Source organism: Tachysurus vachellii, chromosome 4 (assembly GCF_030014155.1).
Source record: "Tachysurus vachellii isolate PV-2020 chromosome 4, HZAU_Pvac_v1, whole genome shotgun sequence".
Taxonomy (NCBI): domain Eukaryota; kingdom Metazoa; phylum Chordata; class Actinopteri; order Siluriformes; family Bagridae; genus Tachysurus; species Tachysurus vachellii.
Genome location: NC_083463.1, coordinates 25641614 through 25712718, shown reverse-complemented (window position 1 = coordinate 25712718; position 71105 = coordinate 25641614). Strand labels below are relative to the sequence as shown.

The 71105-nt window shown below is 39.6% G+C and overlaps 8 protein-coding genes across 15 annotated transcripts in view; 3 read left to right on the top strand and 5 right to left on the bottom strand.

The window, feature by feature from the left end:
* The window catches only part of agap1 (ArfGAP with GTPase domain, ankyrin repeat and PH domain 1), a 136207-nt gene extending 127054 nt beyond the window's left edge, over positions 1 to 9153 (bottom strand). Inside the window, exon 1 of the mRNA XM_060868566.1 lies at positions 8200 to 9153. Within this exon, the coding sequence (XP_060724549.1) occupies positions 8200 to 8362 (163 nt within the window). The 5' untranslated portion in view covers positions 8363 to 9153. The remainder of the gene's footprint in view (positions 1 to 8199) is intronic.
* A 514-nt stretch (positions 9154 to 9667) lies between these two features.
* faimb (Fas apoptotic inhibitory molecule b) lies at positions 9668 to 12290 on the bottom strand. 2 transcript variants are annotated; one of them, XM_060868568.1, is made up of 5 exons: positions 12086 to 12290; positions 11753 to 11981; positions 11379 to 11428; positions 10966 to 11144; positions 9668 to 9790 (listed from the first exon to the last, which is right to left on the bottom strand). In XM_060868568.1, exons 1-4 carry the CDS (start codon positions 12194 to 12196, stop codon positions 11007 to 11009), a joined length of 528 nt encoding a protein of 175 aa, XP_060724551.1. In that variant the 5' UTR covers positions 12197 to 12290; the 3' UTR covers positions 9668 to 9790; positions 10966 to 11006. The 2 variants fall into 2 exon arrangements, with proteins under 2 accessions (XP_060724551.1, XP_060724550.1); XM_060868567.1 differs by lacking the exon at positions 9668 to 9790 and having other exon boundaries at positions 10893 to 11144.
* A 4521-nt stretch (positions 12291 to 16811) lies between these two features.
* Positions 16812 to 24841, top strand: ccdc80l1 (coiled-coil domain containing 80 like 1). The gene is made up of 8 exons (XM_060868563.1): positions 16812 to 16999; positions 17234 to 19084; positions 19181 to 19337; positions 19443 to 19579; positions 19675 to 19826; positions 20262 to 20365; positions 21289 to 21372; positions 23912 to 24841. The coding sequence occupies exons 2-8, from the start codon at positions 17288 to 17290 to the stop codon at positions 24208 to 24210; spliced, it is 2730 nt and encodes a 909-aa protein (XP_060724546.1). The 5' UTR covers positions 16812 to 16999; positions 17234 to 17287; the 3' UTR covers positions 24211 to 24841.
* A 722-nt stretch (positions 24842 to 25563) lies between these two features.
* Positions 25564 to 38083, bottom strand: slc19a2 (solute carrier family 19 member 2). The gene is made up of 6 exons (XM_060868562.1): positions 37874 to 38083; positions 30689 to 31240; positions 29518 to 29758; positions 29250 to 29442; positions 28721 to 28862; positions 25564 to 28426 (listed from the first exon to the last, which is right to left on the bottom strand). The coding sequence occupies exons 1-6, from the start codon at positions 38000 to 38002 to the stop codon at positions 28262 to 28264; spliced, it is 1422 nt and encodes a 473-aa protein (XP_060724545.1). The 5' UTR covers positions 38003 to 38083; the 3' UTR covers positions 25564 to 28261.
* A 2062-nt stretch (positions 38084 to 40145) lies between these two features.
* Positions 40146 to 46402, bottom strand: psmb3 (proteasome 20S subunit beta 3). The gene is made up of 6 exons (XM_060868561.1): positions 46249 to 46402; positions 44639 to 44823; positions 44142 to 44249; positions 43435 to 43612; positions 42234 to 42328; positions 40146 to 40559 (listed from the first exon to the last, which is right to left on the bottom strand). The coding sequence occupies exons 1-6, from the start codon at positions 46249 to 46251 to the stop codon at positions 40511 to 40513; spliced, it is 618 nt and encodes a 205-aa protein (XP_060724544.1). The 5' UTR covers positions 46252 to 46402; the 3' UTR covers positions 40146 to 40510.
* Positions 46403 to 55914: 9512 nt separating this feature from the next.
* LOC132844784 (proteasome inhibitor PI31 subunit-like) lies at positions 55915 to 61248 on the top strand. Its single transcript, XM_060868593.1, has 7 exons — positions 55915 to 56043; positions 56910 to 57065; positions 57156 to 57238; positions 57587 to 57769; positions 58907 to 58960; positions 59126 to 59284; positions 61200 to 61248. Exons 1-7 carry the CDS (start codon positions 55915 to 55917, stop codon positions 61246 to 61248), a joined length of 813 nt encoding a protein of 270 aa, XP_060724576.1.
* A 2079-nt stretch (positions 61249 to 63327) lies between these two features.
* Positions 63328 to 66518, top strand: si:ch73-193c12.2 (putative uncharacterized protein DDB_G0271982). Its single transcript, XM_060868559.1, has 4 exons — positions 63328 to 63474; positions 63752 to 63845; positions 63932 to 64019; positions 65872 to 66518. The coding sequence occupies exons 1-4, from the start codon at positions 63420 to 63422 to the stop codon at positions 66460 to 66462; spliced, it is 828 nt and encodes a 275-aa protein (XP_060724542.1). The 5' UTR covers positions 63328 to 63419; the 3' UTR covers positions 66463 to 66518.
* Positions 66519 to 67119: 601 nt separating this feature from the next.
* Positions 67120 to 71105, bottom strand: part of LOC132844759 (protein unc-80 homolog) — a 52328-nt gene continuing 48342 nt past the window's right edge. For all 7 annotated transcript variants that reach the window (XM_060868555.1, XM_060868551.1, XM_060868552.1 and 4 more), the window contains one exon: positions 67120 to 71105. This exon is cut by the window's right edge and continues 1978 nt beyond it. The gene's annotated coding sequence lies outside the window, so the exon portion shown is untranslated.

Here is a 71105-nt window from a genome sequence, read left to right as displayed (position 1 = left end):
CGACAGATGGTGACCTGTCACAAGGAAAGCGCCATTGATTCCCCCCAAACGCTGGCAGATGGGAAGAGTGCCTCCTATTGATGCAACACATTCACTCTGAATAGCAATTCAGCTTCTCTCACACACTATTGTAAGCTAAAGCTATTGTAATAATTAACCCAAAAACGTATGGATAGACACACAGGCTTTAGACACATCAGTGGTTGTTTGGGCTTGTCGTCCATCAGGGTTTGAAATTGATCGGGCTATTGGAAATTCATGAGCAGAATCTTCTGCGCTCACCCTGCTGTCCGATCTATTCTAATCAAAATTGCAAAATACAGAGGAGTGACTGGCACTTCTAGTCTGAGATGATGTGCAGGTATCATGCTCGTTGTTCCCATTATTTCATGGTGCAATTATTTACAGCTGAAATGAACTTCCCCATACAGCTTCCATGGAAACCATGACTGCATTTGAGTGAATACTACATTAAGGTCTCATGAAGCACGGGCAGAGTGCTGTTCTTTTCTCCCAGTCAAGCTCAAAAAGACACGATAAAGAACATTAGAATTACTGAAGGGTTTTATGGCAGAGACTTTACGATACTGTGCAATCCTAGACCAAAAATAGATCCACTGACTAGATCTTTTCTCCCATCGAATTAGATTCAAATGTAAAACATATGTATTTCCTTTGTTTCCAACATGAAACTGAATGCTGAGGGGAAATTCCAACTTCAAAAAAAAATGCAAGAGGGGAAAAAAGCAGCTGACCAGTAGTCAAATTTCTTTCTGTAGTCCACCTCTAAGGTGTGGCTCATTCCGTGATACGTCTCACTAGGAGGAATTTCATATTATATCTAATCAAAGGACTATGGGGTGAAATCATTGAGTTTTCCAATAAACAACATACAAATCCATACTGAATTTGATTGAATACATCTCAGGAGCTGTATAAGCTTGTTGCATTGAAAGTAGACCTAATGATAGACCCAACCGTCACTACCCCCCTACCCCCTGCCCCCTCTGTTCCTTCCTGTCTCGAAACTTATATAAATGCTTTTGACAAGCAACTTATTGATTACGACTGATGCTGCCGCAGACACATAAGAGTGCCTGCAGTCCTCCAGACAGCTCCTAACAAACCGGCGGCATCGGGAATGCTGCGGCTAGTGATCGATGCGCAGGAAGTGACATCAGCTACCTGAGTCCTTGGGGACATTGTGGGGGGATGCATCATGGCCAACAGCAGGAAGACTCCTGCACTCAGGCTATTCTTGTCTTCACGAGTCCTGAATCAAAGCTTGGCTATTGTTTAAATCAGAGTCTGACTCCTGCGTCCTGCTTAAAGTAAAGTATCAGGAACGCCTGCTGCAGCTGCATGCCACAGCTGGTGTGCTCCAGCTTCCCTAGATTTTCTCAAACGCAGCTAAATTTCTCTAAGCTCCACCCACAGGCCCCAAGAGGAGTCACCTTCCCCCACTGCAATGCTGTAAATTAGAGTCACAGGGGATGGCTAGGAGTGTAGTAGTGTCAGTCTACAGCTACCCCGACACTGCAAATCATTTCAAAGCCAAACCTTAAATAACGTAAGCATGTTTACCGACTGAAATAGGAATAATAAAGTATACAAAAGGAAGAACTACAGGCATATGTGCAGGTTCCTCATAACATGTCCGGCTGTGGTATCAAACAAAACACAGTGATATCTCTCAAAAGGATCTACTGTCGTGACACGCAGCAGGAGTCAGACAAGCAACCCAGCAAGTCAATGTCACAACAAGGGACTGTGTTGAGAGGCATGACATCACCACATCCCACAGATCAGAAGTGCCATTTCCTCAGGGAGACCCAGCAGAAGAGTAAACGACAGGCCACAAAGCTTCAAAATCTTTAAAGCTGTATTGACCTAAAAAACCTCATTTACATTCACATCACTTAGCATTTAACGGAACAAAATTATATCCTCATGCTAGTCTAACTGGTCAGCAGCTAATAATACCTTTGAGTTAACCTTGAGTTAGCCTTGTCAGGGGGAGGTTAGCACAACATGAAGAGAAATCACACAAGACAGGGGAACTTTTAAATAGATAAGGGCACTGGTGAAGAGGTCTTTAGTCCTAGTCACTAAACAGCCACAGAAAGTTTATTCCACTGACAGAGATTTTACTGAACCTCTACAATTAATACAATAAAACATGCAATTTGTTTAAGTAACATTATATTATTAAAAAAAAAATAAAGAGACAAGCATGGTGCATGTGGCAAAGGATATTCACAGGTATTGTGTAAGAAATGTAAATTATGGATCTTCCCTTCTGGCAAAGGTTTATATACCCCAGGGGCTGAAGTGACAAGTGGATCCTCCCCCATTCCCATCAGGATGGTGCCTTCAATTATGCCACTTGCTGCTGCTCCTCAAATAAGGCACGTTTTTATGCCTTACACCTCCCAGGGGTGTTAAATTGCTGCTGGGAACAAGGTCACATCAAGAGCCCCAAAGCTGAGTGTTTCTCAGTTCCATCTTTAAACTCCATTTGGCTGGAGAAACAGAGCACACAGTGCTGCATCATGGCCAGCTAAAAGCTCCCAGTCAAACCTGCTTGGAAATGGCAAACACTAGTTAAGAATATATGAGAAATTCACATGCCAAGGGCGAGCCTCACAGTAGTATTACAGAAGGTTAAGTTGGTCAGTAGTAACACCATAGAACTGCGTTCACTCTGTCAACATGAGCTGGAGAGTTGAAAATAGGATTTTAGATGAAACTGGCCATGTGCTTTGTGTGGGAGGGGTCACATACTCTCTCCCCTGTCAATCAGTGATATTAACCAATCACAGGTGTTTGTGAACTCATGTATGTGTATACAGAGCTATCTTATTATTATATAGGATGTACCCCAATTTTTCCACTAAACTTGTTTCCACCTCATTTCCACCACCCACACGTTAGGGCTCCTCTACCTCACAAGAGCAATCAACCACGGAGAGTGAAGTCTAACAAGTGCTTTGCCCAAGATGTGTGAAGCCAGACGACCACACATGGAGGCGTTACACACTGTGGAAAGCGATACCTGTGATTGGCCAGTGTCACTGTGACTGACGAAAAACAGAGAGAACACGGACTCTTGGACTCCTGTTCAGGTGTGTCCTGCTCTGCAATATTCAGAGCGTGGCCTTGTGGTTGGTAAAGCTTGTGTGATGTGGTTTAACTAGCTAGTGAGTGGAAACTGGTAAAGGATCAAGCTGGGAGAAAATTTTATATTCACCCTTCACGCATTCCACCTGTTAGTCGAGACTGATCTTGAGTAAAAGATGGAAAAAATCAAAATGGTGTGCAAAATGTGTGTCATTTCATTTCTGTTTTCCCTCGAACTGGGAAAGAACAAATCTCTATTCAGTTCAGCCTGAGAACTCATGGTCTCTCACCACCCACACTCAAAACATCCAGCAGAGAGAGAGAGAGAGAGAGAGAGAGAGAGAGAGAGAGAGAGAGAGAGAGAGAGAGAGGAGAGAGGGGGGGGGGAGAAGAGAGAGAGAGAAGAGAGAGAGAGAGAGAGAGAGAGAGAGAGAGAGAGAGAGAGAGAGGAGAGAGAGGGGGGGAGAGAAGAGAGAGAGAGAGAGAGAGAGAGAGGGGAGAGAGAGAGAGAGAGGAGAGAGAGAGAGGGGAGAGAGAGAGGAGAGAGAGGAAGGAGAGAGAGAGAAGAGAGAGAGATAGAGATAGAGAGAGAGAGAGAGAGAGAGAGAGAGAGAGAGGAGAGAGAGGGGGGGAGAGACGAGAGAGAGAGAGAGAGAGAGAGAGAGAGAGAGAGAGAGAGAGGAGAGAGAGAGAGAGAGGAGAGAGAGAGAGAGAGAGAGAGAGGAGAGAGAGAGAGAGAGAGAGAGAGAGTAGAGAGAGAGAGAGAGAGAGAGAGAGAGAGAGAGAGAGAGAGGAGAGAGGGAGGGGGAGAGAAGAGAGAGAGAGAGAGAGAGAGAGAGAGAGAGAGAGAGAGGAGAGAGAGGGGGGGAGAGAAGAGAGAGAGAGAGAGAGAGAGAGAGAGAGAGAGAGAGAGAGGAGAGAGGGGGGGGGGGAGAAGAGAGAGAGAGAGAGAGGAGAGAGGGGGAAGGAAAGACAAGTGATGAAGACAGAAGAAAACACCAGAACATCGGTCTTCAGCAACCATTCATTCTTTCCTTTTAAATTTGATTTGAAAAGGTACATGCATTCAGTAAAGCGATATCTATCTCCTTGTATTGAAGCCTCTAACAATATTCTCCAATACAGACCTGCATTTTTAAATGTCCAACAAGTCATTTTCTATATTTATATATCCCTTTTTCTCACTCTTATTTACACCCATATGTATATAAAGATAGAAAAATACACTCACCATCCACTTTTTTTTTTAGAAACACCTGAACACCTAGTGTGGAAATAAAGCAACGTATACAATCAGCTTAATACATTTTACTGTCAAGACCTTCACTTAATGTTCACAAACATCAAGCACCAAAATAGGGAAAATGGGATCTCAGAATCTGATCATGGCTTTATAGTTGGTGACTAACAGGTACAGTATTTCAAATATTGCTGCTAATGCACAAAAGCCTTCACAGTTTACACAAATAAACGCTCTGAGTGGCAGTTCTATGATCAGAAATTGAGCCTTGTTGATGAGAGAGGACAGAGTAGAAGGGCCATCCTGGTTTTAGCCAACAGAAAAGAAAACACTTCTTTATAACCGTTGTGAGCAGAAAAGAATCACAGAGCGCACATGTCAAATCTTGAGGCTGGCTTCAACAGCTGAACTCCCTGTCAGTCAGGAACAGGAATCTGATGCTACAGTGGTCACGGCCTCACCAAACCTGAACATCTGAAGAAAAACCCAAAATTTTCAATCTTCACCTGCACTGTTCTTTTGCCCTTGTACTGTAACTGTATTTGCATGATGATATGCATTGTGCTGCTGCAACTTGATTGGCTGCCTGGATAACTGTGACACAGTTGTTTCTATTTCCCTAATTTATATAAACCTGTGATATGAATCAGAATGTAAAATTCAACAGCATTGTTCTATAAATATAGAAGCAGGAGTTTAAGCAGGAACAAATCGAACATATTGTTTTGCGACCATTAATGCAACCTTATTATCCCTTATTCACCCTGACCGCAGACTTGACATCACTGTTTCTCGGACATATAACCCCCCACGTGCACAGTTCCTTTTCTCCTGTGGTCTTCCTGAAACATCTTGTGGGATTTCTAATTAAACTTAAACATATATAAGGCATCCCTGCTGCAGCACTATTAGTGTGCTCTGTCCTGCACCAATACAAAAACACACCCTCCAGCTTCACCAGAATGAATGACTAAAAGCTTTATGGTGAACAACATTTGCAAATGCAGAGGATTGACAAAGCAGAGTGCAGAGAGTAAAGGACAGGGGGGGTATGATGGCAAACACAAGCTTGTCACTACAGGAAGGGTGACGTTACGCTCTGTTGTCCAGATGCTCTTAACGAAGTGTACAAGACGGCTGCTGGCTGCTGCTCATTAACGGTACCCTTCAGGCAGACTGGGTGGGACCATCTGCATGATGCTTGTGCTGATTCAGGGAACATCAGGGTCACTTTGGCATGCCATGACATCATTTGAACAGCCGTCAACGCATGACATGCGTCTGGTATCACAATTTGAGGATCTGCTGTCATTCTGCATGAGGAATCAGTTCCCTTTTCTTGCCAGTTTAATCACCTATGGGAAATGTGAAATGGTAGCATTGCAAATGAAAGCTAATTTTGTTCCAATAGGAATTTTTTGCATCATTCAGCCATGGAAAACAAAACAATTCAGTGAGGAAAGACGTGTGTTGAAATGATTGGGATGCGAGTGCAGTGGAGCAGGTGGCGCTAAAATTATCTTGCCACTGCAAACATACCCCTTCCTCTCTGGGCTCACTGAAAGAGATAAAGGGCAAAAGAGGACCATGTTGGACCATGTGGTACACCCTGGGATGCAGGCCGTGTACTGATCTACTGGTCTCTGTAATTACCATCAAGCCTCAGCTAACCCAAGAGAGAAAATTTATGTTGCTTTTGGGTTTATTTTTTTCCCCATTTCCACTAGGAAATCTGATCATGTGGCCACTACGTTTAAGGCATGGAAAATGATAGCTGGGCCTGATTTGCTGCACAAGGATGCTAAGAAATGCCCTTTACAAAAGACAGGGCGGTAACGAAAAGTTCACAGAAGCGCTGTGCATGTGTCATGTGTATGTTTTAAAATGACTTGCTGTGGTGAGAGTTGCCTCAGTGACCTTCTGAACAAAGATGACCACAAAGAGGGAGCGATTCATAAAGAAACAATGAGTGCACTGCGCAAGACACACAAACTCCTAACAAGACCATCCCAGGACAACGGCATTGTACACGGTTACATAACTGCTATACGCACCCATGCATATAAGCTATATAACCAGTGATTTAAAAGCATTTCTACGATACTGCGATCAGCAGCAATCAACTCAACCAATTACATAATTGCATTTCTCCTGTCCTTTTTGCTTTCCCTCTCATTTCTAACTCAACCTCCATTTCCCTTTTCCCTCCTCTGCTTGTCACTTACAATTTCGTTCATCCTTCCAGAAAATTGACAGATATTTCTCTTAGTCATTCTTCATCTACTTCTAGCTCTCGCTCACAGTCTGCTTTCTTTCTTCACACATCTCTCTCTGTCTCTCTCTCTATCCTCTTGCTGACCATCTTCCGTTCCAAGTCTTTCCATTAGACAGCCTCGAGTTCTCACGAGTGAAAGATCAAGAGGCGTGTCCTGTATCAGTTTTCAGCCGGGATTTGCCATCTGTCAAGCCCAGAGGCTGGCAAAATGTCTTAAAAGAAACAAGAAGATACAAGAAATCCTGCACTGATTTGGACTCAAATCTAAGGAATGCTGTGAGGAAAAAATGGCACAAAGTAATACGTGTGTCAAAGGCAAAAGTCGACCCAACAAAGCAGTTCCTTTCTACTGAGTGGATGACTGTTACTTTCACTTGTATTCAAGACCAAACAAACAGGACGTAAGAAGATGCACATTCTAATTAGCCCTTTAAGGAGACGGACAGACGCTAGCCTAGCACAGGGCACTTTGTGGAATGATTTTACAGGTTGACAGACTGATTCTTCTACATGCCTGAGCAGGATTCAATCCCCACTCACCAAAGTTACCACATTCAGACTAAACCTTCGTATAAGGTCTAACAATCTACACCTCTCTAATAGCTGGTAATTAATATTTAGAATTCCAGTTTTAAAAAGAATAAAATAATTCAGCAGCATATTGTTTACTGCAGAATCTCTGTGATTTCATTAATGTACGAATCCATCAGGTCAGTAATGTTCATGGACTATGCGCTGACCTTTCTGGTAAGATTATGCTCTACTCTTCTTGTCCATAAAATGACCACAGATAATATATTCTATGCTCCATTAGATCCCGTGGTTAGGTGCTGTTTCTTCGGTGTAAAGAGACAACAATAAAAGAAGCCAAATGTTTAAAAAACGCAGTACTACAAAAATATAGAAGATGTTTCAAAGGACTTGTCAGAGAAGCAAGGCTTACGTACGGTTATTGAGTACCTAAAATAAGCACAGCCTACAAACATGTTACGGTCATGTGACCTAATAATAATCATTAAGCACAACCTGCACACAAAAAAAGGTTTGTATTAAAATGATGGGTATGCAGTATGCAGAGGTGTTGAAACGGTGTAAACATGCTTACACTGTAAAGCTCTGGGATACAAAGACCCTGTACAGACATCATCTTAACAGACATTTGATGCTTGTCCTGAAATTTTATCCTGTCCATAATAGTACTTGTGTCTGAGATAATGTGATGATGTAATAATGCACATGCAAGTCTGAAATTCTGCCCATACAGGTGGCTACTAAGGGATGCAGTGCAACACCTGCTGAATGGTGTAATGTTTAAGAGCAAAAAAAAAAAATCCATTTAGTGTTGAATGAAGATGTAAAGTGAACAAGGTGTAAGCAGCACTCAAGATCTGTCCAGTTTGGTTTAAGTCAATGAGAACTTTTTCTGTAAGGACATTAAACGTATATATGTCCTTACAGACAACCTGTCTGAAATTGGACAAAGTTGGATGGGACATTGTGGGGAGTCGTGGAAGTATAAATGATCATGGAAATGCCATGGAGTCTGAGTTTCAGTCGGTCTTACCTTCGATGGCAATGACATGCTCCCGGATCTGGTTCTGCAGCAGAGGCTCGTCCACACGCTCCAGAAGCTCATAGATGGAGTAGATGTTCGGATGGACGGATTCGAAGCGCTGGATCTCGGCTCTGATCGCCGCAGAATTGGCGAGATGCTGTTGATAGTTCATTTTGGGAATGAAAAGCTACTCGACAGTCTGTGTTACTGATGATATAAACGTGACTCCGTTTGACTTCGACCGCAAACTAGACCATCGTCAGAGAAACAACAACCTTCAGTGTGTCCGAGCTCTGAACAATCACAACACAATTATACAGCCACTTGATTAATGTTTATTTGTCCTGTAAATGTTGAGCTTTATCCGATGACCGGTCCAACACTAACCGAACCACTGTGTAATAATGATGTTCCCAAACAGCAGGTCCTGAGAGTTGTCCTGAGGTGAGATCCGGGCTGAAGGGGCAAACAGAGAGGGGCAGCTCGGGGCAGCTTCCCCATATCCTCCCTCCGCCTCCGGAGTAAAGAAACACAGAAATCACACCACAAACTCAGCGTATAAACACAACCTACTGAAATCACCAAGTGTTTGTCATAACTGGCTAAAGGCTATGTAGCTAGCCAGGTTAAAAAGAAGAAAGACAAGAACAGGCCCTTAAAAAACGGTCACTTTTTGCAGAATAAAGTGCTCATGACTGGGCCCGATTCTTGTCATTGCTTTAAGGCCACTGGCTGCCTTGTTTAAACGAGAAAAAAATAGTCAAACAAATTAACGCAACTCCGAAAGAGAGCGCCGGTTAGCTAGTTGATCTGCTAGTGCTGTTAGCCCTCTGTAGTGTATCGACTCTGTGCGTTAGCCCTCTGTAGTGTATCGGCTCAGCGCTGTTAGCCCTCTGTAGTGTATCGACTCTGTGCGTTAGCCCTCTGTAGTGTATCGACTCTGTGCGTTAGCCCTCTGTAGTGTATCGGCTCAGCGCTGTTAGCCCTCTGTAGTGTATCGGCTCAGCGCGTTAGCCCGTTGTAGTGTATCGACTCAGCGCGTTAGCCCGCTGTAGTGTATCGGCTCAGCGCTGTTAGCCCTCTGTAGTGTATCGGCTCAGCGCGCTAACCCGCTGTAGTGTATCGGCTCAGCGCGTTAGCCCGTTGTAGTGTATCGACTCAGCGCGTTAGCCCGCTGTAGTGTATCGACTCAGCGCGTTAGCCCGCTGTAGTGTATCGACTCACTTCAGCGCGCGTTGCCAAAGAAAAACGGCCGAACTATTTTCTCCACCAACATCACGAGCTTGCAGACATAGACGAACATAAATCGTGATGTTATGTTCTGTTCCGGTCGCTTGTCTCCCTGTATTGTTTTCTGCTTCACGAGCAAAGACGTGAACGCGCCGCTCTCCGTCCCGTCCGTATCCTCTCACACACCATTGCGCGTGCTCGCTCCTTGGGACATTTCCTACTGGAAAGCTTCGAGTCGCGGCTGCTGAGCGTTGGTCACGATCCTGGCTGCAACAAACCTGCGCAGTGTACTGGAGAAATGGGCTTGTCCGTGCAGTGCAGGTTTTTTTTTACTGCTCTGGCTGCGCGTATCCAGCGCAGACCGTAGCACCTGTGTGTCCAGGTATCAGATAAAGATAACTAGGGTTAGTTAGAGACTCCCAGGTTTGATCCTGAGCCAGGTTCACTTCACTGTCTGTATAGGTTTTCTTTTAACTACCAAAAACATCCTAGTAAAATATTTGCCCCAGGTGTAAATGTGTGCCAGTATTACACTGAGATTTACACCCATTTATTATATAATTCCCACCTCATTTTCAGTGTTCCTGGAATAGACTCTAGGTTCACTGCTATCCTGCCCACTTTATAGGGGTTACTAAAGATGGAACAATGAATGAATTAAATATATTTTTTTTCTTTTAAGCTTTTTTACATAATCACTGTATAACTCACTGCTTCTCATTCACTTAAATCAAAGGTATCATCTAATTATCTAGTTATTCTATAAGTCCATCTTTGTTTTTGCATAATATCTGATTTGTTTCTTAGTGCATTATAATGTTAAAAAACATGGCTTTAATAGTCATTCTATAGTTATCCGAGGCATTAGACTAAATTGCCTAATGCCATATAAACATGAGTAGGATAAGATTCATTAAAACTGCATGAACTCCTTTAGAGTAAAAAAAAATAACTCTTGGACACAAGATTTGTGGTTAGAATTGGGGCTGCAAAGCTTATTTTAAGAGTGGCAGCTGCCATCCATGTGGTCTCGCCCCAACACATAAGCCACATAGCAACAAAACGGTATCAGTGCCCAGCACACAGTGTTTAATCTGGTCACAACATGATGTGTTTAACTACATATAACACACACAGATAGGACTTAAAATGGCACGGGGCATAATCAGTAAATGCAATGTGTGTTCCAATGCACTCAATACTGAAAACTCATTTCAATTTATTTTGTGCATGAAAAGGCATTCTTGCAATGAGCAAATAAGTACATTTAAATTCAATTTGGCAAATTTCCTGGAATCCATACCTATTTCTATAAATGTGTCTATAAAAATAACTCAAAAAATAAAATAAACAATGCCATCTTTACTAAATGAAGTGAATTTAATTAAGTGAAATCACTAATCACAATCATTTCTTTGGCTGAAATTTCGTAAACTGTTATTGTTCTAGATGATTTATAGCTTATTCAAACATTTTGTTAATCGTATTTTAATAACATTTGTTTCAAAAGTGAACAAGGAAGTAATCACTCTGCAGATTTTCCACCTGAGACTGAAGTAGTCAATAGTGAAACAGGTACTTCCTCATCACATGACCTTCGTCCCGTCCACAAGCAGCATGTGCATTACTCCGTTTCTTTTCTTCTCACTGCCAGTTGCTTTTATGCAACAATCATGGTTCCCCACTACAAAATGAGTCTCAGTACTGTCATCTGTAAACTCCCCCTGTACATAAATCCAAATACAAATGCAGAGATTTTATGATTAATGTTTCTAATGCAACAGCAATTAAAGCACCGCACACATGATTATCCTTGCAAATAAATGTGGACTTGTATTAATTACATTCTGATTATCTACAGCAGCTTGGTCTTAAACATGATAAGCGATAATAATGATGCATGAGATCTTTTTATGCAAAGCAGAGTCACTCAAAGCATGATTTAAAGAGTAACTTACCGTGGTTTCCACCTTTTGGCCATTGCACCATACATCCATGGTATCTTTCTCTGATAAGTTATAGAAAGCAGAATGATTTAAACAGCACATTAGAAAACAGAGCACATGAGGACATGTAGGAGTCTTGCAACATTTGGCAAAGGAGCATGCCTATGACTGTAATCCTGTAATTATACATGCTACAAAACATCTAGATCTCTCTGAATGCTTGTCTGAAAACTAAGTAAGTAAGTAAGCAAACGAAGTGTAGAAAATTGTGCACAAAGGTTTAAAAAAGATTCATTTGAAGATAACATGTAGCATAAACGATTACAGTAGTTACTAGTTATTTTATCCTTAATGAATTCTCTGTGTGCAATGATTTTCTCTCATACCCAGAACAATCCTGCAGTCAGCACCATCAAGCTTCAGCAGCCAAGTCTTGGATATCTTAGCCCAGTTGTCTATAAAAGTCTGGAGGCTCTTTCCATTGATTTCCAGAGTGTACTCATAAGTAAAGCCGGTAAGTGCTTCGATATTTATAGTAGCTTTTGCGCCTGTATGTCCTACAGGAAATGTTTCCTTGCCCACTAGTTTGAACATCCAGTCCCTTCTGAGGACCTCCTTTAAAACAAAACAGTTACAGCATGTTTTGAATAGGTACAGTAATGCAAATTAACTACATTATCTGTAAATCAAAACATCATATAATAACCACTTGAGCTCACCTTTCCATTGATATAAACAACCCGCTTCCCTGTAGTGGTTCCATGCTCAAATTCAATCTGGTATATCCCATCGCTGAGAGGCACCTCCCACATACCCACCATATCTGCCATTTTATTCTATTCTATGCACTTCCAAGGCCTCTCACGGTTATGTATTTGCCCCCTATTACACCTTAATACACTGCACAAACCAACACTGGGACATATTAACAATCTTCATAGTTGTAAACTGCTGATGAATTTCCTGAAGCCATTTTGTTCTTGTCCAGTGCTCACTCAGCAACACATGCATTAGTGTTAAGAGGCTTAAATTACCAGGCCTGTGTCTGTGTGTGTGTGTGTGTGTGTGTGTGTGTGTGTGTGTGTGTGTGTGTTTGTGCATTGTGTTTATCCATTGAAATGTGGTGGCTACAGAAAAAACTGAATCATGAGTCTAAACTGTAAATACTAATTTGGGGTTTTCCAGTTATTAAAAATTAATGATGATTCAATCATATGAAGTTATTTTTAGAAATAGCACATTGGCCGAGCTTGGTATCATGTCCTCATGTCCGTGTGGTAGGTATTTTTTTATTTGTGTCCATATGCAATTCTTCCACATTCTTCACATTTGTCCTGCTGTCCTGAAAGATTTCAGTAGATTGGCCCCTTTAGCTTGCTAAATTGCCCCATGGTTCAAACACGTGTGTATGTTGGCATTTGATGGTTTGGTCAATTTTCTCAGTATAAACTCCCTTAATCAAGATTAATGACTGAATCCTCTCTTAGAAACATAAATACCAGTATCTCTCTCATATATCAAGGCATCTTCTTTCTGTCTCGCTCTTGTAGTTATACTGTTATAGCTAATCCCTGCTTGCACTCAGAAAACATCACATTGTACTTAACCATTACAAGATGATAAGCATATTATCTGTTTCTCTGATTCTCTGATTCTCTGATTCTCTCTCTCTCTCTCTCTCTCTCTCTCTCTCTCTCTCTCTCTCTCTCTCTCTCTCTCTCTCTCTCTCTCTCTTTTCATGTTTTCTCCTTGTGTCCCTGAGAGTTTCTTCCAGTTAATTTGGCTTCCTCCCACCTCCCAAAAACATGCCAGTAGGTGGAGTGCTAAATATATATTGCTCCTAGGTGTGAATGTGTGTGCATGTTATCTGTAATGGACCGGTGCCCATTCAGTGTATTGCCACCTCAAGCCCAGAGTTCTTAAGGATTGAATCCAAATCTATTCTAACTTTGGCCAGGACTTAGTAGGTATGAAAATGAACGAATGAACAAACTAAACAAACTTGCTTCAGTAGAGGAACTACAACTTTCTTTCACTAGTTTATTTAAATTCCATTAATTTCTGTCAGCTATAATTATTTGCCATTTTCTACCAAACATTATTGTTAATGAAAAGCTCTTAGATCAAGTAATTCTGTTATATTAAATATTAGATATATAATTAAATTATATATAAAAGTAATTGCATTTGAAGTGTATTTTTTCTCCCACCTCCGCTGTGTGTGGAGATTATGTCCTTGACGTGACCCAGGGGTATCCTCTTGGTTACTCTGGTTTCCTTCATCTGATCAAAGACATGCATCTCTAAAATTGTCCATAGTGTGTGAATTGGTGTGTGAGTGTATGTGCCATTTTTCCCTGCAATAGGAATCTCCTGGCTCCAGGTTCCCCATGGCCCAGAGGATTCATAGTGTAGAGAATATTTGGATGGATGGATGAATGTGTTTCAGCATAAATCCTACTGAACCTTTATATAAGGCAACATAATATTCTTAACTGTAAATATGTGTGTTGTATATTATTAAAGAAATCAAGTCAAGTCAATTCAAGTAAGGAGTCAAGAAGCTTTTATTGTCATTTCAAATATATATAGCTGTTACAGTGCACAGTGAAATGAAACAACATTTCTCCAGGAAAATGGTGCTACATAAAATAAAGACAGGACTAAGGACTTAGTAAGTTGTCCTAACCACATAAAGTGCATCTGTGCAACCTGGTGCAAACAGTGCAGGACAATACAAACAAGACAGACAAGACAGTGCAGGACAAAAGCACCATATTGAATCCAGAGTGGCCGCTGCATGCTACTGCCGCGCCGCCATCTTGAGCATGTCACAAATAAATGGCACAATACTTACATAGATGACCAACTACATATAAATGCCAACAATTATAGTACACCATGAACCAACACAATTCACAGCACTACAAAACTGACACGCACAGCCTGTCAAGATGACTAATTAAAAGTATTAAACTATGTGTATTAGCTTTAAACAGGATGTAATGTTGGCAGGACACATAGACTTATTAAAAATAGAGCAGTTTATAGTGCGATGTATGGTCCAATTAAACAACAAGCAGGATGACTCATAGGGTATTACATTATTCTGGATAAAGGGGGGAAACTAAGAAAGGCCCAAAGCTTTACTAAATGTAGGTCATCTGAAAAATATTTCCATATCACAACACATTAGCCAACAAACATCTGCACAATTCTAAAATGCAGACTAGTTTACAGGCTTGGAATTTTTAACAGTCAGGCTGTAATGTTTCATTAGTTGATGCATATAACATGTCTGTATTCAATTGTGCTTCCCTAAATTACAGTGGCTCATTTAAAAAGCCACTCGCGCAATCTTCATATATCAAGGCATCTTCTTTCTGTCTCGCTCTTGTAGTTATACTGTTATAGCTAATCCCTGCTTGCACTCTGAAAACATCACATTGTACTTAACCATTACAAGATGATAAGCATATTATCTGTTTCTCTGATTCTCTGATTCTCTCTCTCTCTCTCTCTCTCTCTCTCTCTCTCCCTCTCTCTCTCTCTCTCTCTCTCTCTATCCTTCCTGACACCCTGCTTTACATCAAAAAGATACATAAGATAACTGTGGATTGTACCACTTATAAACCGTGAAGAAACTAGAATGATTTTCCTGGTTACACAATTACACTTTTTGACCATATAGTCCACAGTTATATAAGGGCAATTATTTATAATCACAACACCTGGTATCACCCAGATGAGGATGGGTTCACTTTTGAGTCTGGTTCCTCTCAAGGTTTGTTTCTTTATAATATCCTCTCAGGGAGTTTGTCCTTACCACCATCACCCTAGCTCACTCACCAGGGATACATTTATATTGAAAATATACATATTTCTATAAAGCTGTTTTGTGACAATGCATATTGTTAAAAAATAAACTGAAATTGAATATAGACAGAAAAGTTATAACTGTTGTCACATTAAATGTTAATTCCAGATTTATCTGTTTTGTGCCTAATATACTAGCTTCCCTGTCAAGATTAATATTGATTTACTTGAGAAGAGAAATAAATTTTAATTAAGGTGGGTAGCGTTGCTGCCTCATAGGACCAGGATCCCATTTTTATTCTCAGCTTGAATGTCTGTGCATGCTCTGGTTTCCTGGTCTACTCCCACTTCTCCAACACATGCTAGTAGATGGATTAGTTAGGCTAAATTGGCACTAGGTGTGAACGTGGGAATGGTGTTTGCTAGGGAACGGCATTCCATCCTGGGTGTATTCCTGTTTTGGTCCCAGTTTTCCTCGAATAAAGTGATTTCTTAAGTTCAACATCAGAATGGGTAAAAAATGTGATCTCAGATGCAACTTGGATTACTGTCTATGAGTTTTCTGTGTCCTTCTCATGTTCATGGGGGTTAACAAACAGATTCTCTGGTTTCCTCCCATTGTCCAAAAGCATGCAGCTAGACTGAGTGGCTTTGCTAAATTGTACACACACACACACAAACACACATACACACACACGGACGCACACATATGGACACACACACACACAGAGAGAGAGAGAGAGAGAGAGAGAGAGAGAGAGAGAGAGAGAGAGAGAGAGAGTGTTGTAAGGTTGGAAGCAGCGTTACTATATTATTGGGGTCAAAGCCTAATTCTGAGTCTACTTTCAAACAGGGAGGAAACAGGGTTCATAGAAAGAGCAACGATGCTGCCTTTGACCATATTTTTCCAACTTAACATGATGAACAAGACACCAAACACCCTTGAGGTCCTTTAACGTTAAAATTGCATGAAAGGCAACAGCTTCACTGAGCTGCTATATGTAAAAAGTCCCTGGTTATGTTGCAGAATGTTTGCACTAAATCACAGAATGTACAAATGTGCAGCCAAAGGTAACCATGAGGTAACCAGTTGCAGGTAATCTCATGGCTGTTATATACAACATCTTGAAAGGTGTGAAGCCAGAACTTTTACAATGTAGTGTCCAATGATGAGACCCAATGATGAGAATTATAGGAGTTGTAGTCTACAGTGGGGCAAAATATTAATACGCACCCATAGAAAATTTGAGAGGGATCCGTATAGTAACATTTGTTTGGTATACATGTTTAACTAATGGTCGCTTAGAGCAAATTTAAAAAAACATTTAACATTTTATCTAGTATACAGTTATCCCACTACTCAGAGAAAGATGGGATTTGGTTCCTCTCAAGGTTAAATAAATAAATCAATCATTTTACATTTCTTCATAAAGCTGCTTTGTGTTGATTTCTGTAAAGCTGCTTTGTGGGAGTGTTTACTGCTCAAGGCGCTATATAAATATTATTGCAAGTAAATATTGATCGAATCGAACACGTGTATAAGCACACAGCCATGAGCACGTGTGTGTGTGTGTGAGTGTGTATTGCAGGCCGGCGGTGGGCGGGGCCTCGAGCTGCGGACAGGGGAGCAGCTGCGCGCGCGCGCTCATTACAGTCTGCGTGGACCTGGGAGGAGGATAAGAACCGATGGAGGAGGTGGAAACGCTCCTTGTGCTCAGATCGGGAGAGGAATGTTTTGTGAGATAAAGATCGGGAAGCTCGTACACCGTTAGTTAAGGAAATGAAGGCGAACAGGACGTCGAGGTTGTGAATTCAGGGTGAGTTAAACACTGATTTTCATGGAGATCAGATTTCAGAAAGATGAGATGAGGTTCATGAGATGTTTCTCACACACTTTCATACACAACCACGACCAGCATTCTGTTCTGTTAGGGATCCATTAAATATAAACATGTTTGATTTAAAACCTGAACCTGGATAACTCCAGTTCACTTGAAGGGATATTTTGTGTTGATGTTTTTATTTGTTTTATTTTTTTCAATAAATTTTAGGTGAAAACCTGTATGGATTTTTGTTCTTTGTGACTGGATTTCTAACTCTGGGCGATGCTTTACTTGCTATTGGCCAATAGACTTTCTACCCGTGACTCCACTGCAATGGGGCTTTTTCAGACACATGTGGTTTTGTGTGTTCTGGTATGGACAGCACAAGCATCAGATTTCAAGTCATCTGTAGACACACATTTGAAAAGAACACAGACTCGTGCAGAGAAAAAACACATGGAATTGCAATCAAACACTTTCGCAGCCATCTCAGGGAACAGGGCACTTCTTCAGGCGGATCAGGGAACAAATTCGTCAAGATCTGCTGCGAGGAGAGTTTTGAAAGCACGCAGACCTTCATCTCACACGAGTTCAATCACAAAGCCTGTTGAGAAACCCAACGTGCTTCATGCTCACACAGACAACAATGCTCCTCGGCAAGGATCTCCCAACCTCCAATTACGTATGTCCAATCGCACCAGCTCTGTAAATATCCTTGCGAGGTTTGCAGGTAAGAACCGCCTGCTGGTCATTTCAGCACCCCATGAGACAGACGGATACTACAGGCTGATGATGAGCTTGCTCAAGCCAGAAGTGTATTGCCAAATGGCAGAACGCCATATGCAGCAGATCATCATGTTCCATGGAAAGGAAGAAATGGGTGGCAAAGTCAGATTTGTGAACAATGATGGCTCAATTGCTGAGGAACACTTGGATCCAGCCTTAGTGCCCAGGCTGATGAGCTTTCTGAAGCTGGAGGAGGGCAAGTTTGGCATGGCTCTGCTGAGGAAAACCTTGCAGGTGGAGGAAAGGTACCCATACCCAGTGCAGCTTGAGGCTGTGTATGAGATAATAGACCAGACACCTATGCGCAGGCTTGAGAAAGTCAGACAGAAAGGTTTTGTGGAAAGGTGTAAGGCAAGCGGAATGCAGGGAAAGGTAGTGCAGTCTGTTGGGACAGTTTGGACAGATGCCAAAATCAATGTGCACAGAGGATCTCAAAATATTGAGACAGTAGAAGGTGACAGTAGAAGACCTCCTTTCAAGCCCACCCAGAGTACTACCACACAATCTACCACAATCCCAACACCCAAAATCACTAGAAAGAGAATAATTATACGTACATCTACTATAAAACCTGCAACTACAACAGTTGCAGCCACAACCCAGCTTTCTACTACCACTACTGCTGCTGCTACGACTACTACGACTACTACTACTACTACTACTACATTACCTACAACTCTGCCTTTGACCACTGTCTGTCCCTCTACTTTATCAACTACAGAGTTGCATAGACACCCACACAAACCATCACACAGACACAAAGCCAGACTAAGCACCTTAGAACCCGTTACACACAACCATCAAAGGGAACACCCATCCATTACCTCTGACATTATGATCCAACGCAGAGACAAACACAAAGATCGGACAGTTAAGATTTCACCTGGATCTCGTAGGCAAAAGCCCATCAAGGACAAACTACCCAGGGGAAAAAACCTAGGAAGGGAACAAATCAATGAACACGTAGAGGAGCAAGAAGAATTAACGCCTACAGTGAGTGAACCGGCAGAGACCCTTCTGGCTACCAAAACAGGAAAGGCCACCCGTGAGAAAGGTGAGAGAAAGAAAAAGACAGAGAGAACCGAGAAGCCTGTGAAAAAGAACAACACAGAGAAAAAAGTGGCAAAACCCTCCAAGGATGCCAAGGTTAATCTTCACAACAGAAATGTGGCTCAGAAAGCAAGCAGCCTTGAGGATAAAGATGATGTTGGCAAGCCTACCCAAAAGCCTGTTGATACCAAGAGAGCACTAGAAGCATTTCTTAGTTATTTTGAGAAAAGGAGACGTCTACTAGTGAGTATATTATAAGAGTACAAACCCAAAGCATTGTTAATTATTTGTAAACAGGGGCTGTGAATGCATTGGAAAACATCTCTGTGTGAATTGCAGGTAATTACTACTCCCAGTGAAAATAACAAAATGTACAGTCAGCAGAGGGATGAGTACCTGGAACAAGTGTGTGACATGGCTCTGCGTAAAGTCTCCATTATCACCATTTTTGGCCCTCTAGCCAACGGGACTATGAAGATAGATCACTACCAGATGGGTGAGTTCAGCTGTTGACCTTTTGCCTATTTCACCATTAATACTGAAGACATTTGTTCTATTCAGTCTTTCTTTGTGTGTTGTGTTTTTGTTCTGCGGCTTACAGAGCAGGATAAGCCAGTGCGCAGCTTGCCAGTCAGTGAGCTCATCAACCAGGAACTCATCACGGCCTTCCGGAAGGAGCTTGGTATGGTTTACAACGACTTCTACATGGTGCTAACCGACTTTGACATGAAAGTGAAGGTTTGTTTTCTTTTATCGCAAATCTGCCAGTTGAGTAGAATTGAGAGATTCACAAATCATTTACAGTTGAATGATTTGCCTGTTTTGTGCCACAGCAACAGTATGAAGTACCTATTATCATGAAGGCGGTGTTTGACTACATCGACACATTCTCAACACGCCTCAAAGAGATGGAGCTTCAGAGGAAGTTTGGAATTGCTTGCAAGAAAGAAGACAAGTCCAGAACGCTGGAGAATTTCCTCTCTAGGTTTCTAGTCGTTTTTGATGACACTATATGATCATTCACTTAATTATTTGCTGTTTGTAGAATACAAGATTCTGCAGCTACGACCCAAATGTACTATAATGTCAAGTGCAAACTGTCAAGTAAAGTCAAAATCACTTTAAAACCAGTTCTGTTTCGAATATAATATAAATATGCTCTAGCAAAGGTTAGACCCATCCTTGTCTGTATAGAGCGGGTTGTGGCAAGAAAAAGTTTTGGGGTTTTTTGCTTAATTTCTCCCTTATGTTGTAGACTGTTGTTTCAACGCAAGTTACACCCACATCCCTTTGTTTCTGTAAAATTCTAAATATTTGTGTTTGACTGTTAAATTAAAATTATCTTTGTGATGTAACATTTGGACCACACATTGCTTACAATATAAATTTGGCTTGAGTGTATATCTCATTGTTGTTCAAGGTTTCGCTGGAGACGAAGGCTGCTCGTTATCTCCACCCCTGATGAAGAGGAGTGGGCTTATCAGCAGCAGCTCCATGCCCTGACCAGTCAGGCCTGCAACTTGGGTGAGAGCGAAATAACCGTTCAAATCCTTGTCTTTGGAGAAAAACCGAGAATTACACAGAGCTACGATTTCATTTCATAATAATATTAGTTTAATTAGCAAGATACTACTGTTTCTTAACTAAAAAAACAGAAACAACGAAACAAACATACAGTGTGATCATAGGGTTAAAAGTATAAGCCAGTATTAAGATTAATATGGTCATTTTGTGTTCAATAAATGTCACTAAGCTTTAGCTGTGTCAGTCTCACTATCTAGAAATGGTATTTTTGTAATTTTGTTGTCTGTTGCTTTTACATTAGTGCGACATACGGTAGCGTTTTCTGGTGTTAGAGAACTCCTGCATTGCACAATGTAGAGTTTTCTCTGCTTAAACACAAACACACACACTTAAACTCAATTTCCTGGCAACTGGCTATTATCAGATAAATGGAGAAAACACTACAGTGTGCAGCATTTTATTTTGAATGAGAAACACTGATGCTAAATAGTCAAGGCTTTGTTTTTTTCTTTTCTTGGCTTTTTCTGCATTTCATGACTCACTTGGTATCAGATGCTTTCTTTAAATACTATAAAGGACATCTGCAAACATTCCCAGGGGGATTTACTCTCCTTCTGCCAATTACTGTACATGTGTACTGTTGCCATTTTATTTTGCTGTGTTTGCCAGGGGTGTTACCCAAACGGCCTTATTGAAGAAAAGTGTTTTGGTTGCTTTTACTGGCTTTATTATATCTTGTTTGTTGTGAAGAAGCCGCCATTTGAACACTTGCACAGTTGAGGTCACTTATGAAATGATGATGCTGATTTCCTTTAGGAGCTTAAAATGAAATAAAAAAGTCATTAGAGATCTTTAATTCCAATCTATGAGATCACATTGTTGTAAATTATGAAATGACCAGCGTATCTTCTCTTGTGCTTCAGGGCTGCGGCACATGTCTGTGTTAAAGCTGGCCGGGAGAGCCATGGAGGACATGGGTGGAGTCTTGGAGCTTTATCCAATCAATGGTAAGAAAGGTGACTTGTACTGATATAATACCACTATGATGTCATAATAAATAAAGAAATATATATATATTAAAGTTTTGATATTTGCTTCACAGTTTTGGGGGTTTGATTTCTGTATGCAAGTTTATGAGCTTGCATGTTTCTGTCATGCTTCAGGGTTGGCTTTGAGTACTCCAAAGATGTGTTGGCATCTCTAATTGTCTGCAGTGTGTGAATTGGTGTGTAAGTGTGTGATTGTGCTCTGCAGTGGGTTGGCACCCTGTAAATGGCACCTCCTGCTGTGACCCTGTTTTGGATAAGGGGTTCAGAAATTGGATGGATGGATGGATCCTGGTTCGTGGTGCAAGTATTGGAACTGGCTATTCAGTTTCACTTGTAAATTTTGCCAGCCAGTTAACAAGCAGTTTTAATGCTTCGGTGCACTGCACGGTTCACTGATATAATGTATCTCCCCAGTTTTGGGATAAAGAGGAAAGGGACAGCCTTTTAGTATCCCAAAGAATCCACTCCAAGGCAAAATGTACGCTGTTCTAATGGCCAAATTAAGCCTATAGATGGCACTGTCCGGTAATCTGGTAACCCTATTATTATCCAAGTTCCAGGTTTAGATTTAGATAAAGACTCAAAGGCATTGCAGTGGTTACTTGGTGCATTTCTTTTATACAATTACTCAGACACTTTATTAGGGACGATACATTTAAAGTGGTTTGGACCCCTTTTGCTCTCAGTTTTTTATGTTATGGATTCCACAAGATGTTGGAATCATTCCATGGAGATTGCGGTTCATGTTGACATGATCATGTCCCATAAGTACTACAGATTTGTCATCTGCACATTCATGCTCATCTCTCACTCTGCCCCATTCCTGACTGCACTATAAGCTGTTAAAATATACTCAGCTTATCGTCAAGTTCAACAAACCAGTTTGAGATACTTGTGTTTTGTGACAAGGCAACATTATTTATGCTGAAAGTAGCCATTAAAAGATGTGTAAATTGTGGCCATAAAGGGTTTGCACATGGTCAGCAACCATACTCAGATAGCCTGTAGCATTTAAAGGATGATAGCCTGTGTGCTAATCAAGTCATGAAGCTTTTATTGTCATTTCAACCATATATAGATGTTGCAGTACACAATGAAATGAGACAACGTTTCTCCATGGTGCTACATAAAAGCAAAGACAGAGCTAAAGATTTAGTAAGTAAGTCTTAGCCACATAAAGTGCAAATGTGCAACCTGGAGCAAACTGTGCAAGACAAGACAGAAAAGACAGTGCAGGACAAAAGACAGTGCAAACAATAAATTACAAGACAATAAAAAAAAGAAAATACCCAAAGACAATAAACAGAAACAGCACTGACCAGTGTAAATACTGTATGTTCAACAATATTGTGTGCAGTAATACTAGAATGAACGCAGTATTATAGCAGCAGTTACCTGAGATAATGTAAAGTATTGTGCAAAACAGCAAATGAAATGTGAGACAGGATGTGCGAAGAGCAAAAACAGTGTGTAAAACAGTATGTAAACAGGTTGATGGATGTATATTGGAAGTGTGTGTATTTGGTGTAGGTCTGTGCAGTCCATACAGGTGATGTGTGTGTGTATGTTGTGCTCAGTACAGTTCAGTTCAGTTATTAAGGAGTTTGATGGCTTGAGGGAAGAAACTGTTAGACAGACTAGTCGTGAGGGCCCGAATGCTTCGGTACCGTTTTTCCAGACGGCAAGAGGGTGAAGAGTGTGTGTGAGGGGTGTGTGGGATCATCCACAATGCTGTTGGCTTTGCGGATGCAGCGAGTGGTGTAAGTGTCCATGATAGAGGCAAGATAGACTCCAATGATCTTCTCAGCTGTCCTCAGTATCCGCTGCAGGGTCCAATATTGTGTACCAAGAAAACATTTCCCACATAATTACACCAGCAAGCAGCAAACTGAACTGTTGACACATGGTAGGTTAAGATCCTGGATTCAACTCATAGCAGAAATCAAGATTCGTCATACCAGGTGACTGTTATTTCATATTTTTTTAAACTGTTTACTGGTGTAAGCCTGTGCTCATTATATTCTCAGGAGATGTGGTCTTTTATACCTTTTAATTCTGATGTGTTTTGTGTTCTGAGATGCTTTTCTACTCTCCATGGGTGTAGAGAGTGCCTGTGTTACCATAGACTTCCTGTCCACTTGAAATACTTTGGCTATTTTCCTCTGAACCTACTTCTCATTTCTGCTTGTATGACTAATGCTCACTGGATGTTTTTGGTGTTTTTGCATCAATCTGTGTGAACTGTGTAAATTCCAGAGACTGTTGTGCCAGGAGATCAGCAGCTTCTGAAATTCTGTAAACTAAACCAACATTCAGAGGCAATGAAATAGTATAGTTTGTTAGGAACATTAACTGAAGCTCTCAACTGCATGATATTATGCATTGCATTGCTGCTGATTGGATAACTGCATAATTGTGCAGGAGATCTTTATAAAGTGTGCTTTGTAAATGATGCTTGTTACATTTCCTTCATGTTCTTTCCTATTTGATATCACAGGAAGTGCAACGGTGGAGCGAGAGGACCTTTCTGCCTCCCTAGTGCATGACATTAGAAACTACTTCCAGGTCAGTGCGGATTATTTCTCCATGCTGCTGGTGGGCAAAGACGGTAACGTGAAGTCCTGGTACCCGTCACCCATGTGGTCCATGTCTATCATCTACGAACTGATCGACTCCATGCAGCTGCGCAGGCAGGAGATGGCCATCCAGCAGTCACTGGGCATGCGCTGTCCTGAAGAAGATTACGGTCACCATGAAGAATATCATGAAGGCTATCATCGTGGCTATGGTTACTAATCTAGTAGAAAAAGAAGAAAAATACTTCCCTTTGAAGCCTCAGTGACCATTGATTTTATTTCCTTCTTCAACCCTGAGGTGCAGAAAGCAGCTAGACTTTGATAAATTTGTGAATATCACTAAGATAACACTATGGTTGTACTCTGTAGCGTTACTCTTATTTGTGAGGCCTTTAGCTGTCTTGTTTACTTGTTTTAGTAGTTGACTTCTTACTATCAGTGTTATAAGAATTACAATTTAGTGTAATTTAAAAGGTTCAGGTACGTTGGTGTCTCACAGCTCCAGGGTTCCTGTGTCAAGCCTGAACTCAGGTGTGGAGTTTGTGCTTCTTCTTCACATGACTCTGGTTTCTGTTTTTATCCAACAACATGCTGGTAAGCATATTGGCTACACTAATATCCGCTTAAGTGTCGAGGTGTGCACGAAGTGCCCTGTAGTTTTTTTTCTAACTACAATTTAAGGTGTGTAACTGCTTCGTAGCCAGTGGAATATTCTCTGGATCTGATAGAACCCTGACCAGGATGAAGTAGATACTGAATATAAATGAATGAATTATGTACTTTGAATGTATTCTTGTTTTTTCTAAAGTTTTTTACAACAATGGTTCAGAAATAAATAATTGTGTTACTCATATGTGTTAATTACTGTCTTTATCGGGGCAATGAATTTAACAGACTGAAAATCAAACTATATATTAAAAATGGCTATGTGGTTTAAATAATATTGGTTACTTTGTTGGGGAATTGGAACGACTCAGAAGGACTTGCTGTGTCGTGCTGCCCTCTGTCAGATGTAGTGATGGAGTGCAGAAAAAAGGAGAGGAAACTAAGTAGGCAGCGATGGATGATGCACTGATTAACTGAGGGGGGAAAAAGACTGTCCCCTGTTCTGCAGTTTGTTTTCTGCAACATTTCTGACCCACGTCATAACAGGTCTAATATTTATTTGAATAAAATTCAGTTAAGTTGTATGGAATGTGTATATATGTTCTCACCATGGCCACATGGGTTTTCTCCCAGGTTTATCTCAAGAAAACAAAACCATGAACATATTTCTTAAACAGAAACTTTACTATTGAAAAATTCTGATTTAATATCAGTCTATCATGATTTTAAAAAATTAAACAAATGCATACTAATTTATTCAATGTAAACAGAAATGTAGAGGCGTAGAATAATAGTGAATAATCAGGACCATCTTGTTTTAAAAGAAATTTTATATAATGAAATTAAAGAGAATATCGATTAAATATTACAATGTATTTTTATAGTTCAATTAAATTCCAAATTTTCATATCTAAAATGACTTCAAAACAAAAGACACTTTACAAACAAAAGACAATTTGAGCGCAACAATATTCAAGATATTTATTGTACATTAATGCCATAAAATTACAAAATTAAGGACAAGTACAAGGCTTTGAGGCTTCTAAGTGCTGATGGTATGATCATCATTAATAATCATCATATACAGTATGTGCAATTGCAATACATAACCTAACTAAATATACAATACTGCACTTTTTGAAGGTTTTTAACTATTCAGAGCTTTAAGGATTGTACATAGTTCATTGATTGTGAAGTGGTTTAGTTTTACATACAGTAGATTCACATTAGAATACATTCTCTCAGACCACAGGCAAGTTATCCATACGGTTTCACTACACAGCGTCTGCCTGTAAGGAGCTGGTGCAGTAACAGTGCAAATATAACAAGTCAGAGCTTGAGGATGAAAAGAGACATATGAAGGATGCACCACATTATAAAATGTTTGAGAGGTCATTAGCCAGACTGGTATCTGTTACAAACCTACAAGCATTAAAGCATTGTGGATAAAGCTGTGTAGTTGTGTAGATCCAGTCTGTTCTTGATCCAGCCTGCACAGCTGAATCCTACAAATCTCATATGGAGAAAATGTAGAAATATAATTTTTTTTTTCCTTCGGCCGCTCTTTGTTTGGGGTCACCACATCGGATCTTCCGATCCACATGTTTGATTTTGGCACAGGTTTCATAAAAGTTTTTTTTCCCTAATGCAACACAACCTTGTCATTTTATCCAGGCTTGTGTTAAGAGTTAACCCCCTAACAGACTCGGCCAGTTCCCTGCCTGAGAATCAATCCATAGCCGCGAGAGCTGCTAGACCACCAGGGACTGCAAGTGGAAACAACTAAACATAACTGATTGTAACTTTGTGCTTTAATATAATCTCAACCTGTAACTGTGCCATATGCAAAGATAACTTTGTACTGAAATTGATAGGCAACCAATGAAAATGAGAGCAAAGAGTTCTGTGCGACTTACCAACATATTTAGCCTCCAGTTAATGACAGAGAGGAAGAATATATTGACGGATAAAGGAAGTGTATTGCAAAGGTTACAGCTGTCTGAAAATCATCTACCTTCAACTTAAATACTGAAATGAAGCAAGTCATAACTGCAGCATTCTAGAGCTCATTATTTGGCAACCGCCAACGGGTTAACGCTTACAGCACATTTAACGCAATCACAGTGCCTGTACTTTAAAGGAGCCCAAGAATGACTAAGACAAATATAAAGAAAAGAAAGAAGAAAAAGATGAAAATCTGTTCTCTGGACTGCAAACAAATGCCCTAATTTCTCAATTAACAAAGAAAAGTCTCTGAATAAAAAAAAACAAAAAACACAATCACACAATCACATGATACAGTAATAAAAAAAGAATAAAAAAATGGATAAAAAAAAAAAAGAAAGGCACTTCCAATAGTGTATATTGTACAGCATGGATATTCAACTAAAATACAGTGCTGTGCAAAAGTTTTGACATCATATACCTTTAGTACCATTTTGTTTTGTATTTCATGACTGTTGCATTAGTAATTTCCAAAAGAACAAAAAAAGAAAAAAACTACAGAAACTGTTTGAATGCCAGTAAAGAAAAGTAATATTTTACTCTTTAATATGTACCAGCTAAATTCCTTATAAAAACTGCATTTTTTTTAATTGGCTTGTCACATTAAATATTTAATAGAATAGATATTTAATACATTAACTTTAATAGATTGTTATTGTATACTGCTCTTTATAGCAGTTTGTTGATGTACTAAAATTGTATTTTATTACATTTCCTTTACTGCACTTCTTTGCATGTACTCAAGACTTTTGGACAGTACTGTATGTATGTGAAGGTCCAGTTCAATAAAATTCCTTCTGTACCTTACTTCTGTACCTTATCAGCTACAATGACTGCGTGATGAGATCAGTTACCTTCTGATATGTAACAGTAACATAATATGTGACTACATACAGGGTGATTCAGTTCTTACTGGCAACAATTCCTCCTTTTTTAAATCACTTGAAGTTTTTGGTAAAAGAACCAATAGTTTGGAGCAAGAAACAAGGATGCAGCATGTAGAGAGGTCCTTCATTTTCCACGACAGTTAGCGACAAATCAAGTAGTAATCAAGTGTGGTAATAGTGGTAACATTTTTTGAATCACCATGTGGAAGACAATTTGCAGGTTGTAGTGTTTCACAATGGTGCTTCTGTTCTTGCTTTTTGTTGCACCAGACTTTGAAGACATGAGATAGAGAGAAGCAGATTTCTATAACACACACAGGAAACAGATGATCCTCTACAGAAGCAGAGATGACTTTCATACAGTGAAATGTCCAGCTACAGTAATTTTTGGAGTTCAGTGCAATAATTTGCTAGGTCCAAATCCGGAGCCCGGTTTGCTGATAACGACCTTCTACACACCATTAAACGTACTTCCAGTAGTATGCACACACGACCATCGATACACTTATCTTGTCAACTTTCCACGTATAATGAACTACAAATTTTGGTCCCGTTTCTTTGCTGTCTTGTTCTTTAGCTCTTTCTTTCTAACTATAAACAGTAATCATAGTCTAAATGTGTTTTCTTTGTTATTGCTGAAACTACACACAGCACTAAATCTAGCCTCTGCTCCATTATTAGTGCTTTTACAATACAATCACTATTTTAATAAATAACCTAGTTTGAGTGAAAAGTGCTGAAAGTATTGATCAGGAATTATTTCATACTGCTGTCTTAGGGGATGTGAGTCTCTGAAGAGGAGGAGTCTGTTTGCTGTTCAGTGTCTGCGCTCTCAGTTTTTACGCCATCAGCAGCTCTACGGCGTGTAACCACTTTATACAAACCAGCAATGAGGAAGATCACTGCGATTGCAGCAAAATAACTACCGTAGATCAGGAACTGCAGAAGGAACAAGAAACATGTTAGCTATTTGCAGCATGTTTGTGTCACAATGATTATAAAATCGCTTTATATGTCTAACTGAATCCCACACATTTGGTTGTCCACATACTTTTGGCTACAGTATGTAGAGTATGAGATTTGGCCTGTGGTAGCTTGGCATTTGCATACAAGTGTATTTGTATGCTTTGCAATCAGAAACGTAGCTGGAGTTTATAAGTTCACCAGAAGTCAAGGAAAAAGATATCATGTATTATGCAATTTTGACATTCTTCTTTTCCACTGTGATTTTACCTGCGGAAAAATATCAAGGCCCAAGCCAGCAGAGTCGACCACAATCAGAGTAAGCAGCGTTTGTAGAAATAAAGCCACAAATGTGTTCACACCAAACACTAAGGCATATCTCTTCATACTTAGATTGGTGGCAATCTGGAACCTGCAAAAAAAAAAAAAAAAAGGGTGAAAATAGTTGGAAATTTCACTTCACATAGGAAAACATTAAAGTCCAAGTATGTAATCATTTAATTAGGGAAACTGTTATGAAGGTTTTAAAGCAGTCTGTCTAAGTGGATTGCTCTTAACATGTAGCAGTTTTTCAAAACTGTGAATAAATGCATATTTTTCTTAGTTTAGGTTCAAACGTATTATTTAATACTACTTACAGTGTAATACAGTGGGATTCATCACCACAGTATACTGTCAATAGTGATCACAAAAATGGTGCAATAACCTTAGGGTTTAAGCATTGTATTCCTTTTGGGGGGTTCAGAAATGTAAACTGAAGATCTGCGTTAAACAAGAGAGTGAGTGAGCTCAACCTTACGTTGCTATAGTGATGAGCAACATGTAGGTGGCCCGGAAGATCACGTAAGCAGTGTAGCACACCCAGATATTCCTGACTGTGTCCATCACGTACACAGCCACGGCAATGGCGATGGAGAAAATGCAGAGTGCGAGTTCTCCCCACACTGCCCATGGTACCTTAACCAATCCTACACAGAAAGCAGCAAGGGCACCTTGGGGGGAAAAAAAAATTTGTCATGAAAAGAATTTTCGGTTTATGTCAACTTGGTAAAAGAGCGTTGGCATACCGAGCAATGTGGATATGGTCTCTACATAACCATTGTATATCTCGAAATCTTTTGAAGGCAGGATATTCTCCCACAGAACCTGGGTGTAATTTATCACTTGGAAGTAGCCACAGGTAGACAAAGCCCACCACACTGACCAGGCCAGGAGAGTGCGGCAGGAATAACACTTCACAAAATCTGCTCCAAGACTCTTCAAGACCTCCACAAGACTTCCAGGGCCACCATGTTTCTCCTTCAAGATCTGACAGAAAACAAAATGTTATCTTGTGGCCTACAAACTTGATGTATGCTTTCAAATAATTCCATTGTGTGTTTATGCCACTGGAAAGCCTAAGGTACATAAAAGGGAGTGGAAGTGCTCCTTTCTGGTTTGAACACAAAGTGAATAAATACACAATTTACTAAAAATAACAGAAGTTATTTAAGTGTTTAAAAAAAACAAACAGCTAAAGTTCTCTGGTACATGACTGCCCCCCAAGAATTGGTCATTATGCAACAACAAATCTAACTTAATTACATAATTAATTTCAGTTCCTGTGAAACCAGTGAGCCTGCAAAAATATCATGCGATTTTTTCATGATGATTGATGTATAAAAGCATATTCAGTGTCTTCAGTATTCTTTCAGTCAGATTTTCAGTAGTGCAACATTATAAAAAATTATATAAAAAAAAAAAATTATATACACATACATACATATATGTATATATATATACATACATTATATATATATATATATATATATATATATATATATATATATATAATGTGTGTGTGTGCGCATATATATATATATATATATATAAATAATAATAAAAATAATAATAATAATAAGATGAAGATGAATAACTGATGTATTTTGTACAAGCTCTCATTGCCACAGAAATCATGTTCTTAAGAAAGTAAAGAAGCTCCTTGTTTACTCTGAGCAGGAAAATTGCTGATAACAGCAAAATCTCAAATTGCATTGTGAAGGTTTTAGGTTATCAGGACTGAAGATTCTCATACCCCAGAGCTCAAAGCTGCTCAGCATGTGGTGATTAACTGCTATAAAGCAGCTCTGTTCAGTCGGTCTGTTATTCACAGCACTGTGTCACTGACTGTTTTCTCAAACATAATATTTTATTCCTTACATATTAAAAGGTTCAAGTAAGTAATGAAACAATACCAACCTTGGTGCCTTCATTGTCACCAAGTGGCACTTTGCACTCATAGTCTTCCGATTTATCAGCAAGCTCCTGTGCCGTCTTGTCCTGAGGTCTGCTCTTACGCTGGTGGAAAAACAGGCTCTTGCAGGGCATGGGCAAAAACCACGGTGCCAGAAATGCCACGCAGGACGAGGACAGTGTGACGATGCTGAGGGTAAGCAACGGAACATGGGCTACTGACACCAGTATCTGTCCAATGAGTGATCCTACAGCGGATCCCAGCAGAGTGATGCTGCGGCAGAAACCAGTCACTTTCTGGTAGCTGGACGGCTCGACCACACTGTAGATGTAGGAAAAGTACGCAATCTCAGTGGCTGTAGCCACACCAAAGAAGAACTCTAGAAATTGTATTGCCAGCACACCCTGGGCTTTCACTAGCATCACGTAGGTGATGATGTAACTGGTTGCCTGGAGGATGAGCACGGGCTTGTAACGGAGGTAATCCGTAGCCAGGAAAACAGGAAACAGTAAGACCAGGTAGGAATATGTCCATAGTGGATAGATTTCATTCACAACCTAGACAGAAAATATTAGATTAGATTCCACCATTTCTCTTAACATGTCAGTACTTTAAAAAGAAGTTCTAACACTGACCTACTCTTCTGATCTCATCCTATTTCTCCTAACACTCCTTCCAAAGCTTATGAAGTCATATTAATCTTTTACTTCAGAACCAGCACTGGCTCCCCATACAACATTGTTCAGAAATTCCCCATCTTGCCATAGTAGTAACCATACTAACCATACTCCAAACATGTACTTTGGCCTATCTGAAGCGCTTTCAAACTGTCCCAACAACTGTTTAGTTTTTTAAACTGGTGCATGTTTATGCATCTTAACAAATCAGTCAGTGACCCCTTGTGTGGTTTTAAGATGTTTAAGTCCATCAGCTGAATTCATGCCATGTTTATTCTGAATGCCAAACAAACTCAACAGAAAAGCTGCAACCCTTTTAGATTTAATAAAAACAAAAAAAAGGTCTGTTTTCCAGGTCTGTAATTGGTCCTTTTGTTCTGTTTATAAATTGATTAACTGACTTTAGTTTAAAGATTTCAGGAAAAAGGGAAAGAGCAAATAAGCCACCTAGTTTAAGTTGGTTATACCTGTAGATGCATCTCAGATTGCATACTTATGCACTATTCGAGGCAATTTTAGTATAAATATTGTGAGTACTGTGTACACGCTAAAAATTCCCACAGGAAGAAGTGCACTTCAAGTACCTGGATGATTTGTTTATTCAACTCAGAAAAGGTATCATATTATAGGTGTCATATTATTGACATTTTATACTCCCAGCTTTGCTTATGTAGTGGAAAAGGGCCGAGGTTTACAGGCGCTGAATTTTCTGCATAAGAAAAAGCTTTCACGAAAGCCAACTACACTTATCTTTTAAACACCACATCTTACAATTGTCTTCTAAATTAGTACACATTGTGTACTAATTTATTCTTAGAACATTTCAACATACAAGAATATTAGAGAGTGTTGCACAGTGTGTAATCATGAGTCACTGATTTTACAGGAATTTACAGTCTGGAATTGAAAGAAATCAGCCCCAGCCTCGTGCCTTCACATCAGTGTGTGTATTTCTCTTACAAAACCACTGGTGGTGCTGTTGTACTCGGTTCCAGAAAATTCAACATATAACAAAGATTTTTCTGAACAGCAAATAATCTGAAGTGTATGCCAAAAATGACTTTATACTGATGTTCATATACATATTTATTTGCATTTTTGTTTCATTTTAGTTTCATCTAGATATTCAAAGCCATTGTGACTACTTATTTTGCCCATTTTTTTAAGACATACACAAGAAGTCAGGTTATTAGCAATTAATTGGTTACAGAGTTATCATGCTAGCTAACATTTTAGATAGATAGATAGATAGATATATCTTTTTCTTTAACTTTCACTTCATTTACACATATGATTAACAAATAAACATTTCATTTTTTACTTTTATTGGAGTAAAGCCTGTGTAGTTTTTGTCACCTCAGGGTGAAATTTCTTTAGAAAAGTCTTATGAGCTTTAGTGATTAAAACAGAACAGTGCACGAGGACAGGATTATATCTTGTGTACAAGAATTAGGCAATAAAGGTGCACTGTTTCATGGAGCTGACTACAGCTTCAAAAGGTCACATTTAGTTTAGCGATGATTCACCACACGTGAAAGCATGCACATGGCATCCACTGTGCTTTGCTCTCCAGTTTTATTTTTTGTTAGTTTTTCCTCTTTTTTGTTTATTAAATACTATCAGTTTTAACAGGGATGAACTGCTAAATATCCACTTTTTCTATTCCATTCTATCATCTATAGAACAACTGTACATACAATTTATTTATTTTGTTTATGTGTATTTATATGTGTATTTTTCTCATCTTATTTGTACTGAGTTGTCTGTGCAAGCATGCTTGTCAATAAATCTCCTTCTGATTCTGATTTATACACACATGTACTGTACATGTGACACAATACTGTACGTGACAATACTGTACATGTGACACAATACTGTACATGTGACAACACTGTACATGTGACACAATACTGTACATGTGACACAATACTGTACATGTGACACAATACTGTACATGTGACAACACTGTACATGTGACACAATACTGTACATGTGACACAATACTGTACAGCACTGTACATGTGACACAATACTGTACATGTGACAACACCGTACAACACTGTACATGTGACAATACTGTACATGTGACAATACTGTACAACACTGTACATGTGACAATACTGTACAACACTGTACATGTGACAATACTGTACAACACTGTACATGTGACACAATACTGTACAAGTGACATTACTGTGAAATACTGTACATGTGACAATACTGTACAACACTGTACATGTGACAATACTGTACATGTGACAATACTGTACATGTGACAATACTGTACATGTGACAATACTGTACAACACTGTACATGTGACAATACTGTACAACACTGTACATGTGACACAATACTGTACAAGTGACATTACTGTGAAATACTGTACATGTGACAATACTGTACAACACTGTACATGTGACAATACTGTACATGTGACAATACTGTACATGTGACAATACTGTACATGTGACAATACTGTACAACACTGTACATGTGACAATACTGTACAACACTGTACATGTGACACAATACTGTACAAGTGACATTACTGTGAAATACTGTACATGTGACAATACTGTACAACACTGTACATGTGACAATACTGTACATGTGACAATACTGTACATGTGACAATACTGTACAACACTGTACATGTGACAATACTGTACATGTGACAATACTGTACATGTGACAATACTGTACAACACTGTACATGTGACAATACTGTACAAGTGACAATACTGTACATGTGACAATACTGTGCAATACTGTACATGTGACAATATTGTACATGTGACAATACTGTACAACACTGTACATGTGACACAATACTGTACAATACTGTACATGTGACAACACTGTACATGTGACAATACTGTACATGTGACACAATACTGTACAAGTGACATTACTGTACAAGTGACAATACTGTACAAGTGACAATACTGTGCAATACTGTACATGTGACAATTCTGTACATGTGACACAATACTGTACAACACTGTACATGTGACAATTCTGTACATGTGACACAATACTGTACAACACTGTACATGTGACAATTCTGTACATGTGACACAATACTGTACATGTGACAACACTACATGGGACACAATACTGTGCAACACTGTACATGTGACAACACTGTACATGTGACAATACTGTACAACACTACATGTGACAATTCTGTACATGTGACACGATACTGTACAATACTGTACACGTGACACAATACTGTACAAGTGACAATACTGTACATGTGACACGATACTGTACATGTGACACAATACTGTACATGTGACACAATACTGTGACAATACTGTACATGTGACAATACTGTACATGTGACACAATACTGTACATGTGACAACACTACATGGGACACAATACTGTGCAACACTGTACATGTGACAACACTGTACATGTGACAATACTGTACAACACTACATGTGACAATTCTGTACATGTGACACGATACTGTACAATACTGTACACGTGACACAATACTGTACAAGTGACAATACTGTACATGTGACACGATACTGTACATGTGACACGATACTGTACATGTGACACGATACTGTACAACACTGTACATGTGACACGATACTGTACATGTGACACAATACTGTACATGTGACACAATACTGTACATGTGACACAATACTGTACATGTGACAATACTGTACATGTGACAATACTGTACATGTGACACAATACTGTACATGTGACACAATACTGTGACAATACTGTACATGTGACAATACTGTACATGTGACACAATACTGTACATGTGACAATACTGTACAACACTGTACATGTGACAATACTGTACATGTGACACAATACTGTACATGTGACACAATACTGTACATGTGACAATACTGTACATGTGACACAATACTGTACATGTGACACAATACTGTACATGTGACACAATACTGTGACAATACTGTACATGTGACAATACTGTACATGTGACACAATACTGTACATGTGACACAATACTGTACAACACTGTACATGTGACAATACTGTACATGTGACACAATACTGTACAACACTGTACATGACACAATACTGTACAACACTGTACATGACACAATACTGTACATGTGACAATACTGTACATGTGACACAATACTGTACATGTGACAATACTGTACATGTGACAATACTGTACATGTGACAATACTGTACATGTGACAATACTGTACATGTGACACAATACTGTACATGTGACACAATACTGTGACAATACTGTACATGTGACAATACTGTACATGTGACACAATACTGTACATGTGACACAATACTGTACAACACTGTACATGTGACAATACTGTACAACACTGTACATGACAATACTGTACATGTGACAATACTGTACATGTGACACAATACTGTACATGTGACACAATACTGTACAACACTGTACATGTGACAATACTGTACATGTGACACAATACTGTACAACACTGTACATGACACAATACTGTACAACACTGTACATGACACAATACTGTACATGTGACAATACTGTACATGTGACACAATACTGTACATGTGACAATACTGTACATGTGACAATACTGTACATGTGACAATACTGTACATGTGACAATACTGTACATGTGACACAATACTGTACATGTGACACAATACTGTGACAATACTGTACATGTGACAATACTGTACATGTGACACAATACTGTACATGTGACACAATACTGTACAACACTGTACATGTGACAATACTGTACATGTGACACAATACTGTACAACACTGTACATGACACAATACTGTACAACACTGTACATGACAATACTGTACATGTGACAATACTGTACATGTGACACAATACTGTACATGTGACACAATACTGTACATGTGACAATACTGTACAATACTGTACATGTGACACAATACTGTACAATACTGTACATGTGACACAATACTGTACATGTGACACAATACTGTACAACACTGTACATGTGACAATACTGTACATGTGACACAATACTGTACAACACTGTACATGACACAATACTGTACAACACTGTACATGACACAATACTGTACAACACTGTACATGACACAATACTGTACATGTGACAATACTGTACATGTGACACAATACTGTACATGTGACACAATACTGTACATGTGACACAATACTGTACATGTGACACAATACTGTACAATACTGTACATGTGACACAATACTGTACAATACTGTACATGTGACACAATACTGTACATGTAACACTACTGTACATGTAACAATACTGTACATGTGACACAATACTGTACAACACTGTACATGACACAATACTGTACATGTGACAATACTGTACATGACACAATACTGTACATGTGACAATACTGTACATGAGACAATACTGTACATGAGACAATACTGTACATGAGACAATACTGTACATGTGACAATACTGTACATGACACAATACTGTACATGTGACAATACTGTACAATACTGCTCTACAACACTGCATGTGGCGCAGTGCTCTACAACACTGCATGTGGCGCAGTGCTCTACAACACTGCATGTGGCGCAGTGCTCTACAACACTGCATGTGGCGCAGTGCTCTACAACACTGCATGTGGCGCAGTGCTCTACAACACTGCATGTGGCGCAGTGCTCTACAACACTGCATGTGGCGCAGTGCTCTACAACACTGCATGTGGCGCAGTGCTCTACAACACTGCATGTGGCGCAGTGCTCTACAACACTGCATGTGGCGCAGTGCTCTACAACACTGCATGTGGCGCAGTGCTCTACAACACTGCATGTGGCGCAGTGCTCTACAACACTGCATGTGGCGCAGTGCTCTACAACACTGCATGTGGCGCAGTGCTCTACAACACTGCATGTGGCGCAGTGCTCTACAACACTGCATGTGGCGCAGTGCTCTACAACACTGCATGTGGCGCAGTGCTCTACAACACTGCATGTGGCGCAGTGCTCTACAACACTGCATGTGGCGCAGTGCTCTACAACACTGCATGTGGCGCAGTGCTCTACAACACTGCATGTGGCGCAGTGCTCTACAACACTGCATGTGGCGCAGTGCTCTACAACACTGCATGTGGCGCAGTGCTCTACAACACTGCATGTGGCGCAGTGCTCTACAACACTGCATGTGGCGCAGTGCTCTACAACACTGCATGTGGCGCAGTGCTCTACAACACTGCATGTGGCACAAAACTCTACAACACTGCACATTTACTCTACACTACTCTATATGTGGCAAAGTTACTCTACAATATTGTACATGTGACACAACACTGTACATGTGACACTCTTCAATACAACCAACTTTCAAACAGCAATGAAAATTTCATGCAAATGAATGTATGAAACAAAAAAGTTGCATTAACCGACAGATGGATGGCGAGGACACTACAGACTTTAACACAATGAAATGTTTTCATTCCGTTTCATCTTGTAGCCTGTAGTTACATCACCTTCAGTCACGTGCGCACTCACCTCTCTCTCAGTCAGGTTTTTGTCCGGTCCAATCAGAAAGGCGGTGAGAAAAGGCTCTGATGGTCTGAGATTGGAGAAAAAGCCATAGATACACAACAAAACTGTGGGATAAAGCCATGTTTCAGACATTACAAACACTAATGTTATCGCATGACCTTCTTGCTATGGCTGATGCTCTTTTCTCGCCGCTCCGGTGAAGCTACTATGTACTTATGGCGCAGGAAGATGACGAAACAAAAGTAGCGTAACCAATCGTTTAGCTTGATTCTTGCACGCATGCCACCGCCTCCGACACGCCCCTTCTACCATCATCAGACTGCTTAGACAACAATCATGACCAAGTTTTCAAGGTTCTTTATTATGTCGCATACATATAACACACATTTACATTTCTGTGACATAATGAATTATTCTGTATTGCAAGCTGTGTGTGTGTGTGTGTGAGTGTGTTTGTGTGTATAAGTGTATGTGTGTGAGTGTATGAGTGTGTGTCTGTATATGTGTGTGGGTGTGAGTGTATGTGTGTGTGTATGTATGTATGTGTGTGTGTCTGTATGTGTGTGTGTGTATGTGTGTGAGGTAGGAATATACAGACTCTCTCACCTGTCCTCACGTACACAGATCTGCCTTCAAATTCACATTCAAATTTATTTGTATAGCGCTTTTACAATTGACAATGTCTCAAAGCAGCTTTACAGAACATAAACATAAAACAAAAGGTTAATATAAAGATTAATATAATACAAAAATTCAAGAATAATATGAGATATATTTAAATGTGTTTGTATTTATCCCGGGGGCACGGTGGCTTAGTGGTTAGCACGTTCCTTGGATGGAAGGAAGAAACCGTGAGAGGAACCAGACTCAAAGGGTGTGAAAATATACAGTCTGACAGTCTGTCCTCAGAGACCACATGAAGGCATCTCCTCTTAGAAGAGCATATATCAGGATCACGTCCCAGCCGACTATAACTAAACTTTATTCAGGAATATAATCATTGAAAGAATTCAGAGGTCTTAGTACATCTGTGAGTTTATATAAAAACATCATTTTCTAAGTCATTCTCTCTACATTAGAGAACAGAATTAGAAAACAATTTATAAACAATTGATAATTTATAAACTTTTTTTCATAAACAAACTGTTAATCTTCATCACTCAGTTTAAAGGAATATGAGCTGTGTCTTAGCTTAAGAGGACTGTAAGCACTGTAGCACAAAAGACTACTACTTATTATTATTATTATTAATTATGAACTAAATTTCTGAGTATTACAGCTGTTAAAATGGTGACCCATACTCAGAATTCGTTCTCTGCATTTAACCCATCCAAAGTGCACACACACAGCAGTGAACACACACACACCGTGAACACACACCCGGCGCAGCAGGCAGCCATTTATGGTGTGGTGCCCGGGGAGCAGTTGGGGGGTTCGGTGCCTTGCTCAAGGGCACCTTAGTCGTGCCCGGCCCGAGACTCGAACCCACAACCTTAGAGCTAGGAGTCAGCTTTGAATGATTCAGCACATCTGTGACTGCAGGATATCTTTAGCTTCTCGTGCTGCTCTGGTGTGATCTTGGTCACCTCTTCTTCCTTTCTCTTAGTTACTGTAACCTTTTTCTTCTTCTATTTTTATTTGTTTATACAGTGGCACTAAAACATGAGTCAAGAGTCAAGCCTAAATCACAAAAAAGCTATAAATGAATTTTAACAGCACAAATGTGGTAACGAGTCTAATACTTTTTGAAATATGCTTCAGTATTTTATTTCTTTCATTCCATAAAATTTTGTCTTTAGACTGCACCTTCACTTTTACATGTTACTTTATATTGTTTAAGTTCCAGGAAATAAAATATAAATATTTGTTAAATAAAAAAAAAAAAAGGTTTGGTGATTGAGATTGGAATTAACTTGATAAAAAGATTCTGAATTATTTTATATGAATTATTATTATGCAGTGCATTTCCAGGATGAAGAGTAGTTCTATGAGATGTTATGTAATTTTATATCCAATTGTTTAAAATTCATACTTCACCAATGCTTTATCTAGCAATATAAATATGCAGTATGTAATAAGCATCTAGCAGTTTACAGGTATAAAAGTTTTACCCTTAACTGCCCAGTGATCTTTTACATCTTAACCTCTAATATGCCTGTGCTGTGTTTGCATTTTTAGCACCTCTACCACTGTACCACGTAGGAAAAGATGCAAAAAAAAAAAACTCACAAAATTAAATACCAGAACAATTTACTGAACACATTACAGAGAAGGATTTGATCCAAACACGTTTTTATTTCTAATACATACAAAAAAAGGATTCTGAACAGAGTAACTCAGTGGTGTTGATGTTTCTAGTCCATTCTGGCCTTCAGGGTTCTTGTAGTTATTTTATCTTTCTCACTGGGAATCATAAAAATGAACAACATTGGATATGATTACGAGGGAACATTCTGAAAGATTCCTGCTGTTTAAGCTTTTGACTTTACTGAAAAGTGAAATAACTTCAAAAATGTAAAAAAAAAGCACACAAAATCAAATGCCAGAACAATTTGTTGCACATATGGAACATGTGGAGAGAACAAATGGATCCATACAAAAAAGGATTCTGAACAGAGTAACGCAGTGGTGTTGATGTTTCTAGTCCATTCTGGCCTTCAGGGTTCTTGTAGTTATTTTATCTTTCTCACTGGGAATCAGAAAAATGAACAACGTCAATACACTTGACATCGGATATGATTACGAGGGAACATTCTGAAAGATTCCTGCTTTCAAAGCTCTTTTGATTTTACTGAAAAGTGAAATAACTTCATAAATGTAATAAAAAAAAAACAGCACTTCTGCATTATGAGATAAATACACAATCTAGAGATGAAATATTAAAAACTGTAATTTTTTTAAAAACTGGTTTTCAGTATATAACAGTTATATTTACTAAGAACATGCAAGTTCACTTTAAACACTTCATTTCTCAAGCATTAGTACACTGAATTCAAGAAATCAGAGACCTATCACACACACACACACACAGTACGATGTACCCAGTAGGTGACTGATTGCCATAGTAATGACCTTTATCAGTGGATGGTGTAACTTGCATTCCACTTCACAGCAAATGCTGCTTTCTTGTGGCTAAAATGAAACATGCTGGGGAAAGTTTGGCATTTGTATAATAAATTAAAATTTGATATAAAATTAATTTCTATACATACGCATCATATTCTACGAGAGGAAGGAGAAGCAGTGTGTACTCTTGGCCACTGATCATGTGCACTCTATTGACTTTACTCCCATTGCTAGGCACTGAACAGAGCTGCTCCATCTTTGTGTAAAGCTTTTCACATCTTTTGTTGTATTGCTGGACAGGCCCACATCACCAGAGGCTGCTCTCGCCTGCCAACTAGAAATTGCCAACTTACATTGAAAATAAATGATCTCTGTTCACTTTGTCGCTGTGTGTGTGAACATAGTCATAAGAAGGGCTGCAAGACCGGTAAGGAAGTTATGAACTTATACTGGAGAATGTCAAAAAAAACTGTCCAGTGCAAAAACTGACCACTAAACAGGAGAAGCTACTTTTACTACAACTGGCTGAACAAATAAAAAGTTAAACTAGATGCCACAGGTGTCTCAGAGGTTTCTGCTAACAAAAAGTCTGTTCCTTCTCATTACTATTGTGTATGCCAGAAATATCCTTAAAATATAAATCAAACATGAAGAGATCATGATTTCAAACATTTGACCTTGCTGTGGCATTGACCCAGTTTGCAACAATTTCAAATTCTAATCCATCTGATAATTCTAATTTATTTTAATGATAAATTCATATAAATGCTACATTTAGCTTCTCACTGTTCTAATGAATGTCCTGGAAAGATGCATGGATGCATACATGGAGGAACAGATATTAGACAGCCAGTAAACAGGCCTTGAGCTCATGAAAATTAATGTGTAAGATGCATCTATAGATCAGCTCCAAAATCCATTTGCTGCTTACAATTATATTTTCGTAGAAATCTTTCATGTATTCAAGCAAATATTTTTGATAGATTGTACTAAAGGTGAGTCTCAGTCATCTGGATGAACACCTGAAACTATACATACCTCCACCACTCAATGACAGAGACTATATATTAGAAAATATATTATATTTTAAATATATTATAATATATTTTAAGAAATATAACATGACAAGTAAACAGACTCTTAAATTTTTACATGGACAAAGTAGCAGAGCACCTTTGTCCATGTAAAAATTTAAGAGTCTATTTACTGCCTTATCTGGTCCAATACCTCAAAAATCCTCATTCAGCGATGCTTAAGATCTTGTTGAGAAATGCATTGTGGGTGATTGTATACTTACATGACATGTACTATAACTCCCATGCCTGAAACAGCGTCTCTATCAACTGCATTCAGCATTGCCTGTGAAATAGTCTCAAACAGATCCTCTGGCTCCTGAAAACAATAAAGAACAGCAGATCACACACAGACACACGTGCACGCACAGACACACACACACACACACACACACACAATTCATGCCTGTGTCCCAAACAACACTGTAGACACCTACAACACCATGGACATCACTGATGTGCTAACAGACTATTAGAAGGGTAGAATTTGTTTTGGGATACAGCAGAGTAATTATTCCACAATTTATTCATGAGAGCAAAATCTTTTTGCTATTCACAGGTTTGTGAATGGAAGAGAGACACTAAGGGTGAGCAGAAGCTTTAGTTGCCTTACTAACATCAAAATAAGCAGAGCTGGAAATTAAACAAGTACAGAAAAACTCATCAAATACACCTAATAGCTGGCCTAGGGTTAGCAAGCAAACGTCACCATAGAACAAATGCCTATGAACACATTCATTTAGCCACCAAGACTACCATCATGAGTTCTTTGGCTGAAACTGCTTCAGCACTGGGGAACAAAAACAAAAGGCTCCACAATGTTCAACCATGACAAGGAAAAATTCTAGAGTAATCCTGAATCCTGCTCACTCTGACACACAGCATTTTAGTTTAGCATTGTATTGGACTCCCACACTCTCATTTTCAGCTTTATAGTCACACAGTCAGTCAGTCAAATCAGATTTCCTCAGTCCCTCCAGGAGAGCATTCAAAATAAAGTAGTCAGTGTAATTATCAAAAGAGTCTGTATTTAAAATGAGGTTACAGCAGATTGTGACCTTGTGAATAACAAATAAAAAAATAAAAAAGAACTGCTGCAGGAAACTCGAGCGTTCTTGGCCACAACATCCCCCAGCCCCTTCACCTTGGGTGCTGTGCTGTGTAAATCCTGGAGGGACAGAACAGTATTAGACTAGACTCACTTTCCTTTAATTGGCTGCCAGCTCTTCTTTTGTGCTTAAAGCTGATGCATGATAAGATGAAACACTAGTGTAGAGTTAGTGTATAATTCACGTGTAGGAAATATCCGAGAGCCTTCTCAGGATGGCTCACTTCAACGCCGGAACTTCTACATGCACTGTAGCTCTGATTATACTGACAGATATTAGCAGGATATACTCATGTACACTTTTGTGCTCCACTCACCAGGTCAGGCTTCCATAACGACTCACACATGCCGTACATCTGCTCAGCACAAGTGCCGCTGACCACAAAATCTTCTGTTACCATGGGGCAACCAATCAAGTCCAAGGAACAGATGAAAGGCTCAAAGGTTTTGGGGTCCAGACCAGCAATCACAGGCTCAATGTAGTACGGCCCAAACCTAAGAAATGAGACCCAAGAGATCCATAAATAAACACAATTGTCTAGAGCACGAAGACTGTTGCTTCAGGTACAGAAAAAACAAAACTTTCCACAGCTAAATGCCTTTTTCTGGCTTAAAAAGAAAGCAAAAATCTAATCCCCTTGTTACTTCTTTTGTAAATCCTGTAGTGGCCTTTACACTGTGTTCCTTTCTCAGCTTCATAATCACCAAACCGCTGCTACACAAATACTGCAGAACAGCCTAAGCTACTTAGACATAGATGAACTTTATATATAATTAATACTACTAGAGCAGCCTTCGATTAAATGGAACGTGTGTAGCTTAAAGAAAGCAGAATTCTGATAATCTTGTTTAATAAAAAAGAGAACATAGGATTAGTGCAGCATATGGATTAACTGAACTGTTTAGTAAACTGCAAACATGAAGGAAATAAAACCAAGAGTATACTGTGTGTCTGGTCTCTAAATGTTACCGGAGGCAAGGCTGTGTTGTTAAACATAAATCTAAACAACAGCATTGCACTTACCTTCTCTCATACAGCAGGTTGGACACCATGCTCATGAAGGTCTTGGGCTTGATCTGACGCCCCTCTTTCAGCTCGTACAGGTTGAGACGGAATTTAAGCCGTTGGGATCTGCCAAGATGAATAAAAGAAAGCATAATGCATATTGGCCTTATAATTCAACCAATCACAGTGTTTTCAATCCATCAGATATGAAAAGACCCACATGACAAAGACAAAACAACTATCTTAAGCATGGCATTCTAATCCATCATCAGGTTTGTATGGCTTTTATATTATCAACTACTCAAAATTAGTATATTTTAATTTTGTAATTATAATCAAGTAATCAGGAGCAGTTCCAAAATCAGCCTCAATGTCCTCAAATCAAAGCACTGCTATTCGGTCAGCTGAGATCAATTAATGCTGTTACCTGCTTTAATGTAAATTTGAACTCCTATAACGTAAAATGAACAATAATGAAAAAAGCGGTTAAAGCAAGTGGCTGGTGCTGTACTTACACTGTCTGCACATCTGTGGCCAGTCCTGCCAGGCCAATGTAGAGTCTGTCACCCATGGGGAAGATTTTCTGGAAGTCTGTAGTGACCATCTGGGCCTGGATACCGAACCGCCGGTCAGATGCAATTGCAACACAGTTCTTCCCACGCATGGCCATGATAGCCCCTCCATTATATGACATTATAGACTGTAATAACAGAACCAGGTTTAGAGCGGATTAGAAAGGACAGTAAAAAAAATCATCTTAAAAAAAATAATAAATCACACACATACACATATATATGTTATCAAATGTGCACATACACAAGTATACCAAGTTTAAAGAAATGTTTTTTAATAATAATATCCACCTCACGTAACAACGGCAGGTGTATTATCTCACATCCGACCTGAATGAATGAGCTGTCTTGTACATATAGTACATTAACTTCATACTGAATCAAGCTTGTTCAAACTCAACACCAAGCCAGTTCAGTAAGAGACATTAATTCAATACATTTAACCTAACATACACTCCTTTACAGCTCACACACTTGATGCACTCTGTAAAAAAACAGGAAAAAGCTGCCAAATCACTCACAGTTTACACGGTGAGACTTAACCAGATAAATAAACACATGAAAGTGAACAAAAACAATTCATTCACTTAAACGATTCAATCACAAACAAAAAATAACTCTAGCATGTCAGCATCGCATTTTCTATGCGTGTAATACAAGAGAAACATTTTGTGGTTAATTGTTTTCCATCTTTTCATTTAGTAAGTTCCACATCCTTCATCGAGACTGATTAAAAAACAAACAAAAAAGTTTTAGTGAATAAAAACCTTGAACAAGAAGTGTTATGATGCAATAAAGGGTAACAAGAGAAACTGTACGTATATGAGGTTTGCACTAGAAGATGTGGAAACAAATCTGTAAATGCCTTGATCTGTAAAAGTATTGGCACCCTTCAAGAAAAGGGGGAAGGGGATTTTTTTTTTTTTTTTTTATCTCTCTCCTCCCCTTATTTACTTTTTATATTATAACCAGTTCATCTGGGTGGAAATTGTGAAAGTATCTTTGCAGAAAGAATATACATAAAAATATTTTTTCAACAAATATAATAAATACATGTAAAAATGAATGAATGTAAAACTATTCTCCAGTGCCGTGAAATACAGCTGTGTTATATTTCTCAAATACTTTAAGTCTTTTTTAAGGTTTTAAAACAAGAGACATTTATTTCCATTCGCCTGTATAACAGTGTAATTAAGAGCTGAGGCACTTCTAGCTAGCGGTGTTAGCGGCAGCGGCAGCGGCAGCGGGACGTCCGTCTGCTACTTTTACCTGCTCTTTCTTAGCTTCATGTTTTTTAGCTTAGCGGCGTCAATAAAGCTGAAATATGTGCTTAGTTACAACCCCGGTAAATAAAAACAGCAGTTGGCCACAGCTAGTAATCTTTAACTAAACGATGTAAATAATTTGAAGAGTCACCAGTTTCGTATATGAAATGTGCTCATGATTAGCAGCCTAAGCTAAATGTTAGCTTTGTCCAACTTTACAGATCATGACAAGAAACAGTTGTTCATATTCCTGCACAAAACGGACACAGATTTTACTGTGTGTCTTACCATGGTGCCGGTAATGAAGAAAACAAAACAAACCCCGGTAATATTTATTTAGTAAACCGTTGATATGAGACCGATCACACACAGTGACTAAACAGTTTATTCTGTAGCTACTTCCGACTCAGTCTTCTTCTTCTTCTAATTTAACAGCTATGTGATGCACCTTACCGCCTCCAACTGGAGTGGAGTGACGTGAACTGGACTGGAGTGGAGTGGATTGAAGTGGACTGGACTGGACTGCACTGGACTGGAGTGGATAAGTAAAGATAAGATATATCTTTATTCGTCCCACAACGGGGAAATTTCTCTGTTACAGCAGAAGATTTTAAAGCAAAATGTCGACATTTTGTCAGATATTATTAACAAGAACTATTCTAGACCTAAGACTCTTTTTAATATTATTAATGCCACTCTCAACCCGTCGGCCTGTCTTTTTTCTGGGGATTCTTCTCCATCATTTTTAGTATTTTTTTGATAGTAAAATTAGGGATCTTCGGCTGGGTATAACTCCCTCGTTTGTTAATCTGTCTTATCCCTCCATTGCCAATACTTTTTTAGTCAGTTTAAACTAGTCTCGCTTCCAGATTTGCTGGAAATAGTTGAGCATCTTAAGCCCTCGGGCTCATCTTTGGATATTCTTCCTCCTATTTTATTTAAGCAAGTTTTTATTGATGTTGCTCTGTATCTTTTGTTCATCATTAATCACAGTTTAGAATCTGGCATTATGCCTGACTGTTTAAAGCATGCAGTGGTTTACCCACTGCTTAAAAAAACGAATCTGGACTCATCAGTTTTAACAAACTTTAGGCCCATTTCTAATCTGCCTTTTACATCAATGATTCTGGAAAAAAATGTGTTTTCACAGTTACAAAGTTTTTTAGCTGATAATTCAATGTTTGAAACATTTCAGTCAGGTTTTTGTAAATCCCATTCTACCGAGATTGCACTTTTGAAGGTTCTTAATGATATTTTAAAATCATGTGATTCGGGTGACTTTGCAGTCCTTGTGCTCCTAGATTTGACAGCTGCTTTCAGTACAGTCGATCATGCTGTTCTCATTGAGCGTTTAGAACATTGTGTTGGTTTAACAAGGTGTTGCTCTAGATTGGTTTAAATCATATTTTGCAAATAGAAGTTTTTCAGTCCAGATGGGTGAACATTACTCGAGTAATGCTTTTTTTGCCCTGTGGGGTTCCTCAGGGTTCTATTTTGGTTCCTTTGCTTTTTTCTCTCTACATGCTCCCTCTTGGCTCAATTTTTAGAAAACACGGTTTGTCATTTCACTGCTATGCGGATGACACTCAGGTCTATTTGCCTGTCAAACGAAATTCTGTGGGTCTTGAATCTCTTATGGCATGTTTGGCAGATGTAAAGGCTTGGCTTTCCTTAAATTTTTTAATCTTCAATGAAAAAAACTGAAATTATAGTTTTTAGTCCATCTGAATTTTCAAATTCCCCGAAACTAGATTTGGAAAAAGTAAAAAATGAAAAAGTAATTCATGTTTTTATTTCATCTTGGCTGGACTACTGTAATTTGCTTTATTTTGGGATCAGCCAGACAGCTTTATCCCGCTTGCAGCTTGTCCAAAATGCTGCAGCTCGACTCTTGTGTGGGGTAAAAAAGAGGGAGCATATTACTCCTATTTTACACTCACTACATTGGTTGCCCGTTTGTTTTAGAGTGGATTTTAAAATTTTGCTCCTTATTTATAAATCTCTGAATGGTTTGGCCCCCCTTATCTCAGTATCTCACTTATAACAGATCCCTTTGGTCTTCCAACCAGGATTTATTGTTTACTCCACAGTTGAGGATTAAGTGCAGTGGAGATCGTGCTTTTTGTATTGCTGCCCCCAGGCTTTGGAATGCATTGCCACAGTCCATTAGACAAGCCTCTTCTCTTAATATTTTTAAGTCCAGGCTAAAGACATTTTTATTTTCAAAAGCATATGGCTGATGGGATGTTGGTATGATTTTTCTGTTTGTTTGTTGTGTGCTTTTCTGTTTTTAATGACCTAATGGAAAGCACATTGGTCGACGGAAGTTGAAGGCGTGGGATGGGGGGTGGGGAGGATGCATATCTTTATATATGTGCGTATGTGTGTGTATGTATGTAAATGTGTAGGCCTGGAGAGTTGCTGCAAGATTGTCATAGCGATACACAGCAAATTGCAATGGAGACATCCTTGATCAGGTCCCAGACAGAGTCAACAATCAGCAGGTGTCTGTGGAAGTGGGGGAGGAATGCAAGAGTGTCTCACTGCAGTGCTCTTCCAGGGGAGTTGTTGTTCCAACAGCGGCCTTGGCTGAGGCCAGTGGTGGTTGAGGGGAGCCGAAAGCAGATATATATAACAGTTATGTTCACTAAGAACATGCAAGTTCACTTTAAACACTTAATTTCTCAAACATTAGCACACTGAATTCAAGAAATCAGAGACTGATCACTGGTAAAAAGGAAAAATCACTAAAGAATGTAGACTGGAAAGTCTGGGGTTTTGACACATGGTGGACTGACAGTAATGCAACATACACACACACACACATTTTACTGTCAGTCACTGTACGATGTACCCAGTAGGTGACTGATTGCCATAGTAATGACCTTTATCAGTGGATGGTGTAACCTGCATTCCACTTAACAGCAAATAGGTTTTCTTGTGGCTAAAATAAAAACATGCTGGGGAAAGATTGCTGTTTGTATCAAATTAAAATTCAATAGTATACATATGCATCATATTCTACAAGATGAAGGAGAAACAGTGTGACTTTACTCCCATTGCTAGTATCTGCACAGAGCTGCTTCATCTGTGTGTAAAGCTTTTCACATCTTAAATCCTTAATTAAATCCTACATTTAGCTTCTCACTGTTCTAATGAATGTCCTGGAAAGATGCATGGATGCATACATATGCATACAGATATTAGACAGCCAGTAATCAGGCCTTGAGCTCATGAAAATGAATGTGTAATATGCATCTATAGATCAGCTCCAAAATCTAATAAGTCCATTTGCTGCTTACAATTCTATTTTCTTAGAAATCTTTCATGTATTCAAGCACATATTTTTGATATATTGTACTAAAGGTGAGTCTTAGTCATCTGGATGGACACCTGAAAATATAAACACCTCCGTGGTGGAGGTCAGTGACAGAGACATTAAAAATATATTATATTTCTTAAAATATAAAAGTCATTGATTTGCTGTGGTGCTCTGCTACTTTGTCCACACTGTAAACCCAAATTAGTAAGCAGAACTCATTCATTCATTCATTCATTCATTTTCTACTGCTTATCCGAACTATTCTCGGGTCACGGGGAGCCTGTGCGTCATTGGGTGTCATTGGCCATCAAGGCAGGATACACCCTGGACGGACTGCCAACCCATCGCAGGGCACACACACACTCTCATTCACTCACACACTCACACACTACGAACAATTTTTCCAGAGATGCCAATCAACCTACCATGCATGTCTTTGGACCGGGGAGGAAACCGGAGTACCAGGAGGAAACCCCCGAGGCACGGGGAGAACATGCAAACTCCACACACACAGGGCGGAGGCGGGAATCGACCCCCCAACCCTGGAGGTGTGAGGCAAAACGTGCTAACCACTAAGCCACCGTGCCCCCCCTAAGCAGAACTCATGAACTTAAAAAAAGTTTATTTCAGAAGTTAAATATTTATGTTTATTTATATCTATGTTTGTGTAGAATGTAAATATTACTTTCTACACAAACATTTTGATTACAGTTAAACTAAAGTTCTTATCAAGTCAACTCAAATATTTTCAGTTCCAGTGACTTAAACTTTTCTTTCCCCAATCCCATGGCATGAAAAAAGTACACAAAGATGCACCTTTATGTTAAATAAACTCAACATTTATTATTCTCTTTAGTCATTTTTTTAATTACACATAAGTCAAAATTTTTTACTTACTACACTTAAAACCCTGCGACTCAAAACTTTAAATTTTTGTGGCAACTCATTGCCTAAAATACATTGAGTACAACCAACTAATGTTACAATGTTACATCAGTATTTTCTTGCCCTTTTAAATATTAACAGCACTGTGTTAAATGGCAAAGGCAGACAGATAAATACAATAAAAGAATAAATAAATACAAAATACAAAATGCAAATGCAGGTCCAATAGGTTAAAGGTGAATAGGACAGCGAAATTACAATATCAAGAACCTGCATGAACCATTTAAAACTCTTAAATGTACCATTAACAAGTACTGCCCAGCTCTACTAAACAACCCTCAAAAACAAGAGATGCATTAATACCAAATAACCTGCAAAAAACCTGCAAATTAGTGCAGCAACCTTTTAAAACATTATTTTCACAAAAGGAAACCACATTGAACTTCAGTGAAAATGCCAGGCCATATAGATTTTTCAGATAATATACTACATACAGTACGCATCATCAAGTCATTCTTTGGACTCTGTAACTTCGGTGCAGTTTACCATCTTCCAAACCAAGTAATATTTTTTGAGTGAATTCAAAAATGTTGGCCAGTCCCACAGGATAGCTGGGGTGTAGTGCATAACATTAGTCAGTCCAAACATTACCAGGAAGGCATCAGCAAGTGGTGGAAGGCTGACCACAATCTTGCTGTGTCAGTTGTGTCATTATCCCTGACGACTGTGAGGAGGGACACTGCAGCATCTCAAAGCTCTGGCTCATCAGACGTGTCCTGAATCATTGAAAAAATCAAACAAATGGTTACAAATACCAATGTTTGAATTCCTTTAAATTGAATTGCTTTTCTCTTGTTCAATTATATACAGCAGGTTTAGTGCAAAGGTAATGGCATGACTACATAACTAGTCATGTAGTTTTACAAACCTGCACAACAGACAGCAAAACATTTGTGTACAGCATTTGTGTACATATCTGGACATTATGGCACTATGATTTTCAGAACAGACTACACATGAAGGATTAAAAAAAAGATCAAATCACACAGACTATATGGTTGGAGTCTGAACAGAGGTAAACTAAAAAACAAGTTTGTATTAATATGAACCGTTTACCTAACATGGTACTGCAGTGATATTGAACCACTAACACCGCAGTACCATGTTAGGTAAACAGTTTTTGCCTCACCTTCGTCATTGTGTTTGCTGATTCTGACCTAAGCCTGTTGTACCTCGAGCTTTCATTAAAAGCGTGCAAATGGATCCTCCGTCTCACGACCTGTCATTACAGAAGACTTCGCCGCCATATGATCCAGCCGCTGCCTCACAGCTCACAACGGAGCTCTTCTCCCAGATTCAGCCAGTCAGCGACCACTCCCAACAGCTGGCTCATCTCGCATCGCTCACGGGTGAACTCGTCACAGCCCTGCAAAGCTTGCAGAGTATTTCCACAGCCTCCAGCATGATCCCCACAACCGCTAACCCACTACTCTCCTTCCCGGAGAAATTCAATGGAGATCCGGCGAGATGCAGGGGTTCTCTTATGCAGTGTTTGCTGTTTGTGACACAACAGCCGTCTCTCTATCCCACGGACGCCAGCCGTATAGCACTGGTCTGCACCCTTCTTACCGGAAGGGCTCTAGAGTGGGCCACCGCAGTATGGAGAGAGGACGGATCAGCGTTTCCCTCCTTCAACCACTTCCTTGGCCAGTTCCGCAGCGTATTCGATCACGTTGCTGGAGGAGAGAGCACAGAGGAGCGCCTCCTGAATATTTCCCAGTGGAGCCGCAGCGCAGCGGAATATGCATTAACGTTCCGCACCCTCGCAGCTCAGGCAGGTTGGGAAGCGAGACCCCTCAAGCTCCTCTATCGTAAAGGTCTGAACCATGAACTGCAAGCAGAACTCGCTTGTCGTGACGAAGGGAGAAACCTTTCTGACTTTATGGAACTGTCTATCCGACTCAACAACCTGATCCAAGCCCGGCGATCACCCACACACTCCCCGTCTTCTGAAGAGGCTGTCATTCTGGAGGCTCTCATTGATTCCGGCGCTGCTGGAAATTTCATTTCGGAGGAGTGTTGTAGAGCGAACGCCATCCCACTAACAGAATGTGTTGTCCCCGCAGCCGTAGAAGTGATAGACGGTTGGCCCCTTGGAGAGGGACGGATAAGATTCGTTACCGAAGAGATCGAGCTACTGTTGGGTCCCTATCACAGCGAAACTATCCGGTTCCACGTCATTACCCCTCCTCGTCATTCTCTGATCCTGGGGTTGCCCTGGCTAAAGCTCCACAACCCGGTCATTTCCTGGAGAGAACCACGGATTATAGCCTGGGATGAGACCTGCGCTCCACATAACCGACCCTCCGAAGCTCTACTTCCGCTATACTCCGCGACCACCGTGACACCCACTCCCGTCAGCCACGACCTCCCGGCTGAATATCATGACCTCGTAGAGGCATTTAGCAAGGTCAAGGCCACCAAGCTACCTCCTCACCGTCCCGGCGATTGCAGCATGGAGCTTCTAACCAACACCACGCCACCGAAAGGCAGAATCTTCCCGCTGTCACAGCCGGAGACCGAGGCTATGAATGCATATATCGAGGAGGAACTAAAAAAGGGGTTTATTCGGCATTCGGTGTCACCGGCACCGTCCGGCTTCTTCTTTGTAAAGAAGAAAGACGGGGGGCTCCGCCCCTGCATAGCCTATCGTGCTCTGAATGAGATTACCGTTAAATTTCGCTACCCACTCCCCCTGGTCCCCTCAGCCCTGGAACAGCTGCGCAAAGCCAGGTTCTTCACCAAATTGGATTTACGCAGTGCTTATAACCTTATCCGCATCAGAGAGGGGGACGAATCGAAGACCGCCTTCTCCACACAGTCCGGCCATTATGAATATTTGGTCATGGCATTCGGCCTTGCTAACAGTCCGTCCGTGTTCCAGTCGTTTATCAATGATGTGTTCCGAGACATGCTGGATCGATGGGTAATCGTGTACATTGACGACATATTGATATATTCCGAAACTATGGAGGCTCACGTCCAGCACGTACGAGCAGTGCTGAAGAGACTCATTCAACATCAGCTCTATGCTAAAGCCGAAAAATGTGAATTCCACAGAACCTCTACGTCATTCCTGGGCTGTCATTTCCGCCGGAGGGGCCGTCATGGACGAGTCCAAAGTAGAGGCAGTGTTAAAGTGGCCCCGACCCCAGACTGTCAAAGAATTACAGCACTTCCTCAGCTTCGCAAATTTCTATCGCCGCTTCATTCGGGGGGTTCAGCACGGTCGCAGCACCACTCACGTCACTGACAAAGAAAGCATCGCCCCGTTTATCTTGGTCACCTGAAGCGATCAGCGCCTTTCACCTGCTGAAGGAGCGCTTCACAACAGCTCCCATCCTGCACCACCCTGACCCGGCTCGACCGTTTGTAGTCGAGGTGGACGCCTCCAGTACAGGCATCGGAGCGGTTCTTTCTCAACGACAAGGTCCGGATAACAAGTTGTTTCCGTGTGTTTACTTCTCGAAGAAACTATCTGCCGCTGAATGCAATTACGACGCGGGGGACCGAGAGCTACTGGCCATGAAGGCGGCCTTCGAGGAGTGGCGACACTGGCTAGAGGGCGCTCAGCAGCCGTTCACGGTTATCACAGACCATAAAAATCTTGAGTACCTACGCTCGGCCAAGCGGATGAATCCCCGTCAAGCACGATGGGCCATGTTTTTCACATGATTTCGCTTCACAGTAACCTACAGACCCGGTTCAAAGAATATCAAAGCCGACACACTTTCCCGCCTGAGCAATGAACCTGACCAGCCCTCTCAGACAGATCCCATTATTCCCGAGGCTCAAATTATTGCTCCCATCCAATGGGACATCATTACCCAGATTTCTCAGGCCAATGCGATTTCTCCACCTCTGTACGACTGTCCTGCTACCAAGACCTACGTGCCCGAGAACTTACGCTCTACCCTACTACAACTGTTACACACTTCACCCAGCTCCGGTCATCCCGGCATCTCGGCCACAATCCGTCTGGCGCAGAACACTTTCTGGTGGCCCTCCCCGTCCAAAGACACTCGAGAGTTCATGCAAAGGTGTACCGTTTGCAACACGTCCAAATCTTCACATCAGCTCCCGGCCGGCTTGCTGCAACCACTACCTATCCCTCAGCGCCCCTGGTCCCATATCGCCATCGATTTCATCACCGATCTACCCAAGTCCGATAACTGCTCCGTCATCCTCACAGTCGTGGACCGGTTCTCCAAAGCATGTCGCCTGATAGCTCTACCCAAGCTACCCACGGCATTCGAAACAGCAGAAACCTTGTGCAGTTATGTGTTCCGTTTCTATGCCATCCCTGATGACATCGTCTCAGACGGGGCCGCAGTTCACCTCCCGAGTGTGGGCAGCTTTCTTCAAAAGACTAAATATCAACGTTAGCCTTACCTCGGGATATCACCCACAATCTAACGGTCAAACCGAGTGCCTAAACCAAGAACTCACTCGTTTCCTCCGTTCCTACTGCCAAGATAACCAGACTGACTGGAGCAGGTATCTTATGTGGGCGGAGTACGCACAGAACTCACTCATCAGACCAACCACCGGTCTCACGCCCTTTTAATGTGTCCTCGGATACCAGCCACCCCTGTTTCCATGGTCCGGTGAACCCTCCGATCTGCCTGCGGTGGATGACTGGTTCCGTAAGAGCGAGGAGACCTGAAGCGTGGCCCACCGCCAGCTACAGAGAGCCATCCGCCGCCAGAAGTTCCAAGCCGACGGACGCCGTAGACCGCACCCAGAATATCAACCGGGACAGTGGGTATGGCTCTCCACTCGTGACATGCGACTGTCATGATGGCTCTGTCATGAATGAAGCACCTGCCTCATCTCCTGACCGCCACCAGAGGGAACCTTCGCCTGAGTTCTAGCGGCTTCCAAACTACATCTCCCACAAACCCCCGCTCCTGTCATGATTACACCACCACCTGCTTTCAATCACCTGTTTCCTATAAAGCATGAACTTGAACTCCCTTTCACTGCGAAGTCTCGATTTGCCTCTGCTATCGGTCTTGAGCGTTTGTCTTACTGTGTATTCATGGTTTTTGATTTGGTTTTGCTCTGTCCTATGATTGTCTGCCGCCTGCCCCGACCTCCTGCCTGTATTACTGTTTTGATTTTTGCCTCACCTTCGTCATTGTGTTTGCTGATTCTGACCTAAGCCTGTTGTACCTTGAGCTTTCATTAAAAGTGTGCAGATGGATCCTCCATCTCATGACCTGTCATTACAGATACACATTGTTGTCTAGCCAGATGTCTTTAAATGTTAATCATGGTCACGAAAACCTTGGCTTGATATTGTTATAGTTGTTATGACCCAAATGGTCACTTTAAATGGTAATCGCGGTCATGTAGACAATTTGTTAGGTAACGATTTAATTAAGTTTTATTCATTTAGAGTTATAAACGTATTACCTTATGACAATTAAACCTTTTTAGGAATGAGCTCGTTTTGTGAATTTTGGAGTGGAATCTGGGAGCATACATTCTGTAATTTCTTACAGTATAGTGTTATTAATGTCTGTACTTTTGAGAGTCACAAACAGCTGGAACCAAATTCCTTGTGTCTGTCAACACACACTCGGCCAATAAACCTGATTCTGATTCTGATTCCGATTCTGAGGACGCATTTTTAACGGACTAATGTTGGACCAGTAGCAACAATAACTAAACTGTGCAAAGATATGGCAGGACTTGAGGTGTTGTATACGAGTGTGGCGAGTTCTATAACATCTCCTGAAGATGCGGTTGTGTGTTTTATTCACTGGGAAATTGTGAAGAGTGGATATAAATGTTTGGGAACTGGAGATGAGGTGAGGAAATTATTAACTATTAACTGCTAGCCTTGTTTTATTGTTATTTTTTTCTTTGTCGCTTTTTATTCTGCTGAAGTTTAAAAGAGAACAAGACTTTGATTGCTAAATCTTTTAATCATTTATTATTCCTTTATACATCGAAGTTTATGTAACACACGTTAGCTATCTAGCTGATGTCACTATGCAACACAGTGACAGCATTATTCAAACGGTTTAGTCACATTATATCATGATTTTCTCAGATGTAAATGTAATCTGCAACAGAATTAATACTTGTCTAGGATTCTCGGATGTAAGTAGGCATGGCAATGTGCTATTTACTTCTTTGTGCTCCTATGTTTAAAGTAGATTCACAAGTAGAATTTCCCCCAAGTTTTCAACCAAAAATTAGACACCTTGTAAATCTTCTTATAATATGAAACATCCTTGGCATAGATGACTGCTAAACTGACAGGAGGTTATTAATGAAATGAAGTGAAGTAAAAGCTGGGATATTTGTTGCATTTTTATAACTAGGTCAGCTTATTTAATATTTATATCTAGATTTTATCAATTTCAAGCTTTGTCTGAAATAATTAGCAAGTTCTATGGTACAGTTTTGTTTTGTTGGCTAGCATGCTATAAAAATAATTTAAATACAAAGTGTGAGGAATCTAAATCCAGGATTCAATATGGGATCTTTTTGGATCAGAACTCATTTTCCAGTTGATTTTACTGCATATTACTGGAAAGAAATATACTTTCATTATATGGGCTCTATAATAATAGGTCACTCTCAGACATCTAGAGAAATCATTAGTCTGATAATGTTTCAGCACACAGCCAGATTTATCAATGTTCACAGTTATCTCTCAACTCTACAGCCCCTAAATGGAGAGAAGAAATCAGAGTTGCTTCCTGCATCCTGGAACACAAACAAGGAGATGTACACGCTGAGATACAGATCAAATGATGACAAGTCCAACCTGCTCCTCAAAGCCATCACAGTTGATGATTCCAGCTTGATTTTTAACTTGCTGGTAAAGTGGCAAATTGTATGAAGGCTGTGTGATTCCTGATATTGCAAGCAGGAAACCATTTCTTAACAATATTTTCTGTTTTTCTGACAGGATTCAGCTTCAGACAAGATCACAGACCTGACTATTACTGTTAGTGATTATGTAAATGAAGCAAATCTACAATCATTTGAAAGGTTGGTACTGTAACATTTAAGCTATTAACACACACATGCCGTTCACCACTTAGTAATGGATTGCAACTGCATATGCCCAGGCATAAATGATAATATGAGAGATTTCTTAATGTTTATTAAGGAGATCCAAATCAAGCACATCATGTTTCATATTGACTTAGTGTTTAGTTTTGCTTTTATTATACATGCAAAATGGGTAATTTTAAACAAATTAGAAAATATACGTTAATAATCACATCTTGGCATGTAAAGTGATACAGATACCATCAGCAAATTACAACAATCATAAGCCGTTATTAAGCATGTTATAGTATGGTTATTCTCTTTAAATCCTTTTTGTTTCTCTAGTCTGTACAAGAACACAGGAGATTTGGCTAAGAGGCTGAACTCATCACTGCTACCTGCAGTGAAAGATCAGGGAGGTGTGATGAATAAAAGAAGAGAGAGATTTACAGACACAGAGCCCAACCCAGACCATGATCCCCTGAGTGTACCTACCGGACATCCCTCTGCTTCATGCCCTCCAGACTGGTGAGAATATACCATTGAACTGTTGTATCTGGCATCAAACTGTTGATTCACAGTAGCAGAAAATGACAACTGTTCTGAGTCAAAAGAATGCCCAAATAAAAGTGCAATTTACAGAGGATTTACTCAAAAAAAGAATGTTTGACATGTAGACCTGACACTTATGTGTCTATTGCAAATAAACCTTAAATTTATGAATTTAAATTTATAAAAGCCCACATTAGCACTGCAAATGTGTCAGGAAGAAGTAGTGATGTGCAGATCGATACTAAAGTATGGATATTTACGATCCCAACGTCTCCTGCTCTAGTATCAATTCTCATATAAAAAGATCAATATTTAAACTCAGTAATTTGGAGTGAGTGTTTATGTTATCATAAGTAACTTGCTGTCACCAGAAAAGTCTAATTATATCCGGTTAGGGTAAGGAACTACTGTACTTCTCCTTCCACCGGTCAAGTGTGAAGGCCGCTCCAGCCCTTTATTTTCCCGCTACGAAGACTGCAGGCTGAAGAGTGGCTATGGCTGAGCGCAAAAGGAGTCATGTCTGGCTGTATTTTAGCTGTAAAGACAGCAGTGATGCTGTTTGTGATGTGTGTGGAAAGACAGTGAAATACAGTGGTAACACTACAAACCTCGCTAAACATCTGAGGATAAGTCATAAGAGTGAATATGATGATATAATGAAACGGCGGTCTGGGGAGCAGGTCCAGGGCGAGAAGACGCAATGTGTTAGGGCAAGAAAGACTTCAATCAGTGAGTCATTTGTGGCCAGTGGCCCCCTTCCACAGCAATCCCATGAGCCACTGGCTGACCATGCAGATCAATCCCCATCAGGGTGGCCACTGTGTGACCATACTCCAAGCAGGGGTAGAACGTCAGGATCAATGAACTAGGTCCAGAAGGACAGGCGATCAGACCAGGACGTTCGGGAGTTCGGGGGCTTTTTTTTTCGGGGGCATCCTTTTTCTTCGTCCTTATGTTTGATGTGAACATTATCCGAAACTCTTGAACTTTATCTGCATGATTTTTTGTATTGTTTTTTGTTACATGATTGGCTGATTAGATAATGGCTGTGAGCTTTTAATTCTTTTTACAATAAACACCCTATGAAACAGGTCATATTTTCTGACTTATCAGGACAGAACCAGTGAATCCATTTGCTGCAGGAAGGGCTGACCTTGATCCCCTTAGGTGGGTAGTTTGTTGTTTTTTGTCACAGTTCTCTGGGCTTCAAGTGCTGTGTCCTTTGGCTTGTTTTAGAAGAAGTCCCATGCTGGATGTTGTTTTTTAGGCCATGAAATACAAAAATAAAACATAAGTAAAGTAACAATAACTGTACTTGAACTTTGTTTACAGTGGGTCAGCAGAGGGCATGATTGTGGATCCATTACATGCAGGCTTCCCTTGTCCTGGCTTGGACCCTTCAAGTGGAACTCCTGGAAACCTCCCTCCAGGGTCTGTGCACCCTCGTGCCCGTTTTGACCCTATTCTTCCATTTGGCAGACACAGAGCTGGGTAAAACTATCAAAAGATTACTTGACTATCATTGTTGCCATTTACTTAAACAGTATTTAAAGAATGTATGTGGATCCTTAAAGACTTAGTCTAACTGAAATTACATTTTACAAATGTAGCCAATTATGTGCATTTGTGGCAGCCTGAAAAACAAACCTTCAAATGGTCAAATTGCACTATATGATACATAGATTTAGCTCTTCCTTTTCATTTATAATAACTCATTTATAATAACAATAATTTTGATTGTGGCTTTGGGAATTTGCCCATTCAACCACAAGAGCTTTAAGTGAAGTCAGGCACTGATGTCTCCTAGGATTACTGGGGCAAAGTTGGCAGTTTATTCCAAAGGTATTCAGTTGGTTTCAGGTCAGACTCTCTACGTTGACAAATGTATGTAGCTAGTACTTTTCTAGTATAGGACCTGGTACTCACAGTCATGCTAGAACAGGTTTGGGAATTCTGCAGCATACAAACACATCCTATTGTCCAACTATTGCTTCCAACTTTAAGTCAACAGTTTGTGAAAGGCCCACTTATGGGAGCAATAGTCCAGTGTTCACAGAACTTTGGACATATAGTATTTATGCATTGGTGCCACCACTTACTTTTACTCACTTGTTCTAACCTCCCATCCACCATGGACACCCACCTTCCCCGTTCTGCCATCCTTTCCCTTTTTAATATGGTCAACCTAAATTAAATCACATGACAAACTCAAGGCTCAAGTGAAATTGGAAAAAATAATGTTAACATTGCCTGCAGTGTCCACTACTTCTATATTTTTACACTATCAAGAATTCACAACATATTGTAGCAACCAGTACTGCACAGCACACATCTAACAGTGCTGAAACACTGCTTAAAATAAACACCTGTGTGCTGTGTCTAGACACATCAAAATATTCAGAAACAAGTTGTGGTAGGCAATGATATGAATTAGTTATAGTATTGCACCATAACTAATTCACATCATACACAAAATATAATTGTGATTTATTCATGATCAAATTTGATTTATTTTCTATATACTGACACAATAATCTTATTAATATACTAATAGGCCATATTTTTAATTTTGACATAGAAAATGACTGTTTAACTTAAAATGATTTAAATAACACATGAATAACTGGGGAGAATATTACCTTGCATTAGAAAGCCTGATCTACTTAACTGTTCCTTTTACTGCAGGATTGCAGAATTTATACTGTTTCTCACTGTAGTAGCTGGTAGGTAGTAAAATGTGATTAAAAAAGGAATGCATACATTTAAAAAGATAACTAATTGCCAGCGTGGCCAAAACGGGCTAAAATGTTGCTATGATTTCCATATTACAGCTTTCATCTAGTTTTTGGATAGTAACATGCATAGTGAACTTATCATAAGCCTAATCAACTATCTTTGTACTCAGATATAAGCTCTCAAAATGTCCACTAGATTCCACATGTCCATGTGCCATTAGATTATCATTAAAACAGAAATGTGATTCCACCCTCTGTACAGGTGACAGACAGATAAAGATTCAAAAATGTTTAAATGACCTAAAAATATGGGAATGCAAATTAAACAGTGATCAGTTCAGCACCAGTGTAAAAAATTTAAAGTGATTTAGTTGCATTAAGAAACAACAGTAAAGCTTGTATTTAACTGTGGCAAGTAATTTGAATTTGAAAGATATGGATGATGAACAGTGGTGACTCAGTTTTTATTAAAATGGCATTAATTTTGTGTTTTTTCCAAAGTAAGTAGGTAGTAGATTTTTGGAACGATGTATAGAAAAAATGTTTCAAAATTTCAGTATGAAGGTGAAATCTTCAGGCTACCACAAGAATGGCAAGAATAAACTAAAATATAATTATTTTGTAGTTGGTTAATTTAAGGTTTTAATGTATTTTCCATTTAATTACTACAGGCCAGACCCTGATCACCTGCCCCGGCCAGGCTATAATGATACGATGTAGAAATATAATTCACATCCTGGTTCTCCTGGAAGACTTCTTGTTCCCTTAATGTACTACAATTCTTACAGCTTTGCAATAAAAAAAAGTACATGTCTTGCTAAAGTTTTTGCTGGTTTAATCCTGTTTTCATACTATGTGCTCCAAAGAGGCAATACATTTTTTGTTAAATAAAGAGGGAATGTCTGTATTTCTATGAGTCACCAACAGCTGGAACCAAATTCCTTGTGTGTGTCACACTTGGCCAATAAACCTGATTTTTATTCTGATTCTGATTCAGTTAGAAAGTGGGTTAATATTTTTATTTTTACAAAATTTCATTCTCCCAAGCAAACTATATTGAGATGTTATTGGTTCAGCTTGATGCTGCTTAATGTGCTTCATTATCGCTTTAATTGAAAAAAAAAAAATTAAAGCACTGTTTTTCCTGCTTTACTGTATTATTATGCATCACCCCATCACTAAGCAAGATACATACTGTACATGTCTGACAACTCCAGCTGTGTATAAGATTTTTAATCAGGTCAATGCATAAAATGATGTAGATATAGGTCAAGATCTTCAGCTATAGGCTCACAGAAACCTTCTAGTTTCAGTTGTGCCTTATGAATAGCTAATAATGGCTGGACGTGACGTCAGGTGACGTCATCAGAATACCCTTGAGGAAGTTCCCCTTATTGTTCTGTAACATAATAATAATAATAATAATAATAATAAGATTAAATAGGATAACAGAATGTTGGATTTCAGAAGCCAACATAATAATAATAATAATAATAATAATAATAATAATAATAATAGACAGGAACTAAGACCACATAATAATAAGCTTATAAAGCAAAACAGAATGTTGGCTCTTTCAAGCCAACATAATAAACATTTAACAATAAAGGAGTGATACAATAAAGAAACTGAAACAACGTTTTTCAGAAAATGTTTATTTCACATGTATTTTGATAATTTCATGGTGATTTCTAAATAAATACACTACATTAGTATTGTTGGTTGTAAGATACTGAGTCGAGTACTCGGACTCGAGAGGTGAACTAATCATTTTTCCAATAATTTGTCCATGGTTTTATTATTGTATTGTATTATATTTTTTATCTTAACTTTCCAGCTCTACAGTAGATGCTCCAGCGTTAATTAGGTGGGTGTGGTTAACTTTCAGAGCCCCTCCCACTCCAAAATCAGTTGACCAGCCTTTTAGAAACTTTTTATTGAACTAAATTAGGTAACTAGTGTAACTAAGATCACAAGGAGGTCACGAAGAGTTCATATCTAACAGAGGTGGAAAATGCAGGAAAGGAGATTAACTGGTATAAATCAATTTGTCAACGTACTTGTTTCTCAATCAAAATGTAAAAAGGGACTAACTACAGTGAACCACAGTGAACTACAGTGAATCACAGTGAATCACAGTGAACTACAGTGAATCACAGTGAATCACAGTGACTCACGGTGAATCAGTGAATCACAGTGAACCACAGTGATCTACAGTGAACCACAGTGGACCACAGTGAATTACAGTGAACCACAGTGAACTACAGTGAATCACAGTGAATCACAGTGAACCACAGTGATCTACAGTGAACCACAGTGGACCACAGTGAACTACAGTGAACCACAGTGAACTACAGTGAACTACAGTGAATCACAGTGACTCACAGTGAACCACAGTGAACTCACTAGTACAGTACATGACAGCACTAGTATATAGAATGAGTTAGACTAATTAATGGCATTATTGCTGCTAGCTGTAACAGTTGCTTAGGGCCCCTAATGTTCAGAAACGGCCCTGGGCATTGTCACAAAACAGCTTTACAGAATTTATCACCTTGAACCTTGAACATTTTGCAGTGTTACAAGCAGGAATTGAACGCTAGACCATAATACAGAGGTTAAGGGAGGAAATGTGATCAGTGGTTCTGGGGTACAGCAAGGGTGGATCTTGGGCATAAACCAGGGGATCTCGACATTTTGTTCAGTGAGGGTTCAGAGTCAGTTACACTCCTGCTTTTATGTTGTATTTTATATAAGTAGTAATATTTCATAACGCCGCTTTTTGGCGTCTTTTACATTATACCTATTTTCCGTCAGGGGGCGACAGCGTCCTCGACCCTTCTGGTGAATGAAGAGGAAAGCGAAGAAAGCAGCAACAAAACAACAATAAAATGGAGAATGGAGTAGGCCTAACGTTAGAGATTGGGTCCACTACAGTCTTTAAATGTAAGTTATTTAATTTATATTTATGGTTCTGTTGTACAGGTCATCCAGGAATTTACCGCTTTGTTGTTTGCTGGTGTCGTCAATTTGCTTGCAGAGGTTTATAAATAATAATAATAAAAACACGCAGCTAGCACAAGATTACTGCGCCATATTTACAGGCTGGGATTCACGGCTAGTTTCCCCAACGCTAATGTAGACCCAGTTGACGACTGTAGAGTTCAGCGTTAATATTGTTTCACGGGGAAAATAAGTGTAAATGTGTGCGGTTTGTTTTTAGGGACTGACGCGAACACAGCAGAGCTGATTGTGTGGCGCGTCACTAATAACAGCTTGTTCACGGGGAAGAAGAACACCGCCCTGAGAGCCTTCGAGTGAGTCTCACTGCCTCTGAACAGACTCTGTACAGCTGCATGTGGTCTTCTGTCACATTTAACATGAACCGTGTCTCATTCCGCAGGTTGTTTGTGAAGGAGAAACGGCTGGAGGGTAAAGTGACTCCAGCATGGGTGAAAAAGAAGTGGGAGAACTTAAGACAGAAATATAAGGTAAATATAAATAGAACTGATTGTATAATTGCCTCGTGTTCTCCAACAGTGTGCTTTCTAGCATGCAGAAGACTTCATAAGCTCCTCGTGATCTTGAAGACATTGATGCAAAACAGGACCCAATCATATAAACATAAAGTTCCTCTGCAGTGTAAAGTTAAGTTTCTGTGCTCAGGTCAGGTTTTCTCAACTACTTGTTAGGGTAAAGACCTTTTTTAATTCTCATGGACCTTTAATAAACCTTAAAGGTGGGGTCTCCGTTGTTTGAAAGCCAATGTTGACATTTGAAATCACCAAAACAAACCCCCTAACCCAAATGGGTCCCACCCCTGTATTTATAGCTCTGCCCACACACACATACGTAACCCAGGCAACTAATGTAAAGAAATGTGTCTTTATCATAGCTGAAGGGAAGAACAATACGATTGCAGATAAACAAACAAACAAAAATGACACACAAGCATAATCATGCACAGGACGGCATATATTAGTTCTGTGAAACAAAGCAAAACCAACGTTACTCACCTCTCGAGAAGGAAAAAGCGACCTCGGCATCTTAAGTAAAGTTGGCCACATTCACAGATTGGAGTTTCCTGAGTCAATAACTCCTGAGCTAAACGCTGTTACTAGCAAAACGCGGTTGTAGCTGCGTCTCTACATTACTACGATAGAAAGGTGTTATTTGTGTAGTAACAGCGTTTAACTCAGGAGTTATTGACTCGGGAAACTCCAATCTGTGAATATGCGCCAACCTCCTGCTCCTTCAGTTCTCTCCAGCACTGGAAAGCTGATCCTATATTAACACGGGTCCTACATCCTTCCTTATCGTATCTTGCCTTGCCTTTCTTTGTTTTTATCCTCCATATCCATGTTAAAACCGCTTTCTGCTAATGTCACACATGCGCACTGAACACTCTCTCCGCCCATATTGACAAGACACACCCCCATCTGCTCATTGGCCACACGTTAGTTTTGTTTTTGTTTAGTTTGTCGTTCCGACTCATTTTCTGAAGCATTTCTCAAACAACGGAGACCCCACCTTTAATTATTACTAAGCACGTTTAAACACACACATAATCTGATTGAATGCTTCAGTAGGTCTTGTAGTTTTAAAATAATTGGGTAAACAGGAAAAAAAATAGGCATTTAAACCCTTGAATCTGACTAATTTGAGAAATACCATTGTTTGCATGCACTGTGTGGTGGTGCAAATGTTTATCTACATTTTTTTGTTCGTTTTTGGAATATATCTGTAATGCACACGAAAACGAATATTCGAATCGGATTGTGGTATTTAGGTACATTTGGCATCTGCGATCGGATTCAACACGTACAGATTGACAAATGAGAGCTTGTGAAAGTACATCCTGTGTAGGAACACATCAAGGTTGTTTTCAACAAAAGGTTTAGAGCAAAGCTTGTGTGCTGTTTAGATTATGGCCATGCATTCATATGTTTTGAAAAATATAAATATGTAGAATAAAGGCTAAAAAGCTTTAATAATGTACAAGTTTAATCAAGTTTCTCTTTTTAGAACCAACTTAAAGGCACCAGTGATAAAAATGTGACCACATATTGAGGGCAATCATTTACTTAAATTGGCTTTTCTATGCTTTGTTTCTATGCTTCTGTAAAGCTGGTTTGAGACAATGTTAATTGTTAAAAGCGCTATACAAAATATATAAAAAATTATGTTTTCCAACACTTAAGACAAATAAGAAGCTTCGTCCACTTCCCTGAAGCACTCTCCTGTTCCACGCAACAAATCCATGTGTAGCACAAAAAACTTGCTTAGTAAGCTGTACACTTTGAAGTTAATTCACCCTACCCCCTTCCCTCTGCTGTTCTGCAGGATATCAAGAGCCTCAGTATGATGGGAGGTGACCCGCTAGTGACTCCGTGGAAGTGGTACACCGTGATGGATCAGGCTCTGAGTGGTGAGCTCACTATGGCTCACTCACTTCTGTCTAATCTGTCCAACCTGTCTAACCTATCCAACTTGTCAAGCACATCCAGCCCTTTCCCTGTCCCTGTGTCCTCATCTGGCCAGGATGCTCCTCCTGCTAAGAAGAGGAAGGAGCAGTACTGGCTCGCTGCTCTGCAGGAGCTTGAGAGGAGGCAGGAGGAGCGCGAGAGGCGTGCTGCAGAGAGGGAGGAGGAAAGGGAGAGGCGGGCAGCCGAAAGAGAAGAAGAGAGGGAGAGACGGGCAGCTGAGCGAGAGGAGGAGAGAGAGAGGCAGGCTCTGGATCGAGAGAAGAAGAGGGAGCATGAGCTGCTCTCAAGGCAGGACCGTTGGGAGATGGAGCTTCAAGCCAGAGAGGAGAGGAGAGAGAGGGAGTACAGAGACAGAGAGGAGCGGAGGGATCGAGAAGCCGCTGCCAGGGAGGACCGACTGTTCAAGCTCCTTGAGACGTTCATGTCTAAACAATACAACACGCATTGAGCCATGTTGGTGTCTCAGAAATGTCTGCCTTCTAATAAATCGTACCAGGTTTTGTATCTCTCGTTGTTGTTGTTTGCATCTTTTAGCTGAAGTCTTTTGGTACACAGAAATAATTTGGTAAGTAAGCTAACAATTCAACCACCTGCAGTTTCTTCATGTTTTAACATCTTTAATAAGCTCCCTGGAATAAAGTTACAGCAATCAATAGCAGCACATTTCTATACCATTTTAGTAGCTTGCCAACCTGGACAATGGTCATTTTAATGTAGCATAAAGCAGGATAGTCATTCATGTTCAAGCAGAACACACACTCAGTCCAAGAGTGCAAATGTAGAGACCAAATTAACTTAATGAAGCAGGACTAGCCTGCAGAATCTGATCGCAGTTCCATAGAGAACAGAGAACCTCTTTGGAAAGAAATTATTTGAATTTGAATATTTTTGTTGTTCTGCTTGGCATTGCTGGGATTTGAGCTCATTACCTTTAGACTAGTAGGCCAACATCTTAACCAGACCTGGTGACACTGTTGATGCTGTAACTCATCTGGGGAACTTTCTTCAATCTCTGATTTACAAATGATCATGACACTTCTCACAAATCAATGAAAAGTGTTCATATTTCTGTGTCTCATCATTATTTCTGAAAGAAAACCCTTAGTACTCTTCAAAGGTTGGATTATATATATTTTGTTATTGCACAAGCTCAACAGTTAGCAGCAAGGTTACTAACAGGAAGAAAACAGTGGACACATAAAACATTGTATTTGCACACACAAACAATGACATACAGTGACTCTCTACCTTCACAGGCACCTTGTTAGCTTAAGCTACAGCAGTGTGTTTCATTGTCTGATTATATAACTGTCTGATTATATATTGTATATCTACATCACAATTGATCTTTTCTGGGCTTGTACACAACTTGCTGGTAGACCAGTTTCTGTCACTAAACAAAATGTGAAATAAATTCCATGTCTTTATTATAAAAACTTGACACAGCTTATGATTCTTAAGCAATACTAATCCTCTTGTGTAAGCTTGGATAGATGTTTATTGTGGCCTTTGGGGTTAAATATTCTATCCGTTCAGGGTTTTTTAATGTGTATATGTGGTCTGGAAAACTACTCGTGATTGAAAATATCATCTGATTAGTACTATTGCAAAGATTTTATTTACTAGCCAAAAGAAATTTTTAGTAGAATGCAAATAATTTTCAAGAACTAAATTTAATCTACATCACATAGTAGAATGTGTACATGGAAATAGTGTTATTAATATTACATCTAATAGTTTAATGGAGGGACACCAATGGGGATGGAGTATATTCCAGGAAGCAGGTATAACATACAGTATGAAAACCTGAAAATTCAGTTTAACACTTCATGCCATTTTGATAAACTCTGGGTGTGTGAGATGATAATATAAAACAGTGTAGTCTGTTTATGTAAATCATGTTCTGTAGTTTGTTAGTAGTTTTGTGCCTAAATTTAATACTTTTAAATAAACCACAGATGATTTTTTTTTACTGATAGCCACAACACTTCCTTATTTGCTACTTTAGACATAACCTTATGTTAGTTTCACTTTGAGGCAAAACATCAAGAAAGCTAAACTGCATGGGTGACCACCACCACCACCACCACCACCACATCATCTCCCTAAAGCAAAGAAACAGCCACGGTCACAGAGCAATGGGTTTAACTTTAAATTCTTAGCATGCTATCAGAGAGCCATGTCAGAACATGAGGGCCTATATAAAGTATTTGTACATCAATGATTAATCTGTTGCTAGTTGAACTGAATGGGAGATGATTTCATATCTCCAGAATATTAGCTTCTACCCGGGTGACATCCAAACATTGTTCTTCAACAGTAACGGACAATACATTATTATTTTTAACCAAATTGTTGAAGGTTAGCATTAGATATCCTGTGTCCATTGTTCTACATTTACATTACAGGATCCAGTTTCAGAAAGGAAACTTGTACCATAGACATTGGGACTCTTAATTTAGCTTTATCTTCAGTCTATAAAGTGGGGTTTAAATGCATGCGAAAAGTATAAATAAAAAAAAGTTAATTTAGAAATCTGAATAATTTAAAGTACAAAAATTGCATTTATAAAGCAGATTTTAATCAATAGTTGGCATAAATGTTGTACATACAGTCCTCTTTGACAGTATTAGAATAGCAAGGCCAGTTCCTTTGGCTTTGAGATCAAGAGATGATGGATCAGAATTTCAGTTTTCATTTCCTGATATTCACATCTAGACGTGATAAACAGCTTAGAATGTGGCACCTTTTGTTTGAATCCACCCACTTTCAAGTGATCAAAACTTTTGCTGTTGCCTGAATTTGTTGTTAAAGTGGACAATGAGGAGCAAAGAGCCATCTAGCAAGAAAAGCAAGCCATTTTGAAAGGAGGTAAGAAGAGGGGAGACATTACATAAGCAATGGGTATAGCCAATACAACAATTTGGAATGTCCTCAAAAAGGAGAAAACACTGGTGTACTTACAACTGGACATACAGAGGATATAAAAAGTACACACCCCTGTTAAAATGCCAGATTTCTGGAATGTAAAAAAAGAGACAAAGAAAAACGAAAAAATGTAAGATATTTTTCCACCTTTAATGTAACCTATAACTTGCAAACTCAATTGTAAACTAACTTGTAATTTCAAACAAACTGAAATCTCTTAGTGGGAAGAGTAAAAACTAAATGTGGTTGCATAAATAAAGTGTGTGCACCCCCCATAACTGTTTAGAATTAAGCAATCACATACAAATTCATGTTAAATAGGAGTCAGTAAACACCTGAAATCATTTAAAGTGCCTCTGATTAACCCCAAATAAAATTGACCTCCTCTAGTAGGCTTTTTCTGACATTTCCTTAGTCACATCTTACAGCAAAAGCCATGGTCCACAGAGAGCTTCCAAAGCATCAGAGGGATCTCATTGTTAAAAGGTATCAGTCAGGAGAAGGGTACAAAAAAAAATAATCTATGGAATTAGATATACAATGGAACACAGTGAAGACAGTCATCATCAAGTGAAGAAAATGTGGTGCAACAGTGTTATTTGCAAGAACTGGACGAACCTCCAAAATTGATGAAAAGACGAGAAGAAAACTGGTCAGGGAGGCTGCCAGGGGGCCTACAGTAACATTGAAGGAGCTGCAGGAGTTTCTGGCAATACTGGCTGTTTAGTACATGTGACAACAATTTCCGGCATTCTCAATATATCTTGGCTATGGGGATGGGTATCTAAATTTTGCAAAAACGTCTTATGATCTGATGAAACTAAGGTTGAACTTTTTGGCCATAATTCCACCAAGATCTGGAACTAGGGCCTTAGTCAAGGTGGAGGGAATTATGAACAGGTCCAAATAGCAGTCAATGTTGGCACAAAACCTTCAGGCTGCTGCTAGAAAGCTGATGATGATGATGAGGAACTTTCATGCTCTTTCAGCATCACAACAACCCAAAGCATACATACAAATGAACAAAAGAATGGCTTCACCAGAAGAAGATTAAACGTTTTGAGATGGTCTAGCCAGAGCCCAGACCTGAATCCGAATGAAAATCTGTGGGATGATCTAAAGAGAGATGCCCTCGCAATCACAGATCTGGAGCGTTTCTGCAAAGAAGAGTGGGCAAATATTGCCAAGTCAAGATATGCCATGCTGATAGACTCGTACCCAAAAAGACTGAATGCTGTAATAAAATCAAAAGGTTCTAAAACAAAGTAGTAGTTTAAGGTTGTGAATATTTTAGCAAACATTAGTTTTTTATTTGTACTTCCCCCACCTAATAGATTTTAGTTTGTTTTTCAATTGAGTTGTACAGGTTTTAAGTCACAATTAAGGTGGAGAAATTCTGTAATTTTTTATCTTGGTCTCTTTTTTTATATCACAGAAACCTGGCACTTTAACAAGGATGTGTAGACATTTTATATCCACTGTGACCTGGCCAACCAATGGGGGAAAAAAAAGGAGATGAAGAAAAAAAATAACCTCCACATGGCAGAATTATAGAGGTCATACCACAATATGCAAAGCGCTCATCAGATTCAGAAGACAGCCTGGAATTCACAAAGAAATACTGATTAACTAAACTTCTACCAGAGAGATGGAAAGAAAGGATCTGTTCATGATCTTAAACACACAGCTCATTGGTAAAGCATGGTGGTGGTAGTGTCTAAGGGCTTACATCAGGGATGCTTTCTGGAGCAGGATCACTAATCTTTGTTAATGATCTTACTCATGATGTTAGCAGCAGAATTAATTCAGAAGTCTACAGAAACATTTGCAAGATTATAGAGAAATTCTTCATGCAGCAAGACGATGACTAAAACACACTGCCAACACAAAAGAAAAATAAATATTTAGTCTGGCCAAGTCAATCACCACATCTTAATTATGCAGCATTTCACCTCCTGAAGAGGAAACTGAATGGAGAAACCCCCAAAACAAACAACCACTGAAATAAGCTGTGGTACAACCCTGGAAAAGCCACACAAAGAAAGAATGCAACAGTTTGGTGAGGTCACTGGTTTGCCGAATTGATGCAGTTATTACAACCGAATGCTATAAAACCAGATGTTATTTACCACCAAAGGTGCCATGTTTTAAGTTGTTTAACTT

Excerpts from the sequence above, each read along its gene's own strand:
- ccdc80l1 (XM_060868563.1), top strand. The coding sequence starts at position 17,288 with ATGCTTTACTTGCTATTGGCCAATAGACTTTCTACCCGTGACTCCACT. Across the intron at positions 19,085-19,180 it reads AGAAAAGGAGACGTCTACTA|GTAATTACTACTCCCAGTGA; the intron begins GTGAGTATATTA and ends TGTGAATTGCAG. Across the intron at positions 20,366-21,288 it reads CAGTCAGGCCTGCAACTTGG|GGCTGCGGCACATGTCTGTG; the intron begins GTGAGAGCGAAA and ends CTTGTGCTTCAG.
- LOC132844784 (XM_060868593.1), top strand. The coding sequence starts at position 55,915 with ATGGCAGGACTTGAGGTGTTGTATACGAGTGTGGCGAGTTCTATAACA. Across the intron at positions 56,044-56,909 it reads GTTTGGGAACTGGAGATGAG|CCCCTAAATGGAGAGAAGAA; the intron begins GTGAGGAAATTA and ends TCAACTCTACAG. Across the intron at positions 57,770-58,906 it reads GCTTCATGCCCTCCAGACTG|GACAGAACCAGTGAATCCAT; the intron begins GTGAGAATATAC and ends CTGACTTATCAG.
- slc19a2 (XM_060868562.1), bottom strand. The coding sequence starts at position 38,002 with ATGTCTGAAACATGGCTTTATCCCACAGTTTTGTTGTGTATCTATGGC. Across the intron at positions 29,759-30,688 it reads GTGACAATGAAGGCACCAAG|ATCTTGAAGGAGAAACATGG; the intron begins GTTGGTATTGTT and ends GTTTTCTGTCAG. Across the intron at positions 28,427-28,720 it reads GCCTTGATATTTTTCCGCAG|TTCCTGATCTACGGTAGTTA; the intron begins GTAAAATCACAG and ends TTCCTTCTGCAG.
- si:ch73-193c12.2 (XM_060868559.1), top strand. The coding sequence starts at position 63,420 with ATGGAGAATGGAGTAGGCCTAACGTTAGAGATTGGGTCCACTACAGTC. Across the intron at positions 63,475-63,751 it reads GTCCACTACAGTCTTTAAAT|GGACTGACGCGAACACAGCA; the intron begins GTAAGTTATTTA and ends GTTTGTTTTTAG. Across the intron at positions 63,846-63,931 it reads ACCGCCCTGAGAGCCTTCGA|GTTGTTTGTGAAGGAGAAAC; the intron begins GTGAGTCTCACT and ends CTCATTCCGCAG.
- psmb3 (XM_060868561.1), bottom strand. Across the intron at positions 44,250-44,638 it reads GCCACAGATGTGCAGACAGT|ATCCCAACGGCTTAAATTCC; the intron begins GTAAGTACAGCA and ends TCATCTTGGCAG. Across the intron at positions 42,329-43,434 it reads CGTTATGGAAGCCTGACCTG|GAGCCAGAGGATCTGTTTGA; the intron begins GTGAGTGGAGCA and ends TATTGTTTTCAG.
- faimb (XM_060868568.1), bottom strand. The coding sequence starts at position 12,196 with ATGGCAGATATGGTGGGTATGTGGGAGGTGCCTCTCAGCGATGGGATA. Across the intron at positions 11,429-11,752 it reads TGACTGCAGGATTGTTCTGG|AGAAAGATACCATGGATGTA; the intron begins GTATGAGAGAAA and ends ATAACTTATCAG. Across the intron at positions 11,145-11,378 it reads GCCAAAAGGTGGAAACCACG|GGGGAGTTTACAGATGACAG; the intron begins GTAAGTTACTCT and ends ATTTATGTACAG.